This window comes from Anomaloglossus baeobatrachus, chromosome 3 (genome assembly GCF_048569485.1).
Source record: "Anomaloglossus baeobatrachus isolate aAnoBae1 chromosome 3, aAnoBae1.hap1, whole genome shotgun sequence".
Taxonomy (NCBI): domain Eukaryota; kingdom Metazoa; phylum Chordata; class Amphibia; order Anura; family Aromobatidae; genus Anomaloglossus; species Anomaloglossus baeobatrachus.
In genome coordinates this window covers 541,883,166-541,955,254 of record NC_134355.1, presented here as the reverse complement: position 1 = coordinate 541,955,254, position 72,089 = coordinate 541,883,166, and the positions used below count along the sequence as shown (strand labels likewise).

The 72,089-nt window shown below is 47.0% G+C and overlaps 1 protein-coding gene across 1 annotated transcript; it reads right to left on the bottom strand.

Annotated features, from left to right (window-relative positions):
- Nucleotides 1–21,600: 21,600 nt before the first annotated feature.
- Nucleotides 21,601–70,823, bottom strand: LOC142295520 (carboxypeptidase B-like). The gene is given in 12 exon segments (XM_075338620.1): nt 21,601–21,853; nt 26,539–26,623; nt 38,663–38,865; nt 56,872–56,962; nt 57,055–57,165; nt 58,693–58,794; nt 60,832–60,933; nt 62,827–62,932; nt 65,451–65,575; nt 70,461–70,536; nt 70,614–70,738; nt 70,740–70,823. Coding segments are annotated over 12 exon segments (1,389 nt in total). The 5' UTR covers nt 70,815–70,823; the 3' UTR covers nt 21,601–21,665.
- Nucleotides 70,824–72,089: the final 1,266 nt, after the last annotated feature.

Sequence of the window (72,089 nt, the reverse complement as noted above, 5' to 3'; positions counted from 1 at the left end):
CCGTATTCCAACATGATAATGACCCCAAACACAGCTCCACGATGACCACTGCCTTGCTAAAGAAACTGAGGGTAAAGATACTGGACTGGCCAAGCATGTCTCCAGAAGTTAACTCTACTCAGCATCTGGGGCGCATCCTCAAATGGAAAGTGGAAGAGCGCAAGATCTCTAACATTCATCTGCCCTGTAATGTTGTCATGGAGGAGTGAAAAAGTATTCCAATTGCAACATGTGAAGCTCTAGTAAACTCCATGTTCAAGAGAGTTAAGGCAGTGATTGAAAACATTGACACTTTGGGCATAATGTAGACATTTTCAATTAGGGGTGTACTCACTCTTGTTGCCAATGGTTTTGACATTAATGGCTGTGTGTTGAGTATTTCTCAGTGGTTAGCACTGCAGTTTTGCAGCTCTGGGGTCATGGGTTCTAATCCCACCTAGGACAACATCTACAAGGAGTTTGTATGTTCTCCCTGTGTTTGTGTGGGTTTCCTCGGGGTACTCCAATTTCCTCCCACACGCCAAAGACATATAAATTGGGACTTTAGATTGGGAACCCAATGGGGATAATGTTCCCAATGTACAGCATGTAAAGCGCTGTAGAATTAATGGCACTATATACGTGAATAAATATTATTATTTAGACACCACATTAAATTTACACAAATATACCACCTGTACACTGACTACTTTAAATTATATCAAAGTGGCATATCTTCATTGTTGTCCCATGAAAAGATGTAATAAAATATTTACAAAATGTTAAGGTGTACCCACTTTTGTGATATGCTGTACATACACACACACACACACACACACACACTCTATAGAGAACTTACTGGACTCCAGATCTTCCAGACTCCTGCATGGTACTGTCTCAAGTGTGTCGTGTTCGACTGAGACCTTTTTAGTATCTGGGATTAGAAGGTCAAGGTGATTAGTGGATGGTCGGTTCTCTTTAACATGAGTAGAGTAAATTGAACTTCATTTGGTATTAACCCCTTCACAACCTTGGACGGATCTATCCGTCCAGGATCGTGTCCCGTTAAGCCCCGCCCCCTGCCGCGGGCAGGCGGCGTGGATCGGCACACATATCAGCTGTTTTCAACAGCTGACGTGTGCCTGCTAGCCGCGGGTGGAATCGCTTCCACCCGCGGCCATTAACCCCTTAAATCTTGCTGCCAAAGTCTGGCAGCAAGATCTAATTGCGCGCGGCCATGTTTTTTACTTACCACCGCCCCCACCGGAAGTCACGTGTGTTATCACGTGACTATCGGTGGTTGCCATCGTAGCACAGGGTCATGTGATGACGCCTGCAGCTACGAAGTTTCACTTTCGTTTTCCCTCGGCCCGAGAGCAGAGGGTAAAACAAAGTGACTGAATCTGCTGTTTACAGCTGTATAGCTGTGATCAGCAGATAGATAATAGCGATCGGATTGCTGATCGCTATAGCCCCCTAGGGGGACTAGTAAAATAAAAAAAAAGTAAAAAAAAAGTTTTAAAAACTAAAAAAAAAACACAAAAAACCTAAAAGTTCAAATCACCCCCTTTCCCCCCATTGAAAATTAAATAAATAAATATACACATATTTGGTATCGCCGCGTTCAGAAATGCCCGATCTATCAAAATATAAAATCAATTAATCTGATTGGTAAACGGCGTAGTGGTAAAAAAATTCCAAACGCCAAAATTACGTTTTTTGGTCGCCGCAAGTTTTACGCAAAATACAATAACAGGCGATCAAAAGGTAGCATCTGCGCAAAAATGGTACCATTATAAACGTCAGCTTGAGACGCATAAAATAAGCCATCACTGAGCCATAGATCCCAAAAAATAAGAACGCTACGTGTTTCGGAAAATGGCGCAAAACGTGCACCACTTTTATTGGACAAACTTGTGAATTTTTTGTAACCCCTTAGATACATGTAAACCTATACATGTTTGGTGTCTACAAACTCGCACCGACCTGAGGCATCACATAGATACATCAGTTTTATCATATAGTGAACACGGTGAATAAAACATCCCAAAAACTATTGTGAAATCACACTTTTTTTGCAGTTTTTCCACACTTGGAATTTTTTTGCTGTTTTCCAGTACAATAAATGGTAAAACCTATGATTTCATTTAAAAGTACAACTCATCTCGCAAAAAACAAGCCCTCATATGGCAAGATTGACGTAATAATAAAAAAGTTACGGCTCTTGGAAGAAAAGGATCAAAAAACTCAAAAAACTCAAAAAACAAAAACGCAAAAACGGAAAGTGCCCGGGGGCTGAAGGGGTTAAAGCAGTTAAGAGTTCCTTTTTTATTCTGCTAAGATACCATTTAGCTCAAATCTCAGCTGCTGCACCATTTTTCCACTTTCCTTCATTATTTAAACTCACTCCTGGCTCTCCCATATGCCAGTGATAGTTCTTCTATGCTGACCTCCCAGGAGAAGTTGTCCTTGTGGAAGCTGAGGAAGTCTGTTTGTAATGTTATTCCCATATGTCTCTCCTGTGTTGTCTTTTTTTTATAGTAGTAATAGTAGTGTCTTGCTGCCCAGCTCACTGGCCAGGGCTAGCTCCGGATAAGCCAGGGCTTTTGGCGCGTATTTGCGCTTGGGGGGGAAAGGGCCTGTCTAGGACGATAGGGAGTGGAGAGTTCAGCCTCAGGTGAGTGTTTAAGGGTCACCCATACCCTCTCTATCTCCAGGGACCCCTTGTACTTGTTTATTTTACCTTTGTGGTGTATGCTGGGCATCATCCCACTCTGGCATGACAGGTTCATGGCCTGTGTTGACATCACGGTGACATGACCATGATGTCACCACAGGTCTTGAAGCACTCAATATCAAAACTTACAATGATATGCAGAAGTGCTATTATGAATATCGTTTCTGCTGTAAATGATAGGGGCCCCTATGGAGGTGGGGACTATGTGTAGCTGTCCAGTTAGCCACCCCCACGTCTAATGCCGACCCTGGCTTTATTAGCCATTTACTGTACTGTGGAGATATTTGGTTTAAGTATGGCAGTTCTATGTATGGTGATATTTAGTGTATGTATTTCAGTATTGTGCAGGCAGTATATATTGTTGATATATAATTTATGGATGGCTGAATTATGCAGTCAGTGTATGATGGCAACATTCAGCTTCCTTGTTGTGTCACTTGTTCTGATCCTGAGTGTTATCGTACAGAGCTTCTCCATCTTGGCCAATCACAAGAACCTCAAGAGCTATTCTCCCACAGCAAGTAGAGAAACTCTCCCGCTATTTTACCTCCTGATGTTAGTTCATGGTAGTGATGCATTGTAGTGGAGTGATATTGTAGTCCAAGCTTCGGTACCCAGACGACACACTGATCTAGAAATATTTGTTTATTTATCCATAGGCTGAAAAGTAACTAGGTAAGGTAGCGAGACAATGTTAGAACAACTGAATGGGGAAAGAAAAGTAACTTTGGGATTTTGAGTAGAATCCTGAATGCTGTGAGTGGACACTCGATGAGCAAGACCCGCCAAACCAAGTGATACCAGGCTTCGCTTTTTAACATGCTGTTCTCATATATTGTAAGCGGGGCCCTCACGCCTCTTGGTATGTTTTAAAATATGTGTTATTCTGCAATGTCTTATGTTGTAATGTAAAGTGCGGCTAGATATGATGGCAATATAGAAATAAAAATTATTAATATTATTCACTGTGATAAATAATCGCAATAATATAAGTAAATGTAATAAGGAAAACTGTTTTTCGTACAATATATTTAGTACAAGTACACTATACATACTCTAATCCAATTAGAATAACTTTATGTTGTTTAGAAGACTCCTAACTGTGAACTATTACAATATGTTGCATAATCTAAATAGCAATAAAGCTCATTCTTCTGACTGTGAAGCATCAGCGCCCTCTAGCGGACAAGATGCAGAATAATCTCTAGATTGAGATTAGATATTCTAGGGCCCCATTCATCACATGTATTTTTTAAGGCACTTTTTTTTATTTTGTATTTGTTGATTTTTTTTTCTGTCAATTTAATTAAAATAGTGCACAAGATTCATTAATTAATTTTGCGAACTGCAGAGGAAACCTGGTGTACACTTTCAATTTTTTTTTACTTTTTGCAAAGTTGCAAATTATAAATCAGGTGAATACATCTAGGCCATGTGCAGACTTTGAGTATCTGGTGAACTTGTCCCTCAGTATTTGTAACCCAAAACCAGGATTGGGCAAAACTCCTGAAGTAGTGCTTGTGTCTATTTTATACTTCTCTGATTGTTCCATTCCTGACTTTGGCTACAAATACTGAGCTAAAAAACTCACCAAATACTCAACGTGAGCACGTGGCCTAGAAGCCCTTAGGCTAATTTCACATATCAGTTTTTTTCCATCAGGCACAATCCGGAAACAACGGATAAAACGGATCCGGCGCCGGATCCGTTTTATCCCCATTGATTTGTATTAGCGCTGGATTGTGCCTGAAGGCCTTGCGTTGCATCCGGCTTTTTCCGGATCCGTCATAATTGTCTAAAGCGGCGGCCGGAGGGAACGTATCTTGTAACGTTTTTTTGTCCGGCAAAAAAAACGCATCGCGCCGGATCCGGGGCGATGCGGCATGTTTTACAATGGAAGCCTATGGACGCCGGATCCGGCGTAATGCGGTAAAAAATGGATGCGGCCGCCGTTTTTGTAAACTGAGCATGCTCCAATGTATTGATAAGAACGGATCCAGCAAAAAAAACGGACGAAAAGGATGCAAAAACGGATGCACCGGATCCGTTTTTTGACGGATCAGGTATATTGGAACCGTCAAAAAAAAGGATCAGGCACATCAGTTTTTGCATATTCTGCGCCGGATCCGTTGCATCAGGCACACGCCGGATTGTGCCTGATGCCAAAAACTGATGTGTGAAATTACCCTTACTCCCACCCACAATAGAAAAAAAAAAGATGAACAAATCTAAAATAGACTTAAAAAAAGGCACAAATGATAGCATAAATTTGGTGTAGAACTTCAAAAAGAGGTGCAAATACAATAAATATATTTTGACTAGTTTCTGTGGATGTGCACCTGGAGAAAGCAGACTCTTTCAGCTCCTACCACAGCTTTTTAAAAAGAGACTAGCTGTGCCCGGTTGTCATCTTCCTGATTTTTTTAATAAATATATTTTATGTCCCTGTCAATGAAACATGCATTTTAATTGGATTTTTTACAAACAAATGCTGCTATGTCTAGATTTTCTCGTGTCATACTACTTTTGAAGCCAAGGCCAGCGTTAGTGCAGGGCAAACTGGGCAGTTGGACAGAACCCCCACATCCTTGTGGGATCCAGCATCTACAGCAGGAGTTAAATTTATCAGTGTAGCTTCCAATGTGGAGACTGCTTGAGGACCTTGGTGATATCATGATAATTTGACTGTGATGTCACCACAGGTCTTCTACTCCGTGGGACTTCAGGACCATTGATGGCATCACGATGATGTGACTGATCATGTTACTGTAATTTCACCATTTGAAGGGCTGAACAGGAGATGGAATGGTGGTAAGTGTGTGTGTGTCTAGAGTAGTGATAACATTGGAGATTAAAATTAGAGAACAATTGATGATCACTTGTTTTTTTCAGAAATAATGTAATCTACATTGATCAACATTTGAAGGTTTTTAGTAAAGGGTACACCATGCCACTAGAACAGTGTTTTACAAAAGATCCAAAGTTTATCAACATAAAACCTTTATTTTTCCCAAAATGTGATGATCATAATTAGAGAACAACAATGACTGTCGTGGGAGGCTGTCCAGTGCCCTGCCGCTCCCTGAAGATGTCATGATCTGAATGTGAACATTTTAGAGTAATGTATTTTTAAGTGTGTTTTTCCTGTGCAATTTGGCCACTAGGTGTCACTGGGTTCCTGGTCACACAGTGTAAAGAAATGTGAGGGAGTGACAGGCTGGCATGGGTTAAAAGTGGGAGGACAGTCCCCAGCACAGAAGGAGATAAAGGAAAGATTACTGTTTTAATGAGATAAGGAAGGAGTGAAATAAGTGAAAGGGCCAAGAGGGTCAGATGTAGCAGAGTGGAGCAGTGTGGTGTGGAGGGTCCAGGCAGAGAAAGGAGACAAGTAAGAAAGAGATAAGGTTACAAAAAAGTGCATGTCATAGACAGCAGATATAAGCACTCACTGTGACCCTTGATGGACCGCCAAGGGCTGAATTGTGCAGCAATAGATAGGCCCAGGTGGATACTGAAGGTCGCCGGTTAATTAACTCCATCCTGAGATTGATTGCAAAAAAGTTCCGCAGAATAGTTAGTCCTCAGAAGGGTGCGCAAACCTGGACGTGCCAGTTATGGAGTGCTATGAATCACAGGATGATTAGTCCTCTATGTGGTGTTCCAACCTAGGTGAGAAAAAGCCAGGTGCGGGGTACTATGCGGGTCTATCCTGCCACAGCAGACCAATCCATGATACTGGACACCGCGGCCATCGACGTCCCAAGCAACGCAGCAAAGCACCTTGATTTTTTCTGCTGAGAGGTTTGGTCACTACAGAGTGGGCTTTCAGTCCAAATGCTCTTAAACGTCATGACACTGTATGACGAGACTGAGCCTTACCCAGTTCACTGCAGAACTGTCGAGCAATGTCAGCTGCAGAGTTGAAACAATTACCCATGGAGATTCTCCACATTATCCTGTCCTCTCTTTCATTTGTCTTTTGAGGGCGACCAGCCTTCTTGGGGGACTTGAAAGAGTTTGTGTTGTTGCAAAGACGAAATGATCTCAAAATCACAGATTTGGAACAATCAACCTCTCTTGGTATGGCTGCTAGGGTAACCCCTTTGGCCTTCATCGGAACAACCTGCTGCCGGAGGGTTTCAGTCACTTTGGAACGACACACCATTTTTGCAAAGTCAGTGGAAACTTGAAAGTTAAGGGTGCTTTACACACTGCGACATCGCTAGCGATTGCTAGCGATGTTGTGCGCGATAGCACCCGCCCCCGTCGTTCAAGCGACATTTGGTGATCACTGCCGTAGCGAACATTATCGCTACGGCAGCATCACATGCACATACCTTGTCAGCGACATCGCTGTGACCGCCGAACAATCCCTCCTTCAAGGGGGAGGTGCGTTTGGCGTCATAGCGACGTCACTGCGGCGTCACTAAGCGGCCGGCCAATAGAAGTGGAGGGGCGGAGATGAGAGGGACGTAACATCCCACCCACCTCCTTCATTCCTCATTGCCGGTGGACGCAGGTAAGGAGATATTTGTGGTTCCTGCGGTGTCACACATAGCGATGTGTGATGCCGCAGGAATGATGAACAACATCGTACCTGTGGCAGCAACAATATTAAGGAAAGGAGCGACGTGTCAACGATCACCGTTTTTGAACGATTTTGCGATCATTGATCGTCGCTCCTTGGTGACACACACTGCGATGTCACTACCGGCGCCGGATGTGCGTCACTAACGACGTGACCCCGACGATATATCGGTAGCGATGTCGAAGCGTGTAAAGCACCCTTTAGGCTGCCAGTTAAATAGGATTTGTCATATAATTAAGGAACTTAGCACCAGGTGCCGGATTAACACCAATAACTACCAGGTATCTGAAAGTTTTCTATAATTTTGAGTAGTGTTCTTTTTCATTTATCTTATTTACATTTTTATTGTGTGTTTTGCAATAAATCCAATTTATGAAATTAGCTTAAAATACTGCTAGTTTATTCATGTTAGGATATAATCACATAGGACTACACAATGACACTCAATTTAGGAAATTGTGTGTTGTTCTCTAATTTTGATCTCCAGTGTATATTACCCCTTCAGAACATAAGCTGTATATGTATGGTGCAAGTCAGAAGTGGACACATGGAGCAGGCTCACGGGGTGAGCCTGCTCCATACTCGGCAGGTAGTAGTTATGTATTGTCAACCTGTTAAATTCCACTGTTAAACTTTGGCAGCAGGATTTAGCGGGCGCTGACATGAAGGCTCACCATTTTAAGAGCACATTGGTGCGCTCGTGACAAGTTCGCTGGTTGCCAATGGGTTGCTATGACAGCAGGGGGTCTGCTGAAGACCTCCATGCTTGTCAGTACAGTGCTGCTTTAAAACTCTGCCTGTGGCTGGGCTTCAAGGAGACTGATTTTCACAATATGAATCAGTACTGTGTAATTTATGTATATAGCACAAGCGATCAAATGATCGTAGCTTAAAATCCCCTAAGAGTCCTATTAAGAACAGTAAAAGGTAAAAAAAAGTTTTAAAAAATTAAAAAACAAAAAAGTTCAAGTCACCCCCCTTTTGCCCCATTAAAAATAAATATAGTAAAAAATACAAATATATACTAATTCCACATTCAGAAAAGTCTGATCTATCAAAATATAAAATTAATGACCCCAATCAGGTAAACACCATAAATAAAGAAAATGCAATAAAGCCAAAATTACATTTTTTTGGCCGTTGAAATACTACAAGAAATGCTGTCACAAGCGATCAAAATATCATATCTTTCCCAATATGGTATCAATAAAAATGTGGTCTCACCACGCAATTAATAAGCCATCACACAGCTCCATCGACGAAAAATGTTACAGGTCTTGAAAAATGAAGACACAACCGAAGCTTTTTTTTTGCAAACCTTTAATATTTTTTTTACCAATAAAATAATGAAAAAACTAAACGTGTTTCGTATCACCATAATCGTATTGATGAGGAAAATCTTTTTGTGAGGTCATTTTCACCACAAAATGTACACCGTAAAAATAGTTTCCTAAAACCCATGTCAGAATTGTTTTTTTTTTTTCACAATTTCTCCACATTTGAATTTTTTTCCCTGTTTTTCAGTACGCTATGTAGTAAAATGAATGATGTCATTTAAAAGTACAACTCAGCATTTTTATTACTTTCTGCAAAATCAAAATTTTACATACATTTTATTAGTATTTGGTACCGTTGCCCTTACACTGTATGATTTGAGTCAAACGTTTTGGATATTCTTCCCCAAGGTTCTCACAATAGTTGGCAGGAATCTGGGCTCATTCTTCCTGATAGATCTGGTGTAATTGACCAATGTTTGTAGGTCACCTTGCTCGTACCTACCTTTTTAGCTTTGCACATAAATTTTCATTAGGATTGAGGTCAGGGCTTTGTGATGGCCAAAACATTTATGACTCCAAAACATTTACTTTATTATCCTTAAACCACTTTGTAACCAGTTTGGCAGTATGCTTCGGGTCTTTGTCCATTTGGAAGACCCATGTCCACCCAAGCTTTAACCCCTTCACGACCGCGGGCAGTAAAATTACGTCCTATTTTAACGTGACTTAACGACCAGGGACGTAATTTTACTGCCTAAACTTCATTTGATTGCCGTGGCCATAGCAACGGCTTTCAAATGATGTCCCCTGCTGTTTCTTACAGCAGGGGACCTTTGCTTGACCCCAGGGGGGGTGGCATCGCCACCCCCTATCGACGATCGATGTGATTGGCTGTTCAAATCTGAACCGCCAACCACATCGATCGCACTAATTTCGGCAAAAATAATGCCCGAATTAGTGCGATCCTGTGAGATCCAGCTATGAGATGCCGCAGCTGCTGCAGCATATCATAGGTGGACCTCAAACATGCCGCCCCCAGCCCCTGCAGCACTGATTGGAGCGATCGTGCTATGACGCGCAATCGCTCCAATCAGTGTGCAGTGGGGCGGTCTGATCTGCCGGTGGCCGCCCTCCCCAGGCCTGTACTGCTCTGGGGACCCTCCCCCAACATGGCTGCAGCGTGGAGTGGCTGGTACTTTTGGTACCACGCCACCGCTGCTGCCGCCGCAGACGCCGCCTCTGCTGTCACCGCGCCAGCTCCAAAGGTAAGTATTGCGCTCCGGCGATGGCCCCTGCGCGCTCCCGTGAAGGCCCCTGCGCGCTCCCGTGAAGGCCCCTGCCCGTGCCCCCCCAGATCTGCCCCCCTACGCCCCGATCTGCCCCCCTACGCCCCGATCTGCCCCCCGGCATCCCGATCTGCTCCCCACGCGATCTGCCTGCCTCCTCTGTCATCTGCTTCCAAGGTTCCTTCCTTCTGCCTTTGCTTCTCCGCCCCCTCTGCTCTCCCTCTAACCCCCCCCCATCTGCCCCCCCTCTGCCCCCCCCTCTCCCCATCCCCCCCTGCCCCCCCCGACGTCCTCTTACCTGCCTTCACGGGTCGTCCGAGGTCTTCACTGGCCCGATCACATCTGCCTCCATCTGGGTCCTTCTGCTGATCTGTCCAACGTCCTGCCTGCTGCTGGTGTAAAGCTGTCTATCTCACTGCCTTCTTGTTCCTCTGCAACTCTTCTGGTCAGTGATCCTCTTGGTACTGTGAGTATAACTTTTTTTTTTTTTTTTTTATTGTATCCTGTCCATTTTTACACTTCATCTGTCCGTGCGTCCCGCCAAGCGCTGATCAGGGATGCAGATAACGGATCTGCATCCGTGGTCAGTTTTTGGCATGACTTTTTTCCGTATTCGCGACGCTTTTTGTATCGCGTCCGTCCGTGCGTCCCGCCGAGCGCTGATCAGGGATGCAGATAACGGATCTGCATCCCTGCTCAATTTTTGGCGTGACTTTTTTCCGTATTCCCGACGCTTTTTGTATCGCATCCGTCCGTGCGTCCCGCCGAGCGCTGATCAGGGATGCAGATAACGGATCGGCATCCCTGCTCAATTTTTGGCGTGACTTTTTTCCGTATTCGCGACAATTTTTGTATGGCATCCGTCCGTGCGTCCCGCCGAGCGCTGATCAGGGATGCAGATAACGGATCGGCATCCCTGCTCAATTTTTGGCGTGACTTTTTTCCGTATTCCCGACGCTTTTTGTATCGCGTCCGACCGTGCGTCCCGCCGAGCGCTGATCAGGGATGCAGATAACGGATCGGCATCCCTGCTCAATTTTTGGCGTGACTTTTTTTTCCGTATTCCCGACGCTTTTTGTATCGCGTCCGACCGTGCGTCCCGCCGAGCGCTGATCAGGGATGCAGATAATGGATCGGCATCCCTGCTCAATTTTTGGCGTGACTTTTTTCCGTATTCCCGACGCTTTTTGTATCGCATCCGTCCGTGCGTCCCGCCGAGCGCTGATCAGGGATGCAGATAACGGATCGGCATCCCTGCTCAATTTTTGGCGTGACTTTTTTCCGTATTCGCGACAATTTTTGTATGGCATCCGTCTGTGCGTCCCGCCGAGCGCTGATCAGGGATGCACATAACATATCTGCATCCATGGTCAATTTTTGGCGTGACTTTTTTTTTTATGTATCCCCGACGCTTTTTTTATCGCATCCGACCGTGCGTCCTGCAGCGACCGATCAGTGCACTGCGTCTGTGCGTTTGAAAAGTCAAATGGCGCTCCTTCTCTTCTGAGCCCCGCCATGCGCCCAAACAATTACTTTCCACCACATATGAGGTATCTGCGTACTCAGGAGAAAATGCACAATACGTTTTATGGTGCATTTTTTCCTGATAGCCTTGTGAAAAAAAAAGCTACCTAGTTGAAGCAACCGTTTTGTGGTAAAAAAAATTTTTTTCTTTTCACGGCTCAACGCTATAAACTTCTGTGAAGCCCCCAGGTGTTCAAAGTGCTCACCAAACATCTAGAAAAATTATTTGAGGGCTCTAGTTTCCAAAATGGTGTCACTTGTGGGGGAGCTCCACTGTTTAGGCACCATAGGGGGTCTCCAAACGTGACATGGCGTCCGCTAATGATTCCAACCAATTTTGCTGTCAAATGGCGCTCCTTCTCTTCTGAGCCCCGCCATGCGCCCAAACAATTACTTTCCACCACATATGATGTATCTGCGTACTCAGGAGAAAATGCACAATACATTTTATGGTGCATTTTTTCCTGTTACCCTTGTGAAAAAAAAAGCTACCTAATTGAAGCAACCGTTTTGTGGTAAAAAAAAATTTTTTTCTTTTCACGGCTCAACGCTATAAACTTCTGTGAAGCCCCCAGGTGTTCAAAGTGCTCACCAAACATCTAGAAAAATTATTTGAGGGCTCTAGTTTCCAAAATGGGGTCACTTGTGGGGGAGCTCCATTGTTTAGGCACCTCAGGGGGTCTTCAAACCTGACATGGCGTCCGCTAATGAGTGCAGCTAATTTTGCATTTAAATGGCGCTCCTTGCCTTCCGAGCACTGCCGTGTGTCCAAACATTTGATTTCCACCACATATGAGGTATCTGCGTACTCAGGAGAAAATGGACAATACATTTTATGTTGCATTTTTTCCCGATACCCTTGTGAAAAAAAAAGCTACCTAGTTGAAGCAACAGTTTTGTGGTAAAAAAAATTTTTTTTTCTTTTCACGGCTCAACGTTATAAACTTCTGTGAAGCCCCCAGGTGTTCAAAGTGCTCATCAAACATCTAGAAAAAATATTTGAGGGCTCTAGTTTCCAAAATGGGGTCACTTGTGGGGGAGCTCCATTGTTTAGGCACCTCAGGGGGTCTTCAAACCCGACATGGCGTCCGCTAATTAGTGCAGCTAATTTTGCGTTCAAAAATTCAAATGGCGCTCCTTGCATTCCGAGCACTGCCGTGTGTCCAAACATTTGATTTCCACCACATATGAGGTATCTGCGTACTCAGGAGAAAATGGACAATATATTTTATGTTGCATTTTTTCCCAATACCCTTGTGAAAAAAAAAGCTACCTAGTTGAAGCAACAGTTTTGTGGTAAAAAAAAAATTTTTTCTTTTCACGGCTCAACGTTATAAACTTCTGTGAAGCCCCCAGGTGTTCAAAGTGCTCATCAAACATCTAGAAAAAATATTTGAGGGCTCTAGTTTCCAAAATGGGGTCACTTGTGGGGGAGCTCCATTGTTTAGGCACCTCAGGGGGTCTTCAAACCCAACATGGCGTCCGCTAATTAGTGCAGCTAATTTTGCGTTCAAAAATTCAAATGGCGCTCCTTGCATTCCAAGCACTGCCGTGTGTCCAAACATTTGATTTCCACCACATATGAGGTATCTGCGTACTCAGGAGAAAATGGACAATATATTTTATGTTGCATTTTTTCCCAATACCCTTGTGAAAAAAAAGCTACCTAGTTGAAGCAACAGTTTTGTGGTAAAAAAAAAATTTTTTCTTTTCACGGCTCAACGTTATAAACTTCTGTGAAGCCCCCAGGTGTTCAAAGTGCTCATCAAACATCTAGAAAAAATATTTGAGGGCTCTAGTTTCCAAAATGGGGTCACTTGTGGGGGAGCTCCATTGTTTAGGCACCTCAGGGGGTCTTCAAACCCGACATGGCGTCCGCTAATTAGTGCAGCTAATTTTGCGTTCAAAAATTCAAATGGCGCTCCTTGCATTCCAAGCACTGCCGTGTGTCCAAACATTTGATTTCCACCACATATGAGGTATCTGCGTACTCAGGAGAAAATGGACAATACATTTTATGTTGCATTTTTTCCCGATACCCTTGTGAAAAAAAAAGCTACCTAGTTGAAGCAACAGTTTTGTGGTAAAAAAAATTTTTTTTCTTTTCACGGCTCAACGTTATAAACTTCTGTGAAGCCCCCAGGTGTTCAAAGTGCTCATCAAACATCTAGAAAAAATATTTGAGGGCTCTAGTTTCCAAAATGGGGTCACTTGTGGGGGAGCTCCATTGTTTAGGCACCTCAGGGGGTCTTCAAACCCGACATGGCGTCCGCTAATTAGTGCAGCTAATTTTGCGTTCAAAAATTCAAATGGCGCTCCTTCCCTTCCGAGCTCCGCTGTGCACCCAAACAATTGATTTTTACCACATATGGGGTATCGGCGTACTCAGGAGAAAATGCACAATAAATTGTAGGGTGCACTTTCTCTTTTCTCCCTTGTGAAAATGAAAATTTTATGGCTAAAGTAACATTTTTGTGTTAAAAAGTAAAATTTTCATTTTTTCCTTCCACATTGCTTTGGTTCCTGTGAAGCACCTAAAGGGTTAATAAACTTTTTGGATGTGGTTTTGAGCAGAGTGAGGGGTGCAGTTGTTAGAATGGGGTCACTTTTGGGTATTTTCTGTCACCTCGGTCTCTCAAAGTCACCTCAAATGTGATGTGGTCCCTAAAAAAAATTATTTTCTAAATTTTGTTGGAAAAATGAGAAATTGCTGATGAACTTTGACCCCTTCTAACTTCCTAACGAAAAAAAAATTTGTTTCGAAAATTGCGCTGATGTAAAGTAGACAAGTGGGAAATGTTATTTAGTAACTATTTTGTGTGACATATTTCTCAGATTTATGGGCATAAATTTTCAAAGTTTGAAAATTGCAAAATTTTCAAAATTTTCGCCAAATTTCCTAAATTTTCACAAATAAACGCAAAAAATATCGGCCTAAATTTACCACTGACATGAAGTACAATATGTCACGAAAAAACAATCTCAGAATCGCCAGGATCCGTTGAAGCGTTCCAGAGTTATAACCTGTCAAAGTGACACTGGTCAGAATTGCAAAAAATGGCCCGGTCATTAGGGTGTTTTAGTGGCCGGGGGTGAAGGGGTTAAGTTCCTGGCTGATGTCTTCAGATGTTGTTTCAGTATTGCCACATATACTTCTTTCCTCATGATGCAATCTATTTTGTGAAGTGCACGAGTCCCTGCTACAGCTAAACAACACGACAACATGATGCTGAAGGATTATGTGGAGCACATTATATTGAATAGAAGGCAATGTGGGGCCTATTATACTATATTGGGGACAATGTGGGGCCCATTATACTGTAGGGAGGCAATGGGGCCCCATTATACTGTATGGAAGGCAATGGGGGGGCCCATTATAACATATGGAAGGCAATATGAAGGCATTGTTCTACATGGAAGACAGAGTGGGGCCCATTATACTATATGGAGGACAACTTATGACCCATCACACTGTATGAAAGGCAATGTGGGGCCAATTATAACACATGGAAAGCAAAGTGGGGCCCATTATACTGTGAAGAGGGGTGGCAGGGTCCATGGGCCGGACTCAATACTTCTGCTGTGGATCAAACTTCTCTCTCTTTGTCCTGGACCTTGGTTCTCTCCACAGAGCAAGGGGTAAAAGGTAGCTGGCAGGGCTCCTGATGGGGTGTGGGGACTTTATGTGTGCAAGTCATACCTCTATGCAGATCCTCAAACAATCCAAGAGATTCCCATTGGGGATTGATGGATGCAGAGTCAGTATTCTTGCTCAACAGTCTTTTCCTAACAGTTATGCACAGTAATTCAGTCCCATCATTACTGTGGGCACAACACTTAAACATACTAGGAACGGAACACTTTACCTCAAAGCACAATTGCACTGCCAACTGCTCCTTAGCTCTTGGTATTAGCTGCTGTTACACTGTCCTCTCCTTCATTTTCTGAGACAATGGTTACATTCAGTAAAGCCATAGAGTCCTGTTCAACCATGGTTGCATCCAGCCCGTAGAACACAGTTCCTACTAACAGTCTTTCCGACCTACACTGCCTTCGGACAATGTTTGTCCACTTACCTTCTCAGTGATAACCTGCTTGCCCAAGTCTGTTGCCAGCCCTCTGCTATAGGACTGTGACGCCCTGGGCAAGCCAGGGGTCACAGGTCATAACACCACCACACCCTACACCCCAGTTAGGAACACCAAGGCTAACCTAAAATCCTTGTTGCCTTCCTCCAGGGGCTGATGTCCACACCAGGCGGTGGGCCAAGCGGTTGGCTCCGCCCACCAAGGAGTTCACAGCCCTGGAGGCGGGAGAACCAGGCAGATCAAGCTAGGGGAGTGAAGTAGGAGGAAGTGGTAAAGGAGGACAGTAAGAGTAGAGACAGTGAAAAGGAACAGTTAAGAAAGCCTGAAGTTGGTCCGGGTGTGTGCCCCGGACTGAGACAGCAAGGTCAGCAGACGGCGGTGACTGTCTGCAGGGGAGACTGCTTGGAGGTTGCTGGAAGGACGGCGGACGGGTGGTGGCTCGGCGGTACCGGAGCGGTATACGAAGAGCAGTCAGCACCAGTGGCAGGGGCCTTTCGGATCCCGGCAAGGCTAGGAGTCGCCGTGAATTTGCCAAATCCGTTAGTGAAGGGGACCTCTGGGTCTCCCAACAAGCAAGTCCCGATTGAAGGCAACAGTCCAACCGTTACAGAGAGACACCGCCACCGCCAGGGCACCAGTTTCTCAGGGCCAGCGCCTGCGGGCAAAGTAGGGCTCCTCCGGCCCATATCCAAGCCGGGGAGCGGGTTACCGGTGGGAACCCATCGAAACCGTCATCATCTTAGGTGCAGGAAAAGGGACTGTCACCGTCAACTACTGGGGAAAAGCAAGTGCAGCCGTCCGTGGGAACCGTCTTTCCAGCCGTGTGTTTTACTGAGAACTGTGTCATCGTCTCAGGCTGAGTGAGTACCACAGTGCCGTGCGGCACAGCGCTGCCCCCGCCTCCCTGCACCCCACCAAGCCCTGCATCACCCACCTCATCACTGGGCCCCGGGACAACCAACCCCCTACCCACGGAGGGGAGGACTAACATCTAGCTGCTCCATACCATCACTCCCGGGATCCCCATACAGAGCAGCGGTGGTGTCAACAAATCACCACAACCGTGGGTGGCGTCACGGACAATAAATTATCCCAAAACCCAATCCCTTTTCACTCACGGGCGAGGAGCGCCGCTCGAGTCCCCAGGATCTGGCCCATCGCTCGGGCCACCGAGCAGCAGCAGCAGGCCGCAGCAGCCGCAGCGGCAGCCGGACCCGAGCAGGGGGAGAGCGCGGCGTCCCCTCCTCCGCCCGCGACAACTTGGCGTCACGAACAGGATCTTACCGCTCTGCCGTTGGGTAGAGGTGCGCCTTGTGACCGCCGGAGGTATCCGGCCGGAAAATTTCAGAAGTCGCCATCTTTGGCGCGAAAAGTTCCCGCTCGAGCGTCTTCTCGAGTAGTAGAGGCGCGAAGGCCAAAACTCCGCCTCGATAGAGGAGGGGCCGGAAAGAGGCTGAAGGGGACGAAATGGCGACTGGTCGCATGTAGCCGAGGCTATACAGATAAGAACGCTGGGACCCCACGATCCGCCGACCCCTGCAAAGAATGTCCGCTCCCCCTAGCTATGCGGAGGCTACCGAACCGGTGCCCGGGACAGCGGCAAGGCTGAGGGCCCGGACGGCAGGGATCTGCCGACACTACCGGGACCAGATCTGCCGGCTGATGGAACAGTGGACCGCGGAGGTGGAGGATGCAGCTGCAGTTGCACGAGTGTATGGAATGGAGGCCATGATGGAGGAGCTGGTGAGTGACCCACGCCCCTATGTCCCCGAGGGACCGGCCGCTGCGGCTGAGGGACCCGGTCTACCCCTGGCCCCCATGCCACCTCTGCCCTCCTTGCCCGTGCACCGCGCTGCGCCTGGCCCGTCGGGTGTACACCCCTTCGTGACAGTGGCCGAGAGAGTGGCAAGCCTGGAAGCTGCGGCAGCTGGCGGCAACTCGCCTGGCGCAGAGACGGACGATAGTGATTCCGGGCCTGACACCGAGCCCGTTTCAGAGGAAGATGAAGGAGTCGTCGCTCTGCAGGGCACGAAGGCCACTTACATACCCCGGAGTGGAAACAACGGGTATCAGGTGGCCCTTCCTCGCCGCGCTTGCTATGCACTGGAGGGGCTGGTGCCCGTGTTCTTCCACCCAGAGCCGGGTGAGGAGGACGAAAATGCACAGTAAGGGCCGCGGAGCACCATTGCACCGTCCCCGTTGGGACCACAAGAAAACATGTGTGTTTAAAGTGTGTTTGAAAAAGTTTTGCGAAAGAAAAAAAAAAAAAAAAAAGAATGATACCCGAAGATTTACCTGATTGTCTACCGTGATTGGAACCCGGCTGTTGCCGGCACCGTTGTCCCCGTGGGGACCGCTTGAAAAGTGTTTGCATAGAAACTTCTATGAGCAGGCCCAAGAACTCGCAGGGCAACCACAAACGTTAAGTGGCTTGTAAATATAAATCTGTTGTTGCAGCTACCATTACCGCCTCCGGAGAGGCAGGTTGGAGGGAGGGCCCGCAGTGGAGCAGGCTGGGGCCCAGCCACCACAGGAACCGGTGGCTACCCTCTGGAGGGGAAGGACAGATCCAGGGTAACTGGTTCAGGACTGGGGTCAAGGGGTGCTGCCTGGGTTTTAGGGGCAGCATCAGGGCCAGGTTACTTGGGTGGGAGAGAGCGGCAGCCGCAACCGTTTTAATGTTACCGTTTGCAACGTTTAAGTACCGAACCTCCCGATGTGGGATGATGTCATAAGTTGTATTATGTTTACCTTTTTATATATTTTTCAGAAAATAAAACCGGTGTTGGACGGGCAGCCCGCGGACGGTCTGCATTTTGCTAAGGGGGAATGTGACGCCCTGGGCAAGCCAGGGGTCACAGGTCATAACACCACCACACCCTACACCCCAGTTAGGAACACCAAGGCTAACCTAAAATCCTTGTTGCCTTCCTCCAGGGGCTGATGTCCACACCAGGGGGTGGGCCAGGCGGTTGGCTCCGCCCACCGAGGAGTTCACAGCCCTGGAGGCGGGAGAACCAGGCAGATCAAGCTAGGGGAGTGAAGTAGGAGGAAGTGGTAAAGGAGGACAGTAAGAGTAGAGACAGTGAAAAGGAACAGTTAAGAAAGCCTGAAGTTGGTCCGGGTGTGTGCCCCGGACTGAGACAGCAAGGTCAGCAGACGGTGGTGACTGTCTGCAGGGGAGACTGCTTGGAGGTTGCTGGAAGGACCGCGGACGGGTGGTGGCCCGGCGGTACCGGAGCGGTATAAGAAGAGCAGTCAGCACCAGTGGCAGGGGCCTTTCGGATCCCGGCAAGGCTAGGAGTCGCCGTGAATTTGCCAAATCCGTTAGTGAAGGGGACCTCTGGGTCTCCCAACAAGCAAGTTCCGATTTAAGGCAACAGTCCAACCGTTACAGAGAGACACCGCCACCGCCAGGGCACCAGTTTCTCAGGGCCAGCGCCTGCGGGCAAAGAGGGGCTCCTCTGGCCCATATCCAAGCCGGGGAGCGGGTTACCGGTGGGAACCCATCGAAACCATCATCATCTTAGGTGCAGGAAAAGGGACTGTCACCGTCAACTACTGGGGAAAAGCAAGTGCAGCCGTCCGTGGGAACCGTCTTTCCAGCCGTGTGTTTTACTGAGAACTGTGTCATCGTCTCAGGCTGAGTGAGTACCACAGTGCCGTGCGGCACAGCGCTGCCCCCGCGTCCCTGCACCCCACCAAGCCCTGCATCACCCACCTCATCACTGGGCCCCGGGACAACCAACCCCCTACCCACGGAGGGGAGGACTAACATCTAGCTGCTCCATACCATCACTCCTGGGATCCCCATACAGAGCAGCGGTGGTGTCAACAAATCACCACAACCGTGGGTGGCGTCACGGACAATAAATTATCCAAAAACCCAATCCCCTTTCACTCACGGGCGAGGAGCGCCGCTCGAGTCCCCGGGATCCGGCCCATCGCTCGAGCCACCGAGCAGCAGCAGCAGGCAGCAGCAGGCCGCAGCAGCGGCAGCGGCAGCCGGACCCGAGCAGTGGGAGAGCGCGGCGTCCCCTCCTCCGCCCGCGACAGGACTAATACCCCTAGGCAGTTACGACCAAGGTTACCTGGCTTAAGGTTTGGTACTCACTATGGTGGGATAGAGTACTTCACAGGTCCATCCTACGTTACAATTTCTCTTTGCACTACTCCTACTTTTTCCCTAGCTAAAACATTGTTTCTGTCTGTTTATATACTGTGCCAAACTGCTCCCAGTGCTCTTAACTGTTCTCCAGGTCTTGCTACTCCTGTCACTAGGCAACCTCCAGTATCTTGCCAAGGACCAGTAGCTAACACCAGCCACTAGCTGGCCACATGTGCAACATAAGCATAAACACATCAACATTATGTACATTATTCTCTACATTGATTGAAGTCTTCAGGGGCGCAGTGCATGAGTCCAGCATTAGAGATGAGCAGTTCAGTGGAAGTTTGAAGGCAGCAAACAAGCCAAGCCTCTACTGGCTCAAGCTTGACCCAAACCCCGGAGCAAATAACTAATTGGCAGTTTAAGTCTCCACTCACAAACTGCCAGCCATAAGCAGAATATTTCCAGGGGAGGGTGGGTGTTCTTTTTCAAACAATGTTTTGAGCTGCACACTACATGTAATCGTGCTGATGTTACCCCCAATGTGTGCCATTCAAACACTGCAAGCGGCTTGCACAGGGCTGAACCCAAGCGTACACTGCATTCCTCGTGCGATTCAAGTTCACACGTACAGCACCCAAACCTTCATTTTTTAAGTTGGTGTTCGGTTTGACAATTGAACCTCAGGTTCACTCATCTCTATCCAGCACCCCCTTATGACTGAATGGAAAGTAATGAGGAGCGTGGCCCTTTATACTATATGGAAGCTTATGGTGTTGTGCCGTCCCCATGCCAGCAGCCGGCGCTGCTCGGATCCGGGCCTCCTGGGGTAGTGGCTCGAGGGTCTCCGGACCCGGGGGTCTCGCGGACACGCGGAATAAATGGGGGGACGTAGATGTGCGGGCTAGGCCGTATTAAGTTCGTGACGCCACCCATGGTGTGTGGTGAGTTGGGACACCACCGCTGCTGTAATGGGGCACCCGGGGGAGATGTAACGGCAGCTGGATGTTAACCCCTCCATAGGTAGGGATGGTTGCCTCGGGGCCCAGTGTCTGGTGCAGGGTATAGCGACGGCAAAATATATCACACAAGTCTCTGGTAAACCAAGGTGCTGGTGGCTGGTGCCGCGGCCGGTTGCATTCAGGTCCCCTACCCGGGCTGGTGGTCTCTATCCTTTTCCTCTGCACTGTTTTGTGTAAGGTGGACTTCCTAGTCTGGAACTCAGGAGTCCGCTCCCGGCTGGATGTGGCCTAGGGAGCCGTACCCGCAGATGCTGGCCCATGGGATCTATGGGCCCTGGCGGTGACTTCTTATCCCTATCGGTGGGCTGTTGTCTTCTATGAGGGACTTTGAGTGGGACAGAATCTCTAGTCCTGGCTTCAATCGGTTAATTAACCAGGCCGCTTGTTTCCGGTCCTGGCTTCAGGGTCCGAGTACCCCCCTTTGTGCTCCGGTTTCCGGGTTGGTTCCCCGTGTCAGTACTGGCGGGCTACAACCCTGTCACAGTCCACCTCGGTTCTGCCGAGCCGTCTTCCCATCTCCTTCTAGCCAAAAGCACCAGGGCTCCCACCCTGGCACCGTTTAACTTGAACTTTTCCTGCTGGAGCTACACTTAGCTCCAGCCCACACTCCTCTCCAAACTGTACTCCTAAACTTATCTGCTTTATTCTCGCTCCGGGCTGTCTGGACCCCTGGGAGGGTGTGTCCAACCGCCTGGTCATGCCCACTGGTGTGTCTATGTTTCCCTAAGGGGGGTGACTAGGGTTTTAGGTTGGCTGTGTGTTTCCTAAGTGGGGGATGGTGCTATGCGGGGGCCTATTTGTGACTACCTAGTTTTGCCAGGGCGTCACAGTTTTGTATTTGCTACTTCCAAAATTCCTATTATAATATAGGACCAGTCACCAGTACATCAAAATACATATAAAATTTTCCAATAGTAAAAAAAATCTAATAATTCCAGTATTTATGTATACTCTAAATAAATGTCTCAGAGAGGAGAGATAAAGGTGCTGATATCTCATTTATTGTTATGATTTATGCTCAGTGAAGAAGACATTAAATGTGACATAACTTGGTTAGGAAATGCGTGAGAGAACATAATTGGCGATGTATTTGATGGCCAGTGTAGTTTCTTTACAGGTTGCTCTTATCTCAGACTCAGGGAGGAGGAAGCAATACTTGCCCCTGTCCCGCAGCTCAAAGGTGAAGGCATACTGAATTCCTTGTGTGTAGGCCCAGTCATCTGAAGATCCAGAAGTCGGATCTAGAAGAGGCAAATTCATTGTGTTAAATTTATTATGCTCATTTGTAATATTCACTTGATATGTTGCATTTTTTTTAATCTTTGGTTTACTTTTCATAAAGTAGAAGTCTCTTGCTGAAAAAAACACCTTACATGATCTTGACTTTCCACTCGTATTAAGGGGTGGTCTGGATTACATAAATGATTACCTGTCTGCTGGATAGGTGTGAGATCTGTGTGGTTTCCATCGATGGGATACCAAGAAATGGCCGGTACCAGTGAATTGTGTCCTTCTTTCTCCCCTTGTCACAAGACTGCGGCTGGTCATGCATATACCCTGCCAGTTTACCCAAAATCTACTGGGGTAGCCTTGTGTCTTAAGTGTCTAAGGCTACTTTCACACTTGCGTTGAATGGCATCCGTAGCATTGCGTTGTGTGACGCATGCAACGGATGCGTTGCATATAGTGGCACAACGGATGCTACGGATCGTACAAAATAACTCAATCCGTTATAGGTTTTTTTCCTTGACTTTACACATCTGGACATGCACAGTTGTGTAAAGACGGATGCGTTAACGGAATCCGTCAAATGACGGATTCTAACGGAATCCGCCACCATAGGCGTCCATTATAAAAACAACGGACGCACACGGATTCCTGCAGGTTGCGTTTTTTTGACACTCCGCCAAGTGCAGAAAAACGCTACATGCAGCGTTCCATCCGCCCAACGGTCACTGACGGTCAGCGTCAAAAGAACTGATGCGCCGCAGGGCGGACGCAATGCAAGGCCATCCGTTGCTATCCGTAGCTAATAGAAGTCTATGAGGAATCAAACGGTTTCCTGCAACGGTTACCGTAATTCCTCAAGGCTGCGAATAGCAACGTAAGCCGTCCAACGCAAGTGTGAAAGTAGCCTAAGGCACACGTGTGGCGCCCTGGACAAGCCAGGACGTCACAGAACAACACCTACACACCCCACACTCCCGGTCAGGCACACCGAAGTCAGACACAAACCCTTGTTGCCTCCCTCCAGGGGCTGATGTCCACACCAGGGGGTGGGCCAGGCGTTTGGCCCCGCCCACCGAGGAGTTCACAGTCCTGGAGGAGGGAAAAGCAGTCAGTCGAGATTAGTGTTGGAAGTGAAAGTGGAAGGAGGAAAGTGGCAGTTAAGAAGCCTGAAGTTGGTCCGGGTGTGTGGCCCGGACGGATCAGCAAGGTTGGCAGATGGTGGTGACCGTCTGCAGGAGAGGCCTATTGGAGCCAGCCGTAAGGACCGTGGACGGGCGGTGGCCCGGCGGTACCGGACCGGTACGCAAAGAGAAGCCAGCACCATCCGGCAGGGGCTTACGGACCCTGGCAAGGCTAGGAGTCGCCGTGAATTTGCCAAATCCGTTAGCGAAGGGAACCTCCCGGGCTTCCCAGCAGCCAAGTCCCGACAGAAGGCAACAGTCCAACCCAGAGAGGGAAACACAGTCACCGCCAAGGCTAAATTTCCCAGGGCCAGAGCCTGCGGGCAAAAGGGGCTCCTTCAGCTCTCATCCAAGCTGGGGAGCGGGTTACCGGTGGGAACCCATTGGAACCGTTAGACTACATAGGTGCAGGGAAAGGCAGTCACCATCAACCTGCCGGGAGGAGAAACACCGCAGCCGTCTGTGGGACCCGTCCAGCCAGCCGTGTGTTTTACCGAGAACTGTGTCCTCATCATCATTGGCTGAGTGAGTACCACCGTGCGGCACAGCGCTGCCCTCGTGACCCTGCACCTCGCCAGGCCCCGTATCCCGCCTGCCATCCATCCCTACCCCATCACCGGGCCCCGGGACAACCAACCCCTACCCACGGAGGGGAGAACTAACATCCAGGCTGCTCCCTGTCATCGCTCCCGGGATCCCCGTCCAGAGCAGCGGTGGTGTCACCAATATCACCACAACCGTGGGTGGCGTCACGGACAATAACCAAATCCCCACCATCCAATCCCCACCCTTTTCACTCACGGGCGAGGAGCGCCGCTCGAGTCCCCAGGATCCGGCCCACCGCTCGAGCCACCACCGAGCAGCAGCAGCCGCAGCAGCCGCGGCCGGACCCGAGCAGTGGGAGAGCGCAGCGTCCCCTCCTCCGCCCGCGACACACGCATGATCCACTGCTCAAGTTAATGGAAACCTGTCATTTCTGATAACGCTATTAACCTGCAGAGATAGGGTTAATAGAGTTATGGAGGTGCCCTGCTGCTGTACTGACAAACGAAAAAAGACACCAAAACGTGTTGCCTTTTTACAGTGATTTTTTCACTTTCTCATTGCTTTCTGTGAGTAAAAAAATGCTGAAAGAATTTACAGTCAGGAAAAAAAGAAACAGGCGTGCACATGAAATTTTGTGAATCTCATAGCTTTTGGTGGTACTGTAAAAACTGCTTTTAATTTGCATTTAAAAATGGAGCAAAAAAAACAGTGCAAAATCTGCAGCTTATCCTCACAGTTTATTTTTTCCCGAGTGTCGCACTTATAGTACATTGGCTGGGCACTTACATAACGCTATTAATCTGTAGATTAGTCCTATATCTCCAGGTTAATAGCGTTTTAAGTTATGATACGTTCCCAATAACTCCTTTTCATGGCCAGAAAATACAAGGGGAAAAAGAGGAACAGACGTTCTTGATTCAGGTGTTCAGTGGGGCTCCTACTCACACCAATCTTACAATTATAACCTATCCAATATATAGGTGATTATTTAAGTAGACCATAATACTTCTTTTTTAATACTTAAATGCATGTATTTGTGGCTAAAAACAATTTTTGCTACTGGGCAGGGCTGGCTCCAGGATTTCTTGTGCCCCGGGGAGAAAGAGTCTCAGTGGGCCTCACGCACACGCAGACACGCACATACGTAGATACGTACACGTACAGGCATACATGCATATACATATTTGAAGACAAATTCACAAAAATACATCTAAACAGAAATAAATATATACACAGTCATATCTGATAACATACACTGGAGATCAAAATTAGAAAACAATGTATGATCATTTCCTTTTTTTAGAAATAATGTAATCTACATTGATCAACATTTAAAGGATTTTTGTATGGGGTACACCATGCCACTGGAACAGTGTTTTCCAAAAGATCCAAAGTTTATCATCATAATCTCTTTATTTTGCGCATAACGTGATGATCATAATTAAAGCACAGCAATGACTGTAGCACAGATAAATACTATAAGTAAATTTTCTGAAGGCAACAGCTGTCACCAATCAGTAGGAAGTGTGCAGGTCTTTGCTTTGAATGACTTCAGCACATCTGCAGCCACAGGACATCACTAGTCTCTCACACTGCTCTGGTGTGATTTTGGTCCACTCTTCTTCTAGTCTCTTCCACAGTTCTTTGACTGTTGTGGATTTCTTGGCCATAACTTTGTCACTAAGGATTTTACTGAGGTTTACTATTGGGTTTAGATTAGGACTCTGGGCTGGCCATTTCATTGTTTTGCTGGTTCAAGGAACAGCTTTACCCATTCTGCTGTGTGACAGGGGGCATTATCCTGCATGAAAATTGCTGGCTGATTGAGTGATGAACGCAAGTAAGGAACCACGTGTTGTTGAATATGATTCTGATACACACTTGCATTCACTCTGCCATGCAGCTGTATGACAGACCCAACTCCTGCTACAGAAAACATTCCCCAAAACATAACACTTCCTCCACCACCTTAAACATGGACTTGAAAGAGTTTGTGATGTTGTAAAGATGCAATATTCTCAAAATCTCAGACTTGGAACAACCAAATTCTCTTGCTATGGCTGAGATCAGCTGACCTGTGTGGTGAAAGATGCAGGCTCAGCGTGTGAGCCCGCATCAAATGTAGTGACACTACTTTGGACGTACCAGTATGTCCAAGATCATGAAGGGTTTAAAAACGGATCCAGCTGAAATCAGTTTTTTAAAAACAGACAAAGTTGTGTCTGCACAACGTTTTTGCCAGCGGATTGCTGCTGGATTTCTTCTAATGCCTCGTTCCCGCTTCTGTTTAACACGGAAGAGTGCAATCCAATAAAACATCGGATTGCACTCGCACCAGTGTTATACAATCTTTCTATCACCAAATCGCAGCGTGGTGAGTGGCAGCATAAAACAGCTCTCACACACTTACAGTATACAACTCTAAGGTCGTGTGTGTTTGTGTTCAGACTGCAATGATGTCCTCCGAGTTTGGCCCAAAACATTCACCTCCAATAAAACACCTATTTCCTCAGTGTTTCCTATTCATCTTTAGAAATATTATTTTCTTATAATTTGTTAACCTCTTTACCCATGGCTCTCTCCTTCACGAAGAAAGGAAAAACTTTTGGACAGGACACTTATCTTTCACTCAAAACATTATTTTTATTTCAGTCTGGTCTATTTTCTGTACATCTTACGGCGAGTATACAGTGTCATAGAATCTACACATCTGCATGTAATGATGGCACGTTATTAAATAAGAATGATAATATGTCCAGAACTCCTTTGTAGCACATAGTCAATTATATATTACGATATATTCCTATGTTATTAGTGTATATTACTATTCAACAATATCCCAGAAATGAATCCTGAGGCCATAGCCATTTACATGCCTTCCTCATTTCTTTCACTACTGACCAGGAATGAAGAGCAAATATAAAGGCAAAGATTATTAAAAACCATAAATGAGAAAGCAACTGACTTACAAATTGTGGATGCAGAGGGTCCATAGATGTATTTTGTTTTATAAAGACTGGATAATTCTGCTATGGCTCCTTTAGATATTTCATCCTGGATAAATAAGAGAATAATTTTTTACTTTTGTATTAAATGAAGAAGTCAAATATTTTTGAATATTATTGTTTATATATTAGCTTTTTGTGGTGCATTTCTCTCCCAGACGTGGTTGGGTGGTCTGCTGTCTCAGTTGTAGACGTTAATTTCAAGTCTAAGGTTATCCAAATCATTACTTCTGTCAGGGATCCACTGCTGGATCGTCAATGTACCTCCAAGTATGAATGTATTGTCAGATAAACAGATAAGTAGAAACAAATAAATCACTTTAGGCAAATTAAATTTGCTTTGAATTTCACAATTTTTTTCACAGGTAAAATATATATTTGTGTGACGCCCTGGGCAAGCCAGGGGTCACAGGTCATGACACCACCACACCCTACACCCCGGATAGATACACCGAATCTAAACCAAAAATCCTTGTTGCCTTCCTCCAGGGGCTGATGTCCACACCAGGGGGTGGGCCAGGTGGTTGGCTCCGCCCACCGAGGAGTTCACAGCCCTGGAGGCGGGAAAAACCGGGCAGATAGAGTTTGGAGGAGGAAGTGGAAGGAGTTGAAAGGAGTCTAGTTTGGGAGTTAGTGGAAGTCAGAGTTTGAAGTGAGAGTGAAGTGGTAGAGGAGCAAGAGAGAGGAGTTAAAGTGAAGGAGAAAGTGACAGTTGAGAAAGCCTGAAGTTGGTCCGGGTGTGTGCCCCGGACTGAGACAGCAAGGTTAGCAGACGGCGGTGACCGTCTGCAGGAGAGGCTGATTGGAGGTTGCCGAAAGGACCGTGGACGGGTGGTGGCCCGGCGGTACCGGAACGGTATACGAAGAGAAGCCAGCACCATTGGCAGGGGCCTTTCATAGTATCATAGTTTTTAAGGTGGAAGGGAGACTCTAAGTCCATCTAGTTCAACCCGTAGCCTAACATGTTGATCCAGAGGAAGGCAAAAAAACCCCCAATGTGGCAAACAAGTTCCAATGGGGAAAAAATTTCCTTCCTGACTCCACATCCGGCAATCAGACTAGTTCCCTGGATCAATACCCTGTCATAAAATCTAATATACATAACTGGTAATATTACATTTTTCAAGAAAGGCATCCAGGCTCTGCTTAAATGTTAGTAGTGAATCACTCATTACAACATCATGCGGCAGAGAGTTCCATAGTCTCACTGCTCGTACAGTAAAGAATCCTCGTCTGTGATTATGATTAAACCTTCTTTCCTCAAGACGTAGCGGATGCCCCCGTGTTCCAGTCACAGGCCTAGGTGTAAAAAGATCTTTGGAAAGGTCTCTGTACTGTCCCCTCATATATTTATACATTGTGATTAGATCCCCCCTAAGCCTTCGTTTTTCCAAACTAAATAACCCCAAGTTTAATAACCTGTCTTGGTATTGCAGCCCACCCATTCCTCTAATAATCTTGGTCGCTCTTCTCTGCACCCTCTCCAGTTCAGCTATGTCCTTCTTATATATCGGTGACCAGAATTGTACACAGTATTCTAAGGCGGGCTTTGCACACTACGACATCGCAGGCCGATGCTGCGATGTCGAGTGCGATAGTGCCCGCCCCCGTCGCAGCAGCGATATGTGGTGATAGCTGGCGTAGCGAAAGTTATCGCTACGCCAGCTTCACACACACACTCACCTGCCGTGCGACGTTCCTGTGGCCGGCGACCCGCCTCCTTGTTAAGGGGGCGGGTCGTGCGGCGTCACTGCGACGTCACACGGCAGGCGGCCAATCAGAGCGGAGGGGCGGAGATGAGCAGGATGTAAACATCCTGCCCACCTCCTTCCTTCCACATATCCTACGGAAGCCGCAGTGAGGCCGGTAGGAGACGTTCCTCGCTCCTGCGACTTCACACACAGCGATGTGTGCTGCCGCAGGAGCGAGGAACAACATCGGACCGTCGCGTCAGCGTAATCATGGATTACGCCGACGCTGCACCGATGATACGATTACGACGCTTTTGCGGTCGTTAATCGTATCATCCAGCCTTTACACACTGCGATGTCGCATGCGATGCCGGAAGTGCGTCATTTTCAATTTGACCCCACCGACATCGCACCTGCGATGTCGCAGTGTGCAAAGTGCCCCTAAGTGCGGTCGCACTAGTGACTTGTACAGAGGTAGAACTATATTTTTTTCATGAACACTTATACCTCTTTTAATACATCCCATTATTTTATTAGCCCTGGCAGCAGCTGCCTGACACTGTCCACTAAAGTGAAGTTTACCATCCACCCATACACCCAAATCTTTTTCTGTGTCTGTTTTACCCAGTGTTCTGCAATTAAGTACATAATCATAAATGTTATTTCCTCTACCCAAGTGCATGACCTTACATTTATCTACATTAAACTTCAATTGCCACTTCTCAGCCCAATCCTCCAATTTACATAAATCTACCTGTAATATAAAATTATCCTCCTCTGTATTGATTACCCTTTCGGATCCCGGCAAGGCTAGGAGTCGCCGTGAATTTGCCAAATCCGTCAGTGAAGGGGACCTCCGGGTCTCCCAACAACTAAGTCCCGATTGAAGGCAACAGTCCACCCGTAGGAGAGAGACACCGCCACCGCCAAGGCACCAGTTTCTCAGGGCCATCGCCTGCGGGCAAAGAGGGGCTCCTCCGGCCCATATCCAATCACCACAACCGTGGGTGGCGTCACGGACAATAAATCCCCAAAACCAATCCCCTTTTCACTCACGGGCGAGGAGCGCCGCTCGAGTCCCCGGGATCCGGGCCATCGCTCGAGCCACCAAGCAGCAGAGGCCGCAGCAGCAGCCGGACCCGAGCAGTGGGAGAGCGCGGCGTCCCCTCCTCCGCCCGCGACATTTGTACCGTGTTAGCCAGTAGAGATAAAAATTGTTTAAATGAACTGAAGTCCTCAGTGGTTGATACCTTTTAATGGCTAACTGAAAAGATGGTAATAATAGCAAGCTTTCGAGTATACTCAGGTCTCTTCTTCAGGCTCAATATAACACAAAATCTGAAGAGTTACATATTTATACACAACAGGACATAGAATGGGGCAGTAAATAAAACAAGTTATGTGAAGCAGAACTATCACTATGGCAAGAGGACAAACTGTTGTGGCCATAAATATTGCTGCAGTTCAGTGTGAAAGTTTTATTGTCCTCTGATTAGGGTTTGGTCCAGGGCTATGATGCCCCCGGGGGTCTGAGGAGCACATCTCTTAGGCTGCTTTCACACTACGTTTTTTTAACATGCGTCATGAACGTTTTTTTGCTGTAAAAGTGGATCCTGTTTTTACAAAGAAAAACGCATGCAAATGCATGTGTTATTTTGCAGGATCCTGCCACTTGAAGTTTATGGGCGGGCATTGAAGTCATGTGATCGGGAGTGAGGGGAACTGAACGTGATAGACTGGGAGCCGGCATCTGACAGCTGCAGATGCTGGTAACCAAGGTAAACATCGGGTAACTAAGCGAAGTGCTTTGCTTGGATACTCGATATTTACCTTGGTTACGAGCGTCCATAGCTGCTAGGAGCCGGGCTTCCTGCTCCCTGCACACGTAACCAAGGTAAATATCGGGTAACTAAGCGAAGCCCTTTGCTTGGTTACCCGATATTTACCTTGGTTACGAGCGTCCGACGCGCTCAGGCGGGGGAGAGAGAGAAGAGAGAGAGGGAGGGGGAGGGAGGGGGAGAGAGGGAGAGAGAGACTGATCACGCCAGGCTGGTTTCTGGGCATGCTCAGATAAAGCAGGATCCTGTCTATCAGCATGCCAGCGTTCACATGCGTTTGTGTGCAGTATAGCCAGGATCCAGTGAAAAACAGTATTTGGACGCAGCTCAATAACGCTACAAGTAGCGTTTTTGAAAAAAGTTAAAAAACTGCAAGTCACTGGATCCTCACTATAATGCACGCAAACGCATGTGAATGCATGTTGATGCGAGTCCATTGCAAATGCATTGAAATGAAAACACATTTGCACTGGATCTGTTTTTGCGTTAAAAAAAACATTCATGACGCATGTTAAAAAAACGTAGTGTGAAAGCAGCCTTAATTGATGTAAAAAGACATGAATCCATGAGACACATCATTCCTGCTCTGAATGTGTCAAAGGTCATCATAAGTTTGTACTCCCATAGTCTCCTGTCTCTCTGGGACTTGAAGTTTCCTTTCAATACCAGCAATTTCATGTCCATGATGCTGTGGTCTGGGTTACAAAAATGTTTGGCCACAGTTAGATCTATACTTTTTTCTCTAATAGTGTGGCGATGAGAATTCATGTTGCCTTTGTAATACTGTAGGTAATGGGATACGCAAGGACTGCACGGAACCACGGGGGTTAATCAATGCAAATTTAATAATGTATTGCACAACACAGGAGGAGGAATAGTGCGGGAAAGGAGGGGGAAGAAAAGCGGGAATGTGCACAGCAGTAGATATAATGCAATATACATACAACCACTTTGAATAACTTGTCATGGGTGGGAAGCCTCAGATTGTACTCCCAAAAGCAAAACACAGAAATCCTTATTAAACAAAAAAAAATGCAGAGTCCTTGTTATCTTACTCGTATAACACAGTGCAGTCTTTTCCTATCTGTCCCTAACTAAAGTAGTGTGCACACTTAACTGCAGGTTTCAGCGTGGGGTACCTCGTCACCGTTGGGGCCCGTATTCCGCTGGCAGACACCTCTAAAGTTCAGTCTTTGTCCCGGGTCTGTAACTTGCACGTGCTGCCTGGCTCCTCGCTCCACATCCAGCCTCTTTGGATCTGTAATTTTGTAATTTGCACGTGCTGTCTGGCTCCTCGCTCCACATCCAGCCTCTTTGGATCTGTGTCTTGGGGGAGACACCACGCAACACTCTGAGGTACTTGGACCTCGGAAAAACAGGGCAGACTGAGGCCTTCTATCTTACAGCCCACTCCAGCACACTCCTCTCTGCCAAAAACACAGCCACATGTAGACTCCTCCTCCTCCTGTACCAGACTCAATCTAGTCACTTGAGCAGCAGGTGGCAGCATAACACAAGGAAGTCCACCAAACAGTCTTTTAACCTATATATATATATATATATACATATAAATGTTAACAGGTCTTACATTTCCCCCCCTCTTTAACCTCGGCCGTCCCGGCCGATACACTCCTGAGGCACTCTGCAAAGGGGCACACGGTGGCAACTCCTGCCCTGCTTCTCAACCTGTTGCTTGGGAGCCAATGTCGTAAAACAGGATTCAGTGACAGAACACACAAATTCATCTGCCAAGTACCGATCAGGGGGAATACCAGCATTAGCCCGCTCAGTCCGGCGTGGCACCACAGCTAACTCGCCAGACGTCGGCGCCGTATCAGGGAGTACAGTATTCTCGTCCCCATCTCTGGAGATTAGTGACTCCTGCTCTGCAGGGGTGGCACCTGTGTCTTGAACGGATGGGGGTGTGGATCTCTCCCAGTCTGTTGGGTTGGTCGGGGCCCGCCACCATTCTTCATCATCAGAGCCCTCTTCGAAGGTAACAGGAACAGGCACAGGCACCGTCTCCGGGGTACTTTGTCTGGTCCTGTCTTCTGAATAGCAGGGCCTCAGCATATTACGATGCAGGATGAGGGTGCCGCCTCTTTGCTCGCCTCTCACTTCGTATACTGATCCATGGGGCGAGATTCTTCTGATCACAATGTACGGCTCTGTTTTCCAGCGCTCGCTCAACTTGTGTCTCGGGTGTTTCTCTGCAACTAGTACTCTGTCTCCTGGTAAGAACGGGGTTTCACACACAGGTTTCCGCTGCGGGTGTGTCTTTTCTTGCAACCGCTTGGTGACAATTCGATGGATATTCTCCAGCCGTCGACGGTGACAATCAACCCAGGAACCTACGCTCTGACCTTCACTGATCTCGGGGGGAGCTAGGTTCAGCTCTTCAATGCCTCTTCCGGCTCTTCCAAACAGTAGCACGTATGGGGTGTACCCAGTGGTGGAGTGGACACGATTATTGTACGCCCACACGAGTTCTGCGAGATAGCCGGGCCAGTGATTCTTACGATCATCCTCCAACGTGCGTAGCATTTGTAGGAGGGTCCGGTTAAATCGCTCGCAGGCTCCGTTGCCCTGCGGATGATAAGGCGTAGTCCTTGACTTCTGCATTCCGTAAATCCTTTGCAGCTCTCTCATGACACTGCCCTGAAAGCAAGCTCCTTGGTCAGAATGTATTCTTTTGGGGCAGCCGTACACCCGGATAAAGTCATCACTGATGGCTCGAGCAGCTGATTCAGCCGTCTGATCTCTGGTGGGTGTCACCACCGCAAATTTGGAGAAGTGATCTGTCATCACAAGGCAGAACTGATAGCCCCGGTGGGAGTGGCCAATCTTGAGATAATCGATCATGAGTAGTTCCAACGGCTCTTTGGTTACAATAGTCTGTACTGGTGCTTGCTGTGGAGGAGCCTTACTTAACTCGCAGGAACGGCACAGTTTACAGGCCTTCTCTACTGCCCGAAGCATCTGAGGACAGTATACTATTCTTTGCAACCACTGGTAAGTCTTGTCCGGTCCGAAATGGGCTCCCTTCTCATGCGCCTCTCGGGCCAATGGTACTGCCATCTTCTGGGGTATCACTACTTGCCACCGTACTTCCAACTCTGTAGCTAGGTGCACCTTCCGATACAGCATCCCTTCTTGCACCGACAGCTTATCCCACTGGCTGAGAATCTGGAGGGCCACGTGCGACAGCGTGGCCCGTATTTCCTTTCTAGGCTTGCGCTGCTGGATCACCCACTCTTTCACTTGAAGCAGTTCTGGGTCAGATGACTGGATTTTCACCCATTCCTCTCTGGTTTGGCCAAGCAGGCGTGATGTCGTGCCCGACGTAATTTCCAGCATACGAGCCTCTACCACTTGAGCGGTGAATTTACTAAAGTCCGGAATTTCGTCTTCCTCCAACTGTTCATCTCTCTCCCCCACTGGGGCTTCGGTGGTAACACGAGAAAGCGCATCCGCATTCTGATTTTCATGCTTAGAGCGGTACTGCACATGATAATTGTATCTGGACAGTCGTGCCAGCCACCTCTGTTCCATTGCTCCCAGTTTGGCGGTGGAGATGTGAGCCAGGGGGTTATTATCCGTATAGACTTCAATTTGAGCTCCCGTGAGATATTCCGAGAACCTTTCGGTTATTGCCCATACTAGTGCCAGTAATTCCAACCGAAAGGAACTGTAATTCTCGGGGTTGCGCTCAGCTTCTCGCAACGTCCGACTTCCATATGCAATCACCCGTTCAGTACCATTCTGTACCTGGGCCAGTACTGCACCCAGGCCGTAGAGGCTCGCGTCTGTATACAACCGAAAGGGGAGGTTATAGTCTGCATAGGCAAGCACAGGGGCGCTAACCAAGGCCTCTTTCAATCGGTGTAAGGCTTCTGCTTGTCTTGGTCCCCAGCAAATTTTCTGTGCTTTTGGTCCTTTCGCAGTGCCTCGGAGCAATTCGTGCAAAGGTTCTGCCTCCTTCGCGAAATCTTTGATAAAGCGACGGTAATATCCGGCTAGCCCCAGGAAAGCTCGAACCTCCCGCACTGTGCTGGGTGTGGGCCATTCTAGCACTGCTCTCACTTTCCCATCGGAGGGCTGTACGCCGGCTTCCGACACCTTGTGTCCGAGATATTCAATCTCTTCCTGAAAGATCCGACATTTTTTTGGTTTTAGTTTAAGCCCATGGGCCCGTAACCGCTGAAACACTTGGCCCAGGTTTTCTAGATGTTTCTCAAAGGTTGCAGAATACACTACTATGTCGTCCAGGTAAATCAATGTGGCCTCGAAGTTCATGTCTCCAAGGCAACTTTCCATGAGGCGCTGAAAAGTTCCTGGGGCATTATTTAGTCCAAACGGCATGCGATTGAACTCGAAGAGTCCCATGGGTACAATAAATGCGGTCTTGGCCTTGTCTTTCTCTGCCACAGGGACCTGCCAATATCCGCTGGCCAGATCGAGGGAGGAGAAGTAACGTGCCTTTCCCAACGCCGACAGGGACTCCTCTATTCGGGGCAGAGGGTAGGAATCACGAACCGTGCATCCATTAAGCTTGCGGTAGTCAACACAGAAGCGGGTAGACCCATCCTTTTTCTTGACCAGCACGATTGGGGCAGCCCATGGACTCTGACTTTCTCTTACCACCCCGCTCTTCAGCATCTGCGCCAAAAGCTCTTTTACCTCTTGGTAGTACTTTGGGGGTATTTGCCTGTACCTTTCCCTGATCGGTGGGGCATCTCCTGTGGGTATTTCGTGCTGAATCTTGTCAGTACAGCCGAAATCTTCTGCGTGACGGGAGAACGTGGCTTGATTCTCCCAAATAAAGTCCTCTATGGCTTGGGCTTGCTCCGAATCGAAGGGGCTCAGGTCCACTCCCATCTGCCCTAAGATGACGCGACTGTTCCATTGATCAGTGGGTTTCTCTTTTCTTTCCATAGAAAGAGCCCAAGTCCAGGCTTCCCCTGCCATGGGCTGCAATTCAATCGATTCTGCAGCCGCCACCTCTTCGGGCGCCAGGTAGACATGGGCAAGAACAACTCCCGAGGTCAAGGTGTAGGCCTGTTCACCGGTGTTCACGCAACGGAAAGGGACCCTTCCATTTCTTACTGTTGCTAAAGTGCGAGCCACCAACGGTTCGTCTCCGTTCTCTTCACCACGGTAAGGCTCCACCAACACCTCCATCCCCTCGAGTGTACGGTGGGCCCCGACTGGCAAGGTGAGGACTGTCTCACGATTTGGAGGTAGAGTAATTGTTGTCTGTCTTGGGACTCGAACCCTCCCCACCGGGTAGCGGCTCCCACCATTCTTCCACAGTCCTCGGGCACGGATAAGGTGTTGGAAGACCTTTTGGGCAGGCCTGTTAGCAACTGTTGTCTTCCAGTAATCACAGCCCCCCTTGTTGAAGAGCAACTGGTCTAATTCTTTCAGGACGTTCATACCCACGATAGCTGGCACCTCTCTGTCGTACCGGCCCTCCGTTAACACAATCCCTTTTTTGCCTAAGTTCTGGCCACAGGCACGTATGTTCATCCACACGACCCCTACAACCGGAATGGGAAGATTGTTTTCAGCCCTCAGTTTGATATGTGCCCCTTTGTCAATGGATACAGTTTGTCCAAAATGTTGGTAGAAGAACTGTTCTGGCATGGTGGTCACTTGGGACCCAGTATCCATCAGGCATTTTACTTCTTTCCCTTCAAATTCGGCCGTGATCGTCGGCGTGCAGGCTGCTATATCTTCAGGGCGTTGGTTTTCTCTAAGCTCAGTTGGTCTCCCCGCCATGTGCCCATCCATGGAGGGAGGCACTAGTTTAACGGTGGTCTTTCTTGAGAAGTCTTCCTCTCCGGACAGTGTCGGAATAAATGGTTCCGATTTCCACAGTTCCAACACCGGTAGTCTTCAGCGGGTCTCGGTCGTCTCTGCTCGATCTGTCCCCTCTCTTCTTGATAGGTATGCGTGCGGGTATTTGGCCGCGGTGCTGTCGTTCTTACTTCTGACGCCGGGGCTTGCATATTCTTCAGCAACTCTTGTAGAGCAGTAACAGTCTCTTGTAACTGATCCACTTTAGCCTCAAGTTGGCTCGGTTCTCGTTTTTTCTCACCCGGGACTACCTTATGCATACAAACTTCACCCAAGGCGTTCTGCGGGTCGCAATTTTCAGTTTGTGTGCGGGAGACTGCTTCTTCCAATATTTCCTGGAAAGTTAGTTTTTTTTCTACCCTGAGCCGTTCACGGAGGGCACCTTTGATCTTGGGGTTATGTAATCCGCGGAGGAATTGATCTCGCAGGGTACGGTCAGCATAACCGGGGGTTTGTGCTAGCTCTGGCTCTGCTGTAAGCATTTGTCTCATTATTCTCTGGAGTGCATTTGCATACTGTGGCAGACCTTCTTCTTCACCCTGCAGCCTGTAGAACAGTTGCGCCTGTAAATCTCCTGCTTCTGGTTTCCCGCCATACACTCTCTCAAGAATCTTCACCACCTGCTCTAACATCTTTCGTTCACTCTCAGGGCGCAATAAAATAGTCTCTTGAGCATGGCCTTCAAGGGCAATCAACAATATCTCCCCTTGATTTTCTGCAGTCACTCCTGCTACTCTCAACATGCCCCTCACTCTCTGCGCCCAGTCATGGAGAGGTACATTGCTGCCAGTAAATTTTGGTATATGGGTCAGCATAGCCCCCAGGGACAGCTGCCTTGCTGGTATTCCCCCATCAGGTTGTATTAGAACACCTCCATCAGCGACACCCCCCTGTCCGTCCATTGTTCCGTACCAGCCTGCGTATCCTGCCGACTACGCCAAATGTAATACTGTAGGTAACGGGATACGCAAGGACTGCACGGAACCACGGGGGTTAATCAATGCAAATTTAATAATGTATTGCACAACACAGGAGGAGGAATAGTGCGGGAAAGGAGGGGGAAGAAAAGCGGGAATGTGCACAGCAGTAGATATAATGCAATATACATACAACCACTTTGAATAACTTGTCAAGGGTGGGAAGCCTCAGATTGTACTCCCAAAAGCAAAACACAGAAATCCTTATTAAACAAAAAAAAACGCAGAGTCCTTGTTATCTTACTCGTATAACACAGTGCAGTCTTTTCCTATCTGTCCCTAACTAAAGTAGTGTGCACACTTAACTGCAGGTTTCAGCGTGGGGTACCTCGTCACCGTTGGGGCCCGTATTCCGCTGGCAGACACCTCTAAAGTTCAGTCTTTGTCCCGGGTCTGTAACTTGCACGTGCTGCCTGGCTCCTCGCTCCACATCCAGCCTCTTTGGATCTGTAATTTTGTAATTTGCACGTGCTGTCTGGCTCCTCGCTCCACATCCAGCCTCTTTGGATCTGTGTCTTGGGGGAGACACCACGCAACACTCTGAGGTACTTGGACCTCGGAAAAACAGGGCAGACTGAGGCCTTCTATCTTACAGCCCACTCCAGCACACTCCTCTCTGCCAAAAACACAGCCACATGTAGACTCCTCCTCCTCCTGTACCAGACTCAATCTAGTCACTTGAGCAGCAGGTGGCAGCATAACACAAGGAAGTCCACCAAACAGTCTTTTAACCTATATATATATATATATATACATATAAATGTTAACAGGTCTTACACCTTTTTGCTAGATTCTATTGACCAGGACTTCATCTGTCTATACTGGTCTGGTCACCAATGTGATCTTCACTGAGCTATTGTCGGCCTCTTCTGGCACGTGGCATCTTTGAAATCTCATGCGCTTACTAGACAGAAATGTCATGACATTACGTGATGAACGCCACTTGACATCCTGACATTCAAGAAAAGGACAAGACCGGAGTGAGGCTGCGCAGTGGCATGGATGAGAACTGGATTAGTTCACTGAAGAGGCCCTAAGGCAGTGATCCCCAACTATTCTGACCTTGAGAGCCACATTTAGCTCTGAGAGAGAGTCGTGAGCCACATTCAACTCCCACCCCACTCAGTAGTGACACTCAAAGCCCCCTATACTGGTATAATGACAGCCAGAGCTTTTCCACAGAAATCACATAGAGGCAGTAAACCAAGATCCAGGGGGTTCCTACTTTACCCCTGTCCAGATCTGCTCTTCTGTACAGGTCTACTCACAAAAGTCACCATCTGGAGACCTGCTCATAGCGGTTTGGTAGACCTGGTGATAATGCACCAAGCTTGAAGACAGCCGCGAGCCACACATCATGGGCCCGCGAGCTACATGTGGCTCCCAAGCCATAGGTTTGGGACCTCTGCCCTAGGGCGTAATATGAATAGTATAGATTCGATTTCTATAACATAAATTTGAAGCCAATTGCATTTCCTCGCCAAGTTCAAGCGAACTGACAAAATTAAATTTCTGTAACTCTTGCTCCACAATGAAGTCAGTTATAGGAACAGTTTAGTGTTAAAAATTTTAAGAAAAATATGGCAATATGGCAGCTAAAATCCAGACAAGAATGTAAACTATTATACTGTACTTTAATAAAAAAAACATTTTAAAATCACAGTATCTATCATCCACTGTTCAGGTTACACCTGATGTACTTAGTCATAGGAAGTGTACTTGCCAGTTCCTGCGCATTGGGTGCGGGATCAAATGTATAGGAGTAGGGGTACAATAACATCTGGGAGTATGAATGGATACTGATGTAAGCTTTGATTGACTTTAGGCGGTTGAGGATGAAATTGGCTACATTCTTTGTTTCTTCCTCAGACCCTGGTGACTTTCCACAGTAGACTTCAGTGCAGGGCTTATCTGATGATCCGATCTCTACAAGACATAAATGAACTTCTGTTAATATTTTTGCTAATTTGAAATATATATTGGCTAATTTGGTCACTTCATTAGAAACACTTGATCTTTCTCGATTGGAGATTTTCTCTATCAAAGTTACATAGGAGTGCAAGATTTGTGTGCATCAGTGTCAGTGTGAATCCGCATTAGGATGGGAAAATGAAACAATATGACAGATTAAAGGGTGCTTTACATGCTGCGTCATCGCTAACGATATATCATTGGGGTCATGGTATTTGTGCCGCACATCCGGCGTTGTTAGCGACATCGCAACGTGTGACAGCTAGGAGCAACAATCGCAAAAACGTCAAAAACCGTTGACACGTCGCTCCTGTTCATAATATCGTTGGTGGTGCATGCCGCTGGTTGTTCATCGTTCCTGCGGCATCACACGTCGCTATGTGTGACACTGCAGGAACAACGAACATCTCCTTACCGGCGTCCACCGGCAATGAGGAGGGAAGGAGGTAGGCGGGATATTCCACCCGCTCATCTCCGCCCCTCAGCTTCTATTGGACGGCTGCCGTGTGACGTCGCTGAGACGCCGCACGAACCGCCTCCTTAGGAAGGAGGCAGTTCGCCGGCCACAGTGATGTCGCAGGGAAGGTAAGTCCGTGTGACGGGTGTAAGCGATGTTGTGCACCATGGGCAGCAATTTGCCCATGACGCACAACCGACGGGGGCGGGTACGATCGCTAGCGATATCGATAGCGATATCGCAGCGTGTAAAGTGCCCTTTAGACTGAGGCATAATCATCAGTGCTTGATTAGCCTGGGCCAGTATTTATAAACCACCGTGTGGGTTTTTCTTATGCAACGTAGTTGAGAGTAAACCTCGAATAGTAAGGGTACTTTGCACATTGCGACATCGCTACTGCGATCTCGTTGGGGTCAAATCGAAAGTGACGAACATCCGGCGCCGGTAACGACGTTGCAAAGTGTAAAGCCTAGAAGCACCGATAAACGATTGCAAAAGCGCTGAAAATCGGTGATCTGTGTAGTTTCGGTCATTTCCATAATTTAGCTGCAGCGACAAGCACGATGTTGTTCCTTGTTCCTGTGGCAGCACACATCGCTGTGTATGAAGCCGTAGGAGCGAAGAACATCTCCTTACCTGCGTCCCGCCTGCAATGAGGAAGGAAGAAGGTGGGCGGGATGTTTACGTCACGCTCATCTCCGCCCCTCCGCTTCTATTGGCTGCCTGCCTTGTGACGTCGCTGTGATGCCGCATGACCTGCCCCCTTAGGAAGGAGGCGGGTCGCCGGCCAGAGCGACGTCGCAGGGCAGGTAAGTGCATGTGAAGCTGCCGTAGCGATAATGTTCGCTACGGCAGCTATCACAAGATATCACATCTGCGACGGGGGTGGGGACTATCGTGCTCGGCATCGCTACAATCCGCTAGCGATGTCGCAGCGTGCAAAGTACCCCTAAGAAAAGCATTCAGTGACTGGGGATCCTGTGGATGTAATCAACTCTTCAATAAAAGACGTGAGTGAAGGAAATCAAGGTGTATTCAGATTAGTGGCGCAACTACAGTAGCATGCAAATATTTGGGCACCTCTGGTCAAAATTACTGTTATTGTGAACAGTTAAACAAGTTGAAGATTAAATGATCTCTAAAGGGCACAAAGTTAAAGGAAATCTGTCACCAGGTTTTTGCACCTATTCTGAGAACAGTATAATATAGGGCTAGAGATCCTGATTCCAGCAATGTGTCACTTACTGGGCTGCTCGGTATAGTTTTGAGAAAATCAATGTTTAATCAGCAGGAGATTATCATTAGAGGACTATTGGCCTACTGCCAAGTAGCAAAAATGAAGAAACCACAGCGAAAATGGTTGTATGATTAATTATGCATTAGATTATATATTCATTTATCAAATCACAAAAACTCAGCAACCCAATCTATGACTACACGTAACATACTGGATAAATTGCATAGGGGTACAGAAAAAGCAAAAAAAGCGCAAAACATGATCAAATGTGCTGATTACAAGTGAATACATTTTATTGATCAAGGAAGGTAGAAAACCATCATGTGAAATTAAAATTCAAGAAGAAAGGAATACCCAGGGTGACTCATCTTGATAATTGTAGACATATGGAAAGTACACCATCTGTGGCAGTGGAAATCATGCAAAGATATATTGAATAGAAGAAAAAAATAATTCAGTTTCCGGAATAATATAAAATCTTGTGCAAGCTTTATTTTAAAGGACGTAAAAAATACTTGTCATTACAGGGGACAAAATAGGGAGCCCATGTGAGGCTACGCATTTCGAACGCTACCTGCGTTCTTTGTCAAGATATTTGAGCAGAGCTGTACCAATTTAAGGATATGTTTGAACATTAAGTGATATACTAGTTAGGAGGCATAGCATTAAATTACTATGGAGAAAGCAGCATAATTTCTCATCTCAACTATAGTGTCAGCACATAATCATATAACAGTGGAATACCCATTAGCAGACACAATTTTAATTACTATAGAGAAAACAGCATAGATTCTCATATCAGCAACTATCTGTGCATAAGCATGGCTGGCTACTGAAAAATTACAGGTATAAGCAGGCATTTAAGTGCAGTATGGTTGTGTCCTATTACCTTCCAGATGGCAGGGACAATATGGCACAGTCCACCGGGCACTTTAACTGCCCAACGTACGTTTCAGCTCGCGCCTTTGTCCTTCCTTGATCGATAAAGTGTATTCACTTGTAATCAGGACATTTGGTCGTGTTTTGTGCTTTTTTGTTTTTTTCTTTGCCAAGTAGTCAAGCATATTCATGAGCTTTGTATAACCCCGCCCCACCATTGATTACAGTGTACACAGAAAGCTGCCAATCAGTGATGTGGGCAAGGTCATAGAGCTCCACATTCAAATAACTGGTAGAACTGCAGCAGAGAAAACAGTAATTTTATCAAAATGACAGCAAGCATCCATCCCAGCAAGTGATACATCGCTGGAATCAGGGTCTCTGTCTTCAGATTATGCTGCTCTCAGATCAGATGGGAAAAAAATGGAAACAGATTTCTTTTAAAGATGACACATGTCCTTTGTGTTTTATGCAAGAAAAATATATTTTAATTTTTTTACATTTTTAAATGACCAAAAAAGGAAAGAGGGACAATGAAAAAGGTTGGGCACCCTGCCTGGTTAATACCTAGTAGCACCCACTTTGGCAAGTATCACAGCTTGTCAATGCTTTTTGTAGCCAGACAAGAGTCTTTCATTTCTTCTTTGATGGATTTTCTTTTCATCAATTCAATTCTTCTTTGGGAAAGTCTTCCAGTTCTGTGAGATGCTGCCTTGGTCGTCTTGCATGCACTGCTCTTCTGAGGTTTAGCCACGTATTTTCAATCATATTCAGATCAGGGGACTGTGAGGCCTATTATAAAACCTTCAGCTTGCACCTTTTGAGGTAGTCTATTATGGATTTTGACTTGTGTTTTGGATTGTTATCCATTTCTAGAAGCCATCCTCTTTTCAACTGCAGCTTTATTACAGACGGTGTTATGTTTGCATTAAAAATTTGTTGAAATTTCATTGAATCCATTCTGTCTTCTACCCGTGTAATGTTCCCCCCTGCCATTGGCTGCAAAACATCCCCAAAGCATGATTGGTCCAACCCCATGCTTAATGTTTGACGATATGATCTTTCCCTGAAATTCTGTGCCCTTTTTTCTTCACACATGACTTTATTCATGATGGTCAAAGAGTTCAATTTTAACCTCATCAGTCCACAGGACTTGTTTCCAAAATACATGACTCCGGAATGTCTGACTGAAGGCCATTGACCTTCCCCAACAACCCCCTACCCCTTAGGGTTCTTATCTAAAATAAACACAAACACTGTGTGACGTTGGAATATAAAGGCCACAGCAGCCCCATTTATTCATAACATAAACATCAGCCATGTAACAATACAACTCTTCATTGAAGAACCCGAAAAAGGAAGGGGGGGGGTACCTGAAGGTTAACCAAAATGTTCTTTGCAACATCAGCCCGTCTCCTGACCCTCAGCCGCAACACACCGACTCGAGAGCCCAAGCCAGATGTTGCCCCCACTATGTCCCGCTGAGACTCAACCCAGCAAGCACCCGTTTACCAAACAATTGCACCGCTAGAGGTAACCCGCTCCGGCACTGGGTTCCGTCCTCTCCTCTGTGCAAACCCCCACCTTCAGACACCCCCCTCCTTTCCGCCGCTGCGACAAATACGATCTTCCTTCTTTTCTTCATCGATGTCGAATCCACAATTAGGGCGGGCGGGCGGGAACGATTCCAGTCACCGTCCAGGTAGGAATGACCCACCCCCCCTCTGACCTGCCCTATATACTACCCCCTATAGCCACCACCCCCTGACCAATCAAACTGACCCCTGATCCTAACTGCCCCTTAGCACCACCCCCAAATTTCGCGCCCAAACTGACTTTCTCCATTAACCCCTTATTAACCCTATGGCCTGGCATCCCTCCTAGTCATGTAGCCCTCCCTTAAGCCCCTTCGGGTCAGCAGTCCGGGCTCTTCCTTTAGGCTTGTTCTGATGTTCTTTTGTATACTTCTTAAGCTGAATTTTATGGTGAGAATGCAGGAAAGGTTTTCTTCTGGTGACTCTTTGTTCAGGTGTCTCTGAACAGTACAACAATGTACTACAACTCCAGAGTCTGCTAAATCTTCCTTAAAGTCAAGCGGGGGTTCTGATTTGTCTCTTTACTAGAGATGAGCGAGCCTCTAAAGGCTCGAGTTTGGTTCGGTTCGTCGAACGGAGGCCGCATTCAAGTTCGGCTCGACGAACTGTTCGACGAACCTCTCGAGCCCCATTGAAAACAATGGGAGGCAAACACAAACACATAAAAACACATTATACATGTACACATACAGTTAATAAACATTGCCATAACACTTACAGGGCCCCGCAACGCGTCCTGCACTCTGTCTCCCGCCGCTTTTCCTTCCGATAATCGCTGCGTCCTCCCGGTAACCAGCACCGATGATAGGACCTTCCGTGACGTCAAAATAGCCATGTGACCAGTCACATGTCTATTATCTCATTGGCTACTGGTCACATGACTATGACGTCATGCTAGGTCCTGTAAGTGCATCTCTCCGGTAAGCGGTTCTCGTTTGAGTATGTCCTTTTACCGGCGAGATGCTCTGGTACATGATGGGCTTCTCCGTCCATGCATGTCGGCGCTCTTTACAGAGTCAACCCACATGCAGGGACTAGCTGTCGCAGCCAGTAAATAGCGGCACCGGGAATCACGTGATCGGAGCACCGTTGCTATGGTAACCCGTCTGTCAGCGGTGATGTCACCGCTCACAGCCGGCAGCCTCTGGACACACACTGAGTGATTACTGCACGGAGCAGCAGCGTCTTCCTCCCATGCAGTGCTGTCTGATGTAGCAGAGCTGCATGGGCGGCTGCGGACTGCAATTCGCAGCAGAGGCGCCCAGAAAGCTCGGGCTAACCCGTGCTGCGGATTCCAATCCCCAGCTGCCTAGTTGTACCCGGCTGGACACAAAAATGAGGCGAAGCCCACGTCGTTTTTTTTTTTAAATTATTTCATGAAATTCATGAAATAATTAAAAAAAGGGCTTCCCTATATTATTAGTTCCCAGCCGGGTACAAATAGGCAGCTGGGGGTTGGGGGCACCAGTACCTGCCTGCTGTACCTGGCTAGCATACAAAATAATGGTGAAGCCCACGTAATTTTTTTTTTTTTTTAGTTATACCAGGGGGAATGCGGTATGCGCCACCGGGGAACACCGGTGGGGTTATAGTCTTGACACACTGGTTATATTGTATACTGCACACGACACACACACTGGCCATATACAGTATACATGGATTGGACATACTGTATGCCGTACACAGCACTAACACCTTGTACACAGCACTCACACACGCGACACGCTGTATACAGCACTCACACCCTGTACACAGCACTCACACGCCGTACACAGCACTCACATGCGACACGCTGTATACAGCACTCACATATCGTATACAGCACTCACATATTGTATACAGCACTCACACATGTGACATGATGTATACTGCACTCACATACTGTATACAGCACTCACACGCCATACACAGCACTCACATGCGACACGCTGTATACAGCACTCACATATCGTATACAGCACTCACACATGTGACATGATGTATACTGCACTCACATACTGTATACAGCACTCACACACCATACACAGGACTCACATGCGAAACGCTGTATACAGCACTCACATACCGTATACAGCATTCACACGCCTTACACAACACTCACACAAGCGACACACTGTATACAGCACTCACACACTGTATACAGCACTTACAACCGGTATACAGCATTCACACATGCCGTACACAGCACTCACACCCTGTATACAGCATTCACACACGCCGTATACAGCACTCACACAAGCCATACACAGCACTCACATTCTGTATACAGCACTGACACCCCGTATACAGCACTCACACCTTCTATACAGCACTCACACCTTCTATACAGCACTCACACCTTCTATACAGCACTCACACCTTTTTATACAGCACTCACACCTTTTTTACAGCACTCACACCTTCTATACAGCACTCACACACTGGACATATACAGCACACATATACTGAACATTGAAGTCACTAATACATTAGATATATGGTGATATATATTAGACATAAACACACTTAGCTCAGATATAAATACCTGCTGCTTAGTTGCCCCAGTAAGCTCAGTGCTGCACAATTTACTGCCTAACACCCTCCTCCTGTAAGATGGAGGCAGCAGCCGGACACTAAGGGGTTAATGTGTGGCCAATCAGTGCTGGTTTCATTCTCCTCTTCTGTCTCCTCTGTGGTGCTAGAGCCGAGCACACAGGCCTGAGTGCACAGGACGGGAGGGTGAGAGGCTGAGCACATGGCACTATGCAGCACTGCCGTGCGGGCCCCTCCCCCATCACTCTGCAATCTGACAGGAGATGTGCAGGAGCCAGAAGCAGGGGGAGACCCTCCCCAGTGATGTCTGCCGACCGGCGCCCTGTGTCACTGCACAGGTCGCACAAAGCTACCGCTGTCCATGCAAATGATCACAGGGAGCTGCACGCCACACTTTCACTGGCTCCGGCTGTCAGCTTGATGGCTGGACTCAGAGAATAGCTGGCTCCCACTACAGAGGGCGGTAACACACAGCCACTGGGGAGACACCCGGAGCGCTGCATCAGGCAGCCTTAGGCTATGTGCGCACGTTGCGTACAAGCCCTGCAGAAATTTCTGCAGCGATCTGAAGAGCACATGTGCGCTTTAGATCGCTGCAGAAATGTCCGTAGTGAGCGCCGATTAGTGATGGGTAAAATGCGATTTTTTGGTGAGCCGGCTCTTTTGGCTCCGAAAACGGCTCTTCATTTCCTATTACCTTTGGCTTTAAATTTGAAGCCCAATTCTGGTATGTTTTAACCCATGATTGTATACCTTTTAGTAAAAATCTACACATGTGCCAATTTATGACATAAAACAGAATAGTTTCCAGAATAACCAGATTTTATATTATTTGCTGTAAAAACTTTAACAAACACAATGTTTGATAAAAAAAAAAATGCAGAAATCAAACAAGTGCAATTCAATTAGCTCAACACTACTGGCAATTGTATGCAAAATCGGATGTGATGTGAGAGTGCTGTACTGCCTTGTATAGGACTAGTTCTGTGCATGAAGTTGGTCCCTCAGATTGGCACTGCTATTGTGGCGCCCCTGACCTGGTCAGGCACCACTGAGTACTGCACCCATGCTGGGGACAGTACAATACAGGTAATCCAGAAGGCTGACAGGGGTGTGGAACACAGGCGCATAGTGATCAGGTCTCACACATGTACCCATGAGAGGACCCCTGGGGATCCCAGGAGGGGGCAAGCCTTCACCTTCACTGGAATAGTGGAGGGGGTAGAGCCTCCATCTCCTCTCAAGGGGTGTGGTAAGAGAATCTGGTTGCTAGGTGGCGTAGGCAAGAACAGGAGAGGAGGAGCAGTGAGTCAGTTAGAGCAGAACTCCATAGGGCTCAGTGAGGAGCAGACCTGTGGGGCTGTTGCTGTCTAACAGCGCCCGCGCAGTGGCTACGGACGGGGGAGAACGGTCAACTAGGAGTGCTGCCTGAAAGCCAGCTTCAGCTAGAGAGTGCACGGAGTGGGAAGTAAGGAGACTGCTAGAGAGCACCAGGCCCAACCGGGCGGCAGATCCCGAAGCGAGGATAGATTCACCTTTCCCTGCTAAACCTGCCGGTGTGGGGCTCTTAAAGCCCACACCACAACACTACAAAAGCCGCAGCCACGTAACCGCAGTGAGGGCCCATAGGTCATAGGAGGCAAGAGGCTGGAGTGGCCTGGTCCGGGGAACAAGCAAACGGCAAACAACAAGGGGAGAGAGGCTGCAGCATCTTCCCTGGGTGACCCCCATAGGGACTCAAAGTCGGGGTCACCCCAAACCACCAAGGGCTAAGGAAGGCGAGTCAGTAGTCACCCTCATAAAGTCAGCCTGAAGGATACCTGGTTCCTACCTGGTTCATCTCAGCTACGCCCGGGTTACTCACCCTGCCACCTGAAGTGAGTAAAAACCCTGAAAGACATCCTGCCTGTGTGGTCATTCTGCGACTTGTGGTACTACAAACCTACACAGGGCCCTGGGGCTTGCCTCACTCTCAGGAGGCTACTACATCTAACTGCACACACCATCAGCCCCAGGCGACCCTCAACCTGCAGTGGCGGTCCCTACTGGCCGCAATACTGAGAGTGGCGTCACGATCAAAAACAGAAGATTTCCTACCAGTGACGGAGATCCAGCAACGTGGAGTCCCTGAAGGTAACACACCGACACAACACCTATGGGGCTTCACATCTGGCGTCACGAACAGGATAAGGACTAGACCTGTTCAGACAGGTGACCATGTGCCTGGGCGGTCCGCTTGAAAAATTGGAAGCGCCGCCATATTGCCACCATGGAAAGCGCGCTGAAAAACAACAGCAGCCCGCGCTGGAAGAAGTTACCGCCCACGAAGAGGTGTGGCTACCCAGAGATCCTCTGCAGAGTCCTGACCTCGCTGGTGAAGAAAGCGGAAGCGTCCAGAGACGGCGGAGCAGAAGAGAAGCCAGCAGCTTGTTAGAGAAAATGGAGTCCAGACGCGGATACCCAGAACCAGGCACTGCTGCCTGGTGGTGCCGGGAGCTTGCCATCTTCTGCGACCGGCTGGAGGCCGGGATTGTGCGACAGCTTAGGGAAGAACGCACGGAGCTCCTGGAGATGGCTGCGGCGGTGCGGACCTACGAGGAGGGAGCCGCGCGACGCATGTCAGACCGAGCGGCGACGACGCAGACCCCGATGCTGCCACAGATGGGTGAGTCGAGTGATGCCCCGGCCAGCACAAGTGCCCCGACCCCTGCTGCCACGCCCGCGGTCCCGGAAGAGGCGCCCGGCGCGGCGCCACCGAACCAGGCCGCAGCCACGCTAGATGCGGCCCGCCAAATCCAGGCCGCCGCAGCCATGCCCCGCCTGGCCCGCAAAGGTCCGACTACCACTGCGATACTGATCCGTGCCGCAGGTGTGACACTGGCCCAGGCTGCCACCCTGCTGAGCCCAGTCCGCCAAGACCCCACCGCAGCAGCGACGCTCGTCCGCGCCGCAAGTGAGATGCTGAACCAGGCCGCAACCCCGCCAGGTGCGGCCCGCCAAGCTCAGATCGCTGCAGCGACGTCCAGCCCAGCCTGCACAGAGCCCCCTGCAACAGCGACACTGATCCAGGCCGCCGCCATGCCAGGCGCGGCCCGCCAAGACCAGGCCGCCGCCATGCCAGGCGCGGCCCGCCAAGACCAGGCCGCCGCCATACAGGGCGCGGCCCGCCAAGAGATTGGATCACTATTTTCCCCGGCCTGCAAGGCCAGAGCAGACACCGCTCCCCAGTCCAAAGAGGTCCCTGCTAGGAAGACCCTGATAGGAGAGGACCCCGAATACTGGAAGCTGAAGGCTGACCTAGAGGCCCAGTTCCCACAAGAGATGGTGGATCGGTATCTGCTCCCTCCGTATACCCCCAAGGAGATTCAGGCAACCCCTGCAGCTGCGCCGGAGAGTCCACCACCTGGGCCAGCTGAAGAACACTCATCCCCAGCGCTGCCACAACCAGAGTGCAGCGAAGAACTAAGGGGGAGGGGAGGCCAGGAAGCTGAGGGGCTGACTCCGACTCCAGTGCCACCAGCAGTGGACCCATACCCAGAGCCAGAGATGCTGCCCTATTCTCGCTGGGATGAGGAAGACCTGACCCCGTCTGCTGACGAAGATCAGCCCAAAGACCTCACCTGGGAGCCCGCAGGCATGAACCCAGCCCGCAAGACACGGCGCAGCAGAACAAAGTATCCTCCAACACCACAGTCTCCAGAGCAGAGAGAAGTCACAGCCAGAGACCTACGGGAGAAAAGGTTACTGAGAAGGTCTAGAGCTCAGGTCAGAGGACCCCTTTACAGAGGAGTAGTAGAGGACTTCAATTTGAAAAGCGGATACGGCTTTATTGTAGCAAGAGGAATAAAAGAGGGCATATTTGTGAATCGGAGAGATGTTCAAGCCCACCTGCCCAGAGGACATTCAGGCAGAAATTTGAAAATTGGAGACGCAGTACAGTTCACCTTGCATCAAGGAGAAAGGGGCTACTATGCCTTAGACGTAGCACCATGTCCCAAAGAAGAAAGACAAGAAAGACAAGAAAGAAAAGACAGAGATAAAGACCCAGATGTAGAAACAGACGAAGACCAAGAAAGGAAAGATAAAGAACCTACAGATGAAACAACCACAGACAAAGATCCTACAGATGAAACAACCACGGACGACGACGGAGAGCAAGAAAGTCACAGGTGCCGGTGCCCTACATGCCCACGCCCTGGTGAAAAAGAGGAGTAGAGAAAAGTAAAGTAAGAAGAGAAGTTAAAGTTATGACAAGTTTTGTTTGCAACGTTTAAGAAATGCGCCCACAAAAACTATTGTGAGAAATAAACTTTAAGGCTATGAACTTGCTATAGCCACAAACTCTCGCAGTGTAAATAGTTACACCAGTGGCACCACCACCAGGGCCAGCCTGTTTAGGGGCTTGGCTCGTCTGCAACCAGGGGGGCCCGTCCGTAGAAAAGGGCCTTGGCTCACCTGCGACCAGAGAGCACGCCTGTTTATGGGGCCTTGGCTCACCACCACAAAGAGGGTACCTGGTCAGCACCAACTGTGGAGGCCGCCTCTGCATCCTGCCAGAAGAGGCTGACGGCGCGGATCCACCAGGCCAGGTATACCCTGAAACCACCAGCCCATGAAAGCCGCCTCTACATCCTGCCAGAAGTGGCTGAAGTCGCGGCCAACGGGAGAGGAAGATTGGAGGAAAGGTCTGGGGAAGTAGATGGCCCAGACCTGGTCACCAACAGGACCGGTGACCTGCCTCCTGAGAGGGTTTTGGGTGGGTTAACGGACTTGTGGGTGGAGGGTGGTGATGTCTGATACCTGGTGCTTTTAAAAATGTTTTACATGTTTTAATGTTTTATGCATTTTAAAATGTTGTCTTGCAGCCCGAGGACGTGCTGGTGATAATTAAGGGGGAATGTGGCGCCCCTGACCTGGTCAGGCACCACTGAGTACTGCACCCATGCTGGGGACAGTACAATACAGGTAATCCAGAAGGCTGACAGGGGTGTGGAACACAGGCGCATAGTGATCAGGTCTCACACATGTACCCATGAGAGGACCCCTGGGGATCCCAGGAGGGGGCAAGCCTTCACCTTCACTGGAATAGTGGAGGGGGTAGAGCCTCCATCTCCTCTCAAGGGGTGTGGTAAGAGAATCTGGTTGCTAGGTGGCGTAGGCAAGAACAGGAGAGGAGGAGCAGTGAGTCAGTTAGAGCAGAACTCCATAGGGCTCAGTGAGGAGCAGACCTGTGGGGCTGTTGCTGTCTAACAGCGCCCGCGCAGTGGCTACGGACGGGGGAGAACGGTCAACTAGGAGTGCTGCCTGAAAGCCAGCTTCAGCTAGAGAGTGCACGGAGTGGGAAGTAAGGAGACTGCTAGAGAGCACCAGGCCCAACCGGGCGGCAGATCCCGAAGCGAGGATAGATTCACCTTTCCCTGCTAAACCTGCCGGTGTGGGGCTCTTAAAGCCCACACCACAACACTACAAAAGCCACAGCCACGTAACCGCAGTGAGGGCCCATAGGTCATAGGAGGCAAGAGGCTGGAGTGGCCTGGTCCGGGGAACAAGCAAACGGCAAACAACAAGGGGAGAGAGGCTGCAGCATCTTCCCTGGGTGACCCCCATAGGGACTCAAAGTCGGGGTCACCCCAAACCACCAAGGGCTAAGGAAGGCGAGTCAGTAGTCACCCTCATAAAGTCAGCCTGAAGGATACCTGGTTCCTACCTGGTTCATCTCAGCTACGCCCGGGTTACTCACCCTGCCACCTGAAGTGAGTAAAAACCCTGAAAGACATCCTGCCTGTGTGGTCATTCTGCGACTTGTGGTACTACAAACCTACACAGGGCCCTGGGGCTTGCCTCACTCTCAGGAGGCTACTACATCTAACTGCACACACCATCAGCCCCAGGCGACCCTCAACCTGCAGTGGCGGTCCCTACTGGCCGCAATACTGAGAGTGGCGTCACGATCAAAAACAGAAGATTTCCTACCAGTGACGGAGATCCAGCAACGTGGAGTCCCTGAAGGTAACACACCGACACAACACCTATGGGGCTTCACACTATCATGTAACAAGGGCTGCTGGGAGGTTATTCACATACCAGAAACAACAGAACCATTCCAAGTTGCACTAGCTAATGGTGCATTTACACAGTCGCTGCAGCCCCCGAGCCTGCGATCCAGTGATGCTCAATCCAGCATCGCGGATCATTTGTTCTCTTCCATTCAAGTGAATGGGAGAGAACAAGGGACGCACATTTCCATCCGCTGTTTCTCCCTCGCTCAGCGAGGATTTACAAACTGGCGGTAAATAACTATAATCAGGCTAAATCCAGATGTCAGTGTTCCTTTAATAAAGTGCCTGACTGCCTGACTGCTGCTTGCTTGTCACAGATTGGAGGGGGGCGGGGCTGTGAGTCAGTGCTATGTGCGGCAGCAGGAGGAGCATGCATTCTCAGTCTCCTGGATAAGATCAGAGTGACTACTGCCGGGAGGGAGGGGCCGGGAGGGGCGGGGCAAGAGGGGACTGACTGTGGAAGGGAACTGGCAAAGAGCCGTTTACATTTCAATTGGCTCCCTGCCAGGAGCCGACTCATATGATTCCCTATGAAGAGCCGGCTCTTAGAGCCGGCTCGTTCAGGAGCTACCCATCACTAGCGCCGATTCCATGCGCTCTGCCTGCAGCTCCTGCCATAGACAGAGCAGGAGCTGCCGGCAAAGCGCAGGAAAGAAGTGACATGTCACTTCTTTTTGCGCAGCGCTTAGACGCCACGTGCGCACGGCCCCTGCACAATCTCCATAGACTGTGCAGGGGCCGCAGGACGCATGCAGTTACGCTGCGCTACAAAGCGCAGCGTAACTGCATGTTTTTACGCAACGTGCGCACATAGCCTAACAGCGCCCCCCTGACAGCTGCGCCCGGGGCAGATGCTCCACCAGCCCCCCCAGATACGCCTCTGCATAATGTCCCACTCTCCTTCATTTTGTAATTTTGCACCCTTTGGTGCCTTTCATGTGGCACTAAGGGGTGCTTAGCCTTGTATTTAGCCAAAAAAAAAATAAAAAAAAAAAAATGATGTGGGGTTCCCCCTATTTTTGATAGCTAGCTAGGGTAAAGCAGACGGCTGCAGCCTGCAGACCACAGCTGGCAGTTTCACCTTGGCTGGTAATCCAAAACTGAGGTCACCCCACGCTGGTATTTTAAATTAAATAAATAATTTAAAAAAAAAAAACTCGTGGGGGTCCCCCAAAATTGGATCACCAGTTAAGGTAAAGCAGACAGCTGGGGTCTGATATTCTCAGACTAGGGAGGTCCATGGTTATTGGACTCTCCCCAGCCTAAAAATAGCAGGCCGCAGCCGCCCCAGAAGTGGCGCATCCATTAGATGCGCCAATCCTGGTGCTTCGCCCCAGCTCATCCCGTTGCCCTGGTGCGGTGGCAAATGGGATAATATATGGGGTTAATACCAGATGTGTAATGTCACCTGGCATCAAGCCCTGGGTTTGTGATGTCAGGCGTCTATCAGATACCCGACATCACAAACCCAGTCAGTAATAAAAAAAAAAAATAGACGACAAACACATTTTTATTTGTAAGAACACTCCCCAAAACATTCCCTCTTTCACCAATTTATTAGAAAGAAAAACAAATCCAGGTCTGGTGTAATCCAAGGCGTTCCCATGACGATCCATACCATAATCAATGTCCTAGTCAATGAAGAACAGAATGTTCCATATTGGCTGCGAGAGCAATGCAGTGACCTGAGCTAACATCAATAGGTTAGCCCAGGTCACTGCAGGGCATGACAAGTGCTGCTGTCAGGAGGTTAGCGAGGTACATTACCTGCTGTGATCCCTGCACTCCTGATAGCAGAGCTGTCATTGCAGGGCATGACAAGTGCTGCTGTCAGGAGGATAGCGAGATACATTACCTGTGGTGATCGCTGCACTCCTGATAGCAGAGCTTTCACTAAGTTCAATGACCGCCGCCTTCACAACCAATTATCGCGGGTGCCTGTGATGTCACCACTAGTGACAGTCTCGGGTCGGCAGCTAGAGGAGATGTGACAAGCGGCGGCCATGGAGGACTGTGACAGCGCTGACGTTGGTTGGGCAGGATTTCATCACCGCAGGTAAGGAACTTCACTAACCTCCTGACAGCGCTTGTCATCCCCGCGGCTGCTGTCACTGCAGTGTGGGCAGCTGTGGACACCATACAGTGCGGGCAGCTGTGGACACTGCAGTGCGGGCAGCTGCGGATACATTACAGTGCGGGCAGCTGCTGACACTGCAGTGTGGGCAGCTGCGGACACTGTACAGTGCAGGCAGCTGTGGACACTGCTGAGGGGGCAGCCGCAGGGCTGGGGCTGGGGCTGGGGCTGGAGCGGGACACAGACTGCAGACTGCAGCAGCATCCGATGGAAGTCATACGGAAGTGTTTCTGTGTGGCTTTTGGGGATTTTTGCACACGTAGCCAGGGTAAACATTGGGTTACTAAGCAAAGTGCTTTGCTTGGATACCCAATATTTACCCTGGTTACCAGCTTACCGCAGGCTGCCAGCGATGGCTCCCTGCACAAATAGCTGTAAAAAGCCATGCTTTTGGTGATCAAACCATTCTCGAACATTACTCGAACTGTCGAGCTTTTAGCAAAAGGCTCAAGTTCGTTGAGCCTCTCGAACACCCCCCATAATTACTCGAACATGAAATTGGCAAACCTCGAGCCTCGAAAATTGCTCATCTCTACTCTTTACCAATCCTATGAGCAGCTCACACAGACATTTTACTTGATCATATAGACCTTATCTTGACCTCAACTGTTCCTGTTAACTGCCATGTCTTTTTTACATTTCAAACTGAGGAAAGAGCAATTTCAAAACACTTTGCTATCTTCTTATATCCTTCTCCTGCTTTGTAGGCCTCCACTATTTTCATTTTCAGAGTGCTAGACAGCTACTTACAAGAACCCATGGATGAACCCTATCCTGAGCCCCATCCTATGATAATGTCTCCCATCCTGAGCTCCTTCCTAGTATAATATCCTTCACTCTGGACCCCTTACAGGTATAATGTTACTCATCCTGGGCCTCTTCCAATAATAATGCCCCCCTATCCTGAGCCCCTTCCTGGTACAATGTCCCTCATCTCAGGCTCCTTCCTGGGATAATGGCCCTTCCATCCTCTTCTATAACCAACACAGGAGCTGACTTCATTTTTCCTCCCATAGTGCATGACGTCCCTGTCATGCGCCAACTGTGACGGGCATGCTGATGTCAACTGCCAGCTTCTGATTAACTAGCGGCATATATTGCAGTGCAAACTGCTGGTGGGTCTCTTTGTTGTATACATTTCAGCTGAATGTGCATCCTTGGTTGCACCCTCTGCAACCACGATCATTGCGCCCCTGGTTATGATGGACAGATTGTGTAAAGTCAGTTCTTGCCAAATACAATACTGGTGCTCAAACTAAAATGACTGAATGCAGAACTCATCATTCCTTAGCATGAATGGGATATAAGAACAGACAACCAGTTTACGTGTCATTGCTAAAGGAAACAGAAAGGCGAAACTTTAGTGGGCAAAAATTGGATCACTGGGCTGGGGAAAAATATTGCTTGATCATGTAATGATGCATATACAGCATGTTAGAATGCTCTATATAAGAGCCCGGTGCTGGTAGCCTCAGCTTATAGGCTGAAAAAGTGGTGACAGGTTCCTTTTAACTATGTATTACACTACTTTACAAATTACACTGTTACAATTACAATTCGCACAATAAATTACAATTAGGTATTACACTACAAATTTACTATGTATTACACTACTGATTTGGAGAAATTGGTCCCTATTAGACATGAATGAATGAGTCAATCAATTCACAGGACCCTGGTCCAGTAACCAGGTGGGTATTCCATGGCTAATAGATGGGAACCTGCTTCAACTGCCTCTGATTCAGGCATCCATGGCTCCTCTTTTGATTAGACGCCTAGAATGGTGTTGGGTGTGCATCACTCTGCAACAATGATATTGAGCCAGGCTGGCTAATTAAAACACAAGTAACCCCTGAGGCCCCGTGGGGCGCTACAGTGCCATTCGGTGTTACATGGCTTGCAGAGCTCCCATCCAATTGTGGGGGTACAGGCTCTGCTGCCCCCACAGAGGTGACAGACTACGAGTATTTGTGTTTAATAAAATCGCTGCATGATGTTGTGTGGCCACCAAGTGGTAGCTTGACCTAGTGATAGCTTCCCTGGGCTCCTTAGTTAAGAATGGGTTAGTTATAGGAGGGTTGGCAAGTTATAAAAGAGCCAGGCAGAACGAAGAGGGTAGGAGAGTCCCCAGGAAGGAAGAAGTGTGAAGTAGCACCACAGACATTGATTTGTGCTGATCCTCAGGATCAATCCCATAGCAGGTCCACAGATATGTGCGAACCCCGCTGGGGTAGTGGTCCGGATGGTGGGAGCGGCGGCTGTACTGTGGAAGAGTTTTCCCAACGATTCCCCAAGTTGAGTCAGTGTTCCCCTATAATAGGGATGGAGTCAAAGTGGGAGCAGAGTGTGAGCTTACTGTGAATGGCGAAGTCAGCTCAGGGGATGAGGGGCCTAGTGGAGCTTACTGAGTCCCAGGTGCCAGAGGAGTGGTCAGACAGAAAATTACAAGATATAGTGATGACTAAATGGAACCCTGTTTGGGTCAGAAGCGGTGCCCTCAGGGCGTGAGATAAAGAGGATGATGCTGTACCAAAGTTAGCCAGTAAAGAGGCAAAGTCGGAAAAGAAACCCCTGTGTCCAGTTTATTGACTCAGAGGATGGATGATCTGGTGAATGCACTCTGTTGTACTGGAGTGGTAACCGGGGCTCGAGGGGTTAATGTCCGGCTGCGCTACGGCCTAGTAACCCCTGTGAAGATGTCTACTGTGAAGATGTCTAGCCACCCTTACACAATTACCACAAAATACTGACTTGGCAGCTGCAATGAGGCCTGTGAATATCTCTAATCCCTACTTGTTACCCCGATTTCTCTTCCAAATTGTCACTTTATTTTTACCTGATTAATAAATTTGTATTAATTAATTTACCATATTTCCCCAAAGAGCATTTCCTGGTTTATGCCCCAAAGCTTATATTATTTCCCAATTTGTAGATACTTTAACAATAAATATTTCTAAATTAAGATAGTTTCTCTGCTATTTAGGTATATAGACGTGACCATAAAGTGTCTCTCTTTGTCCGTACAAATAATTGTGAAATATGTTGAAAATTATCCATTGCTTTCTTACCACACCATGATATGTTAAAGTTCCTGTTGAGGTCTGTGCCAAAACAGTCTCCATTAGGTGCCGGGGAGCGATTCTTTCTCCACATACGATCCTATAAATGTAGTTTTTTGCTGATTTTACATTACTGTTCGCCTAGGGCCATTGTATATGATCTGTATATTAGTTATGAATAGAAGTTATTACCTTTGTCCAGGTATAAATATAACCATCTATGTTAAGTACAGGGAGTATGTAGAAGTTCAAGTTTGTCAATAGTTTCTTTATTCCTTCATCTTTGGAATAACCTGTTACAAGCTGAAGAGGAATGTTTTACACAGTCATAAGGTAGTAAAGATTTATTCCAAAATAGTCAATACATTTTGATAAACCAATCTACATACATGAAACATACTTATCATACTAATGTTGAGGAGGGCCATTGGATCAAATACTTAATTAACTTCGAGACATAGGGGGTTGTGGGAAATCACTGATGAAATGTATTATTTCACCTTACATAATCAGTTCAGATATATCATCATGTAACACACATTAAAGATGGCTGCCATTTCCTGTTCTCCACCCCCTGCCCTGGTATGCAAGGAATGTCTAGATGTAAGAAGAATTATCATATAAGGGAAAAGATCCACTGGCCAACCTAGAGGACCACCCCACTGATGACCTCATGGAACAACCCCATTGATGACCTCATGGACCAGCCCACGATGACGCCCACCAATCAGCCCATGGACTAACTCATTGTTCAACCCACCGGCCAATGGGCATATCCGAACATGTCTACTACTTTTCCTAGTTTATATAAGTCCATGTTTCTGTTGGAATAAATCTCTCTTGGGCCACCCTCTGATCGACGAAAGATTCACATCCGACTGTGTGTGTCTGGTGTCATTCTTTCAAGCATGCACTTGATCCAAACTAATTAGGTCAGGAGCAGGCAACTGGTGTTCCCCTAACACTAACAAAGAGAAATTCACATTGAGAAGTATATTGAAGGTGACTGATCATTTATTGACTTTAGATTGTTTTGACAAGGTATAACTTTACTATCTCATTTTGACTAGCAGGACAAGAATAACATCAGGAATTAAAGGGAATCTGCCATAAAATATACTGCCCTTCTCCTGCCTCATTAAAGGGATGATATAAGATGATGAAAAAGGTTTTTTTTCATGAGACAGGACTACATGCAAGCATGAACTGCATCTGATAGTACACATTGATAACAGACACAGTCTATGGGTACAGTTCCACTTGCATTTTGCACAGGCGAGTGTAAACCGATAAAACATCGGATTTCTCTCACTCTAGTGCAAAACTATGGGGCAGTGTCCATCTGCAATTTATTTCTCATGCCATAACGGCACTTGGAATGAATCGCAGCATGCTGCGTTTGGCAGCGAGTCTCAGCTCACGGACCACCATACACATCTACAGGAGTGTGTGAAAGATCGCACAGCACTTGCATGTAATCCGAGTGCAGTGGGATATATGCAGAGACAGGCAGCGGAGGAGGTGGGGAGAAAGTGCTCCCTCCCTCTTCTCTGCAGCTGTGATCCGATCGCAAGATCGGTCGCATGACCCTTAGCTGGTGCTTGCAGCAGAGGGTCATTAGCATATTACTTTCGATGCTCTCGCATCAGAAGTTATTCGCTAGTGGAACCATACCATATGGACAACAATGGCATGTTTTCTAAAAAATACTACCTCATTTTTATCAATCTTGGAAAATTACCTTGGAAAGCAAAGCCTCCTGTATTGCAAGAAATATGTAGTGCAGTATTTTGTAATGTATGAGCCATTGGTCCTATAAATATTACTGACCTCTCTAACAAACCACTGACAGAAGGCTGGTGAGATCCATTCTCTGGCATGTATACCGCAATCCATGAAGATTGCCGGGCCTGCGATGTTTGCCTTCCCAATCTTTCCAGCATAATAAAAAAGACAATGTAAATGTATCATACAGAACATGACAAGCATTTATTGTGTTATCTCATCTAAGCCTTTGTTTCAGGATGTATAAAATAAGATTTAGCTAATAAGCAGATGCTGACATTTTATAGCATTATTGGACTGATTACTTAGCACAAAAGCCCTCTGTTTATCAATCTTTGGATTTTTTCCTTGCTTCCAGATACACAGTTTGCATAATTTAAATTATTTCCATGATTAAAAATGTCCGCTAAAGGATAGTGTGTTGCATAATACAGCAACTAGCTGTGCATTAAGTGTGGTCTGAAAATGATGGCGCCAAGTTGTGTCTTGGAAGTCACTTTATTAATTCAGAAGGTAAAATATTGATAAATAAAATGGATCTGTATTCCTATAATGATTATGTGTTTCTGATATATTTAATCAGTCAATGCCACTCATATTGTGTAGCTTAAAGTGATCCAGACAACTGATACAAGTTGCCCAATCCAGGGGCCAGGCTGTATAAGGTTCTGGCTGTATGAACTTGTATATTTGACTCTGAAATACTATGGGTTTCAGAGAAAAACATACTTTTTAAGTCAACACCTGCTAAATGTAGGAGACGAATAGAGTTAAAGCAGATGACCGCTACTGTTTTATCGATGTCATTAGATTAGGCCATCAATATCTGATTGGTGGGGCAGCTTCATAAAAACTATAGTGTCTGTTGCTGAGTACTACAGATCCCCATCCTATTAATTTAATTTGGTAGGCCATTAAAAAAAAGTTGTAGCAACTGTACCACCCCCATGTCAGCAACCGAGCTGCTTGGATCCGGATCCGCGGTGGCTCTAGGGGCGTCTGGACCCAGGGGGGTCTCGCGGCCACTCAAATGAAAGGAGGTATTTACAGGGGGTATGGTATATTGATAGTTTGTGACGCCACCCGTGGTGTGTGGTAAGATGGAATACCACCACTGTGGCTGCGAGTACCCGGTAGCGATGGAGTGGGCAGCCAGGTGTTTAACCTCTCCACAGGTAGGGGGGATGCCCCGGGACTCGGTGGTGGTGACAGGGAGATGCCGTTGGGGAGGTAAGGGTCACTTGTGTACTCACTCAGTCCAATAACGCTGACACCGACAACTGTAGTAAACCAAAGTTCTGGACACCGCTGCCGCTGAGGGGAGCATGTTTGGGTCCCGTTTCTGTTGGTGTTGCCTGTTGATCTGTCACCTTTTCCCGTGGCACCTTGCTTCTTTCTGGTTGGTCCCTGTAGCCTAAAACTAGCCTGGTCCTGCTCTCCAGTATGGCTAACTGAGGGAGCTTGCTCTCAGGGTTCACGCTTGGGATTTCTTGGACCGTATTTGTGGAAAGTCCTATCCCTCTTATTGCGCTAGTACCCCGATTTTGGAGTGGGTGGAGAGCGGATCTTGAAGGCTCCGTTCTCGTCGGGCAAATTGTCAGGTTGCCTAAAGCTACTCCCTGACCTAGGGTCCACGTACCCCGTCATGCCCTGGTCCCAGCCTGGTGATGGTACAAGGTCGCCGGCTGTCCTCCACGACAATGCCGTGCACCTTGTCACGATCCCCTGTGACCGGGGGTCCAGCTCCTACCAGGCCCAGACCAACATTTGCTACCTAGTAACTCCAAGGAGCCCAGCTCCTGACCTCCTCTCTCCTTCACTTCCAACACTACACTCGCCTACTCCTGACACTCCTGACCTCACCTTAACCAACCCCCCAAGTGGGCAACCCTATTCCACTCAGGCCGTCCACTGGTGTGTCTGGTGGGTGGGGTGCAGAGTGTTCCTAGGATTTTGATTAGCTGGTTTTGGCAACACCAGTTGCTAGGGACCCATAACCAAAGAGGAGGTGGATATTGCACAGAAGGGCAGATTGCACAATACCCTGTGACGACATGATAGGCCAGGGCGTCACACAACCGCCTTTAAAAAGGCACTAAGAAGAGGTGGCCCAGTACGTTATTTCATTTTCATACAGGGCTATAGAAAATTCAAGAATAAGTCACATTTTTATTATTTTCTCACCCTAAGAACATACATTGCACGGCCTTCATAGGTTTTACCAATTGTAATGCGTTTGACAAGATCTGAATGTTTAGTTGTCATCTTGCACATCCATTGAACAATCTAGATCAAACATAAAGGAAAAAAATTGAGACTTTCTAAATAAAACCTAAAACCCATGTAAAAAAAAGCAAATTAACATAGGAACATGTGATAAAGTCACTAATGACTTTGTACACTTTTGCATAAATTTTTTTATTGGTCATGTGCTTCCAAAATGCAAAGTTAAACAACTTTTTAAGTAATCTATATTAATAATGTGCTACCATTTTGCTGCTGCAGGTGAAGACTTTATCACTCTGGATACACACTGTAATAAAATCCAGACTGTATTATAGGGAGAGAAACTGTCCCAAGAGAAAAAACTGCACTTTCGATGAGCTACAAACTGAATATCAGAAAGTGTGAAAATGAAGGATATAATGAAGATTGCAGACTGAATCTGCTACTAACATGTCTATAGGTAAAAATGATGTTTGTATGTCTTTGGTCTCTATGGTCTTTAAAGACGTTCTCCTGATGTTTAAGTAATATAGGGCATGGCCTGAATCGATGGTGCACTGCTTCCTTGTCACGCATGTCTAAACTCGCCTAGTGTCATGGTAGCATCTGACGCTGTTCACATTGCAGAATCTGACACTCCACATTATGCCTTCTCTGGTTCTTTTGATTTGCACAGACAGGTTCGAGTGTCAACCAGCTATTTGCTCATTAGTTATCAGGTTTTCAAGAGTTAATATATGCTGGTCTACTGGGTACACCTTGGAGACATGTTGTGGGAGACCTATCACAGATACTCCCCACCTTTTTAAGATGGTGGAGCCTGTCTTTCCATGCCGACTATAGCTTTTGCTAAACCAGTCTGTGTGCAGTTGTGTTTCTGTTTCTGGTGATTGGTTGGGGCAAGGATGGTGGCCCATACATCTTCACCATTAGCTGCATCTCTGGACTTAAGGGCAGCTAGGGCCCCCTAGTCTGAAGGCCAGTCTAGGAGTCCCAGTCCCCTGTTATCACCTCATACCCCATGACATTCCTCATGCTCTGCGCTAAGCTTAAAATGTAAATTTTGTTTTTTTTTTACATTTTTCTTATAAGTGAAGGACGGTATCACCTACAGTATATTTTATCAATATTAATGCCAGATCATCAAACATTTAATTTGTTTTATCTGTTTTCATTTTTTGTATTTTATGTTTTTTTACTTTCTATTTCTTATGCATGATTATGGAGTGGCCTTTATGCATGAGCTTCTTTTAACAGCATTTGGAGATAACCCAAAACCTGAAATAGACTGACTCTGATTCATAGACTTCTGTGGGAACGTTTTCTACGGATGATCTGTGCAAAGGTGAATGGCAGGGAGAGGAAAGAGGTGAGCTGTGACCAGCCGCTGTTGTGATGGGTGGATCCTGTGTTATCTATATACAGCGGATACCTTTTTTCATTGTAATCCTGTCTGTGATGACACAACCAGGTAAATGACTGTGAATTGTCTGTGAATGTGGTATTTTACAGCATTTATTGATTCTATTGTCTTTACTTTTTTGGGGGTCTATGTTCTGGGATCAATTTTATTTTCGGGGTCTTTTCTGCTGTTTGAATTTATTTCTGTTTTTATGTTGAAGTGGTTTGGGGATCTGCTAGGTCTATAACATTTTTGGGGCTCATCTGGAGCTTGTACACATACTGGGGTCAGATCTAGTGAGTGTCTGCAGTGGTTACATGTAGTAATCGTCACCGCTGCAGCCTGTAAATAATCACTGGAAGCAACAATAGATAGGTAGCGCTAAAGAGGCGGAAGGTTAGTATTGCTGGATTTGCTCTTTTTAACATCCGTGTGCCTACGGGCTGAAGCAAGGTGAGAGGAGAATACTGATAAAGTAAGGATAAAAAATTACGTTCAGTCAGTGCAAAGCCAGGACCAAACATCTATGTGTAAAGAGATAAAGTTCTTACAGTTTCCCAATCATTGTACGTGATATACTTATGCTTCTTAGACGTCCGAAGCCTAGAATTGTCCTTCTGAGCTTCAATTCCTGCTTGAAGGTCATGGAATAAAACCCTAATACAAAGCAATGGGTGATATATGTTACTTTCCTGATGTTACTGCCTATTTTATTCCTCTCCATTGCATTTAAAGTCAGATACACTTAATATATATTTACTACACATATGCAAGTGTATAACATCACAATTTTGATACTGAAGGGACAAAGAAAAATAATTGCTAATAATGACTTCTGATAGGTTTCCACACCAGATTATGAGTGCAAAATTGTCTTTTTCTGTTGGAAATACTGTACTCAGACTAAACATACCACCACCGCTCCCTTTACAATTCAGCTCTCCAGCACTGAATTTATACTTTCCGGATATTTAAATGGAATCTGTCAACAGGATTTCATCCCCAAGCTATATCCACAAGTATTTCCTTCAAAGACTAGTCCAGCAATACCTTTACATAGCCAGACTGTGTTTACATTACTGAGAAATCATCGTTTGAATTAATTTGCAAATGAAGTGGTAAGTCTGAAGCCTTGGTCACTTCAGCTCTATTCTCCATCCTGTGTCACCTCCACCTGTTTGACAAACAGGCTATATGCCCAGGGGGCAATGCATCCAGGATTTCACTGCGTTGAGCTCCTTTGCTGGCTGCCGGCAGTATTTTCTCTGGCTGGTCTCCCCGAGATCAGTGATTGTTTTGCTGGTCTACTAGGCATTGCTGTTACCTAGCCAGAATCCTACTCCACATTGATGAGGGTCAATACACAGAAACAGCTGTCTGTGGATGGATACCTGGCTTTGGTATTTCCTTTGTCATATCTTTAAATTCATCAAGGAGTTGGATATTGACTAAAAGGGCCACTTAATGTAGTGGTTATAGTGGTCTCCTAAAAAGAGCCACTCCTTGGCTAGGTCCTTTCCGGAGAGATATCTGGCTATTTTCTGTGTCGAGACTCCTAACAGAGGCTCCACGGACCTTTTTTTGATTTGCATACTTCACAGGGAGCAATGCACCTAGGATTTCACTGTGTTGAGCACCTTTACTGGCTGCCGGCAGTGTTTTCTCTGGCTGGTCTCTCCGAGATCAGTGATTGTTTTGTCTTGCTGGTCTACTAGGCTCCACGAACTTTTTTTGATTTGTTAAAAGAGATGATCATTTCTCCCGGTTTGAGAGGTGCTGCTCTGATCGGGAGAAATGAATGAGCGATCAGACAGCTGATCTTTATAGTCCCCCAGGGGGACTAGTAAAATAAAAACAAGTTTAAAAAAAGTTTTGAAAAATAAAAAAATAAAAAAACCTACAAGTTCAAATTACTCCCCATTCGCCACATTTAAAATGAAAGGGTTAAAGAAAGAAAAAATATACACATTTGGTATCGCCGCATTCAGAAATGCCTGATCTATTAAAATATAAAATCAATTAATCTGATCAGTAAAAGGCGTAGCAGCAAAAAATTCCAAATGCCAAAATTAAGTTTTTTGGTCGCAGCAGATTTTGCTCAAAATGCAATAACAAGCGATCAAAATGTAGCATTGACACAAAAATGGTACCATTAAAATTGTCAGCTCGAGACACAAAAAATAAGCTATCACTGAGCCATAGATCCCAAAAAATGAGAACGCTATGGGTTGCGGAAAATGGTATCACTTTTTTTGGACAAATTTCTGATTTTTTTTTAACCCCTTAGATAAAAGTAAACCTATTCATGTTTGGTGTCTACGAAGTCTCACCAACCTCAGGCATCACACCAACATATCAGTTTTATCATATAGGGAACATAGTGAATAAAATATCTCAAAAACCATAGTGCAATCGCACTTTTTTTTGCAATTTTTACGCATTTGGAATTTTTTTTGCCATTTTCCAGTGCACAATATGGTAAAACTCAGTTTTAATTTAAAGTACAGCTTATTCTGCAAAAAAAAATAGCCCTCACATGACCAGATTGACTGAAAAATAAAAGAGTTATGGCTCTCGGAAGAAGGAAGGCAAAAAAACGGAAAGGGCAAGATCGGCCGGACGTGAAGGGGTTAATCCTGTGGGGGAAAAAAAGGTTCTTAAAGCACTGACTTTAAGACAGCACTAGTTATCACCTGGGAACAATTATCTATCATTTACACTCAGTCTTAGGCCAGTGTCACACTTGCGAGTGCCTCGCGTGTATCTCGCACGAGTCTCGCTTTGCATCACCCGTCATGGCCACACACTCTCTGGACAGGAGCGTTTCAGCTGCATAGAGATGCATGCAACCAATCCACCCCTGTGAGGAGAGTGTGAGTCCATGCCGGGTGATGCAACGCGAGACTTACGCGAGATACACGTGAGGCACTCGTAAGTGTGACACTGGCCTTAAAGTCAGTGTTTTAAGACCCTTTTTTGCCCCCACAGTATTAATTTTATATTTGCACCTTTCATTCCGCCATCCATTTTGCTGCATCACATTTATCAGGTAAATTATCTACCAACTACATCAGTATTCTTTATCTCTTCAGTTAGCACAGTAGTTCTGAAACATTTTATAAGTAGAATTAAATGTCTACAATTAAATATCTGCTAATCAAATAATGACACCTACTCATGATGTACAGAGTGCTGCTTCAGAAGGCGAAGGACAGTTTCAGTCTGATTGGCATGAATGTGGAAATCCACGGTCATCCCTGGTGCTATTCTTGATGCTGAATCTGGGCGCCAAATATCAAACTTATAAAAAATACAATAACGTTAGTGCTGCAGACTGTGGAGATAAAGAAGTGCAATGGTTTAAAGCCCCCCATACACCTTAGATAACAAAGCTATTTCCCCTGAGCCTAAAGCCACACGGCGAGAAAAACAGTGCGAGTGGAGTGCGATAAAACATCGCATTCCCCTCGGACCAATTCTAGCCTGTGTGTCAGCACACATGGGCGATTATTTTCTCAGCCCTAATCGGACCGAGAAAACAATCGCAGCATGCTGCGATTGTAAGCTGAGTCTCTTTCTCTCGCACCCATTCAAGTGAATGGGGCGAGAGAAAAATCGCACTGCACTCGCGGTACACCGGTGTACTGCCAGTGCAGTGCGAGAATGGCAATAGCCGGCTACGCAGTAGAGAGGGAGAGAAATCCCTCCCTCCCCTCCTGAGTGCCGGCCCGCCCCCTGCAGCTGAGGTCTGCTCGCACGAACGGCCCTCAGTTGCAAGGACACAGGCATGACACTCGGCTCTGCTGTACTGCCAGCACGAGCCGAGTGTCATGCAAGTGGATCACAGTAGTGCCCGTGTGGCCCCAGCCTAAGTCTCTGCCTAGGTCTCCTGTGCTCTCTACGAGATGGTTGCGGCCAGACTGGAGGTGGCTTATCTCTGTAGAACATCAAGGCCCATGTTTCTATGATGCTATAAAATAATGCCTGCACAGCAGATTATGCTATGTTGGGTCAGGTGCCAGGCTGTCGGTGGCAGTCCGAGACCAATATGTGAAGGCATAAATGGTATTTCAGCTTTCTCAATCTTTCCATACTCTACTCTCATATGAGTGCTATGCATGAAATGGAGAGAGCATTGTTGCTTTAACTTCTATTAGTCACAGCGATCACATAATTGCTGAGTAAAAGATTAAATGACAAGATCACTAAACTCTGAATACAGTCATGGCCAAAAGTTTTGAGAATGCTACAAATATTAATTTTTACAAAGTCTACTGCTTAAGTTTTTCTAATGGCAATTTGCATATACTCCAGAATGTCATAAAGAGTGATCAGCTTAACAGTAATTACTTGCAAAGTCAATATTGGCTAAGAAAATGAACTTCAACCCCCAAAACACATTTCAACATCATTGCATTCCTGCCTTAAAAGGAGCAGCTAACATTGTTTTAGTGATTGTTCCATTAACACAGGTGTGGGTGTTGATGAGGACAGGGCTGGCGATCAATCAGTCATGATTAAGTAAGAATGACCCCACTGGACACTTTAAAAGGAGGCTGGTGCTTGGTATCATTGTTTCTCTTCAGTTAACCATGGTTATCTCTAAAGAAACACGTGCAGCCATCATTGCTCTGCACAAAAATGGCCTAACAGGGAAGAGTATCGCAGCTACAAAGATTGCACCTCAGTCAACAATCTATCGCATCATCAAGAACTTCAAGGAGAGCGCTTCCATTGTTGCCAAAAAGACTCCAGAGCGCCCAAGAAGGACCAGCAAACGCCAGGACCGTATCTTAAAACTGTTTCAGCTGCGGGATCGGACTACCAGCAGTGCTGAGCTAGCTCAGCAATGGCAGCAGGCTGGTGTGAGTGCTTCTGCACGCACTGTGAGGCGGAGACTGCTTGAGCAAGGCCTCGTTTCAAGGAGGGCAGCAAAGAAGCCAATTCTCTCCAGAAAAAACATCAGGGACCGACTGATATTCTGCAAAAGGTACAGGGAGTGGACTGCTGAGGACTGGGGTAAAGTCATTTTCTCAGATGAATCCCCTTTTCGATTGTTTGGAACATCTGGAAAACAGCTTATTAGGAGAACAAGAGGTGAGCGCTACCACCAGTCTTGTCTCATGCCAACTGTTAAGCATCCTGAAACGATTCATGTGTGGGGTTGCTTCTCAGCCAAGGGAATCGGCTCACTCACAGTCTTGCCTAAAAACACAGCCATGAATAAAGAATGGTACCAGAATGTCCTCCAAGAGCAACTTCTCCCAACTGTCCAAGAGCAGTTTGGCGCCCAACAATGCCTTTTCCAGCATGATGGAGCACCTTGCCATAAAGCAAAGGTGATCACTAAATGGCTCATGGAACAAAACATAGAGATTTTGGGTCCATGGCCTGGAAACTCCCCAGATCTTAATCCCATTGAGAACTTGTGGGCAATTATCAAGAGACGGGTGAACAAACAAAAACCAACACATTCTGGCAAAATGCAAGCATTGCTTATGCAAGAATGGACAGCTATCAGTCAAGATTTGGTCCAGAAGTTGATTGAGAGCATGCCAGGGAGAATTGCAGAGGTCCTGAAGAAGAAGGGTCAACACTGCAAATATTGACTTGTTGCATTAACTCATTCTAACTGTCAATATAACCTTTTGGTACTCATAATATGATTGCAATTCTATTTCTGTATGTGATGTAAACATCAGACAAACACAATTAAAAACCAGAGGGCAACAGATCATGTGAAAATATAATTTTGGTGTCATTCTCAAAACTTTTGGCCATGACTGTAGACTCAATAGTGACAGTTTTCAGGCCTAACATGTAAAAATAAAATCAAAGGTGTTTTCTGATCTTTTGAGGGACACATAAAAAAATAAAATAGCAGTAAAAAGTGCAACATGTATAAAATACTTAATAATGATAAAAAAAATATCTGCCAATAACAAACAAAGCCATCTCCAACATACAGGGACTTTAAAGGGAATCTGTCAGCAGACACCATGCTGTAGGGGTTAACACAGATTTCAGTGATGCCTCTTTTAAAAAGGTCCATGCTATTGTTTACCTATAATGTTTGTTTTAGCTTCAGGAAATTATCTTTGCCGGACGTGATGAGCTATAGGACAGCTAGTCTGGCATCTCCCTGCTGTGATTAGCAGTTCACTGTCTATAGACTTTGTATACAGAGAGCCTGGTGTGGCTGGGTGCAGCTTTCTCAGCTCTGCTAGATGGCTAAATCTAAAAACTATGTGTCAGAATGGGTGCACACAGTAAACTAAGTGATATAACATTGGATTCAGGATCTCTTTCCCTCCATCAAGCTGCTCTCAGATGAGATATCAAAAATCTGATGACGGATTTCCTTTAACTACAGCATATAATATAAAATTCTATCTCCCAAAAACAGAAAAGCAAAATTTTTATTTTAGGATTTTTACTTCACTTCATTTAAAAAAATGTTTTGAATGTGGAAAAGGTACTTTGCTTTTTCTCACATTAAGGCTATGTGCACACGCTGCGTTTTTCATGCGTTTTGTTTCTCGCAGATTTTAATCAATACTGCAAGGAAAAAGCATCCCAGCAAAGTCTATGAGAACCTGACTTGCTGGGATGCTTGATCACTGCAGTGGATTATATCTGTCAGTGCTACAGTAGCAGCACCGACACTTCGCCTCACACACCATGCATACGGCATAGTGTGTAAGGCTCTCTGTAGCTCAGTAACCCGGGGTCGTCATGGTGAAGACCCAGGATTGCCATAGCAGCAATTGAGTCCCTGTGATCGCATTACAGGATCCCGATCGCCAGGGTAAGCGATGCCTCTTCCTGCCTCCTGATTGCTACGATTGCATTGATTACAGCATTCAGGGGGTTAAACTATTGGAAGCGGTGCGGACACTGCTCTGGGCAGTGAGAGCCAGGTCTCAGCGGCGTTCGTGGGGGTACAGCGCAGGAACCCCGCAATAGCCATGAGTAAAATATGTAGAACACATGGAAAAAAAGCGCAAATGCAATATAAGGCTATGTTCGCACGTTGCGTTTTTTTCCGCGTTTCTGCAGCGTTTTTAGCAGCAGCGTTTTTGCGCTAAAACGCATGCGTTTTTGATTGCCAGCAAAGTCTATGGGAAAAGCAGAAATCCTGTCTGCACTTTGCTTTTTTTTCTGCAGCGTTTAATTTGCATATTTGTGGTCAAAAACCATGCTGAAAAAGAAGCAGCATGTCAGTTGTTTTTGCCATTTCTGCAGCGTTTCCTTAACATTGGAGTCAATGAGAAATGGCAAAATGCAACCAAAATCACAATTCCTGCGTTTTTCATGCTTTTTACCTGCTTTTCCACTGCGTTTTTGGCTCCAAAAACGCATGCTTTTCTGGACAAAAATTAATGGGTTCTAATGTTCCTTTACACACACACAATAACCGAAAATTTAAATGTTAAAAAATTATAAACTTCACCTATTTTTCTGATAAAATGTGCATAACCACTATTTTTTCATTAAAATTGATAATTTCCCATATAGTTTTATTAAAAGTTAATTTTATACTTTTTTTCTCTTTTTTCATTCTTTTTGACTAATTCAACTTTATTTCTCAGTGTCTTGATCTAAAAAACGCATCTGCAGAAACGCAGATGAAAACGCAGGTAAAAAGCGCTGAAAACGCACTAAAAACGCGGTAAAAACGCATGCGTTTTTAGCGCTAAAAAATGGTCAAAAGCCATTTGGTCAAAAACCAAGGGAAGGAAAACGTGCAGAATAAACTGCAGGTACTCCGACGCAACGTGCGCACATAGCCTAAACGAGAGTTTTTTCTGTAGTGTTTTTACTGCTAAACCATGCCATTTTATGAGCAGAAAATCTGTATAGTAATCTGCTACATGACCCTTAAGGGAACAATATTACTAAACACCCCCCATAACTGCTATTTGATTAACATGTGAACATAATATTGCCTTATTTGCCACAAAAAACATAATCACAAAACACTAAATGTTAAAAAAAATATTGTAGGGGCTTCATTTTACTAGTCTTGCAGGAAACTGGAAAATTGCTCTGGTCGTTAAGACCAGGAATCATAACATGGGGAAAAGGTTGTACTAGAAATTTACTGTCAGAAAATAATTTTGTAACTACAGTAATTACATCTCACCAAAGCTTCTCATACACAGCTCTCAATATTATGACTTACGTTAAACTTCTTGTCCATACTTTTAATGAGCTCCACATGTTCTTCGGTCTCCAGTGGGACCTGGATCACCTTGTGCCTGGAATGAATTTTGGAGATTACTATGTGGAGTCTTCCTGGCTGCACTAACATTGAGAAATACAGTACAAAAGTTACCCATGAAAAGTCAAACTGGACGATGGCGAACAGACAGTAGAGGCACAAAACCAAATCCACAGCAATCTCATGCTGTCCTCACTGGTTATTTGGGTGGTTGAGCGCTGTCCTCTCCTTTTGTAGATAATGTTTCCTGATTGTGTTGCTTCTCCTCTTCAGTTCTGTGCTCTGTGTTCCCTGTAAGAGGATTTCCAGGCTCATATAAAGATTATGCTTCGCTTATTTTTTTTGTTTGTGGTTAGAGAATGAGAGCAATTTTTTTTTTGCTTACATGTAAGTATTTTTGAGTTTGCAGCCTGTGAGAGTAAACGTGTTTTTCGATCAGTGTTTCCATATGCATGTTTTCACATATAATGGTAGTAGTGGTATAACTGTATGTGCGCTTGTTCCTCGATAAAAATAATACCTTTTTTGTATAGGTCTAGTGTAAAAGCCATATGGAAATCAGCCTACAATTGCAAATCTCGACTTTTCATGGATTTTTACCATGAGATGTGGAATGTTTATTGGGATACAAGCGCCTATACAGCCATACCGCTTTTTCCGTATGTAAAATCGTGCTGACATTCATCCTTTATATGTATAAGTGACAATGAAAACTGTGATCAGTAAAGTTAAAAGTTTGAAATTATTTGGTCTGCAAATGTCCTCTCAGTTTAAGGGGGACCACTCTCGAAAATCCCACATTACTACTGTTCTAAGTAGGGATGAGTGAACACGAACTGTAAGGTTCGAGGCTCGCAGCAAACACTGGATGTCCGGGGCAGGAACCTGAACATAGGCTTTTAAAAAAAGTACTTTTCTGAGTTTCGATGCTGTTTGTATGTCTACCGCCCCGTGCTCGGCTGCAGCCGAGCCACTTGGATCCGGTCTCGCTGGTGGGTGGCTCGAGGGTCTCCGGACCCGGGGGTCCTGTGGTCACTCCGATCTGAAAGGAGCTGGCGGTTTAGGGGACGTAGGTGTACGGCCGGAGCCGTGGTTAAGTTCGTGATGCCTCCCACGGGTTGTGGTGAAGGTGGACACCACCGCTGCAGTTATGGGGCACCCGGGGGAGATGTTAACCCCTCCGTGGGTAGGGATGGTGGCTCCGGGACCCATTGGGGAGAGTAGTTGGCAGTGCAGGGAGATGGGCGGCCAGAGGGCACCGATGTACTCACGATTAGGAACACACACAAGTCTCTGGTAAACTAAGGTGATGGTGGTCGGTGCCCGCAGCCGGCTGCAGTCTGGGCCCCCACCCGGTTGATGGTCTCTGCCTTTCTCCTGCATCTGTTTGTGTGATGGTGGACTACCTGCGCCTGCAGCATCAGGAGTCCGCTCCCCGGCTTGTAGATGTCGGATGAGCCCTTTGCCCGCAGACGCTGGCCCGTGGGATCTCTCTGCCGTGGCGGTGGCTTTGTATCCCCCTCGTTGGGCTGTTGTCTTCAGTCGGGAATTTGGGTGGGACAGGACCTATAGTCCTGGCCGCATTCAGTT